At 38.7% G+C, this 71,711-nt stretch overlaps 3 protein-coding genes across 7 annotated transcripts; 2 read left to right on the top strand and 1 right to left on the bottom strand.

Moving 5' to 3' along the window:
- Window positions 1-5,376: 5,376 nt before the first annotated feature.
- On the bottom strand, window positions 5,377-9,504 carry LOC149025616 (protein FRIGIDA-ESSENTIAL 1-like). The gene is made up of 3 exons (XM_089143590.1): window positions 9,450-9,504; window positions 5,597-6,480; window positions 5,377-5,496 (listed from the first exon to the last, which is right to left on the bottom strand). The coding sequence occupies exons 1-3, from the start codon at window positions 9,502-9,504 to the stop codon at window positions 5,452-5,454; spliced, it is 984 nt and encodes a 327-aa protein (XP_088999716.1). The 3' UTR covers window positions 5,377-5,451.
- An 18,802-nt stretch (window positions 9,505-28,306) lies between these two features.
- On the top strand, window positions 28,307-60,554 carry LOC149025615 (Protein kinase superfamily protein). 3 transcript variants are annotated; one of them, XM_089145815.1, is made up of 21 exons: window positions 28,307-28,573; window positions 28,974-29,244; window positions 31,372-31,428; window positions 39,798-39,825; window positions 39,901-40,023; window positions 41,950-42,061; window positions 42,221-42,258; window positions 42,389-42,442; window positions 53,310-53,378; window positions 53,468-53,584; window positions 53,753-53,821; window positions 57,211-57,290; window positions 57,453-57,581; window positions 57,659-57,941; window positions 58,025-58,114; window positions 58,223-58,390; window positions 58,475-58,602; window positions 58,716-58,860; window positions 59,741-59,865; window positions 59,964-60,128; window positions 60,212-60,554. In XM_089145815.1, the coding sequence occupies exons 2-21, from the start codon at window positions 29,150-29,152 to the stop codon at window positions 60,249-60,251; spliced, it is 2,115 nt and encodes a 704-aa protein (XP_089001941.1). In that variant the 5' UTR covers window positions 28,307-28,573; window positions 28,974-29,149; the 3' UTR covers window positions 60,252-60,554. The 3 variants fall into 3 exon arrangements, with proteins under 3 accessions (XP_089001941.1, XP_089001942.1, XP_089001943.1); XM_089145816.1 differs by having other exon boundaries at window positions 28,919-29,244; XM_089145817.1 differs by lacking the exons at window positions 28,307-28,573; window positions 28,974-29,244 and having other exon boundaries at window positions 31,371-31,428; window positions 39,911-40,023.
- A 1,357-nt stretch (window positions 60,555-61,911) lies between these two features.
- On the top strand, window positions 61,912-71,436 carry LOC149025614 (ribosomal protein L11 methyltransferase-like protein). Of its 3 annotated transcripts, XR_016171760.1 has the most exons (9): window positions 61,912-62,305; window positions 64,001-64,084; window positions 64,264-64,401; window positions 66,997-67,062; window positions 67,450-67,617; window positions 69,969-70,277; window positions 70,516-70,733; window positions 70,851-70,891; window positions 70,975-71,436. XR_016171760.1 is itself a non-coding variant. In XM_089145813.1 (7 exons), exons 1-7 carry the CDS (start codon window positions 62,018-62,020, stop codon window positions 70,639-70,641), a joined length of 1,179 nt encoding a protein of 392 aa, XP_089001939.1. In that variant the 5' UTR covers window positions 61,912-62,017; the 3' UTR covers window positions 70,642-70,843. The 3 variants fall into 3 exon arrangements, 1 of the variants encoding a protein (XP_089001939.1); XR_016171759.1 differs by having other exon boundaries at window positions 70,851-71,435; XM_089145813.1 differs by lacking the exons at window positions 70,851-70,891; window positions 70,975-71,436 and having other exon boundaries at window positions 70,516-70,843.
- Window positions 71,437-71,711: the final 275 nt, after the last annotated feature.

Here is a 71,711-nt window from a genome sequence, read left to right as displayed (position 1 = left end):
GGGTTAATGTCTGTCATCCCAAATCTTAAGGGGGATTAGGCATTCGCCATATCTCCGACATCAATCTAGCCTGACTCCTAAAGCTTATCTGGAAATTTGCCTCCAACCATCCCTTTATCTGGGTTACCTGGTTTTACTCTCATATTCTTAAATCCAACTCCATCTGGACTGCCCCCACCCCTCAACCCTTCATGGATCTAGAGAAAACTTATCCTTCTCCGCCCTAGAACTCTCTCTGCTATCTCCATCCAAATCTCTTTTGGTTCCCCTACCTCTTTCTGTCTTGACCTTTGGCATCCATCGGGCATCCTATTCACCCACTTTGGCCCTTGCACTGTCTATGAAACCTGCATCCCCAAATCCACCCCCTCTCCTCTTTCATCTCTAATGGTTCGTGGATTGCCACCCCCCCTCACCCGAGTCTCACACAAGTATGGAATTGCCTCCCACCCCTTTCACCTTCTCCTAGCGATGTTACCACCTAACTCCCCTCCCCTTCAAAGTCTTTTTCCACCTCCTCTGCTTGGAACCTCCTTAGAATCCCCTCCGCCCCTATCCCCTAGGCCCCCTACTTTGGTTCAAAGGCCACATCCCCCGCCACTCCCTCACCATTTGGAGAGCCCTCAACTCAGCCCTCCCCACACAAGCTTTCCTCATTGACCGCCATATCCCAACTAACCCTAACTGCACCCTTTGCTAGAACTACCCCGAGGACCTTGATCAATTATTTTTCTTATGCCCATTCTCCCGCTCTCTTTGGGAGAAAGCCCTTGCTTCCATTTAGCCTAGGTCAAGACGTTCTTATGGCTTCACTCGAGATTGGGAATGGTGCTTGAGAGTATTCTCTAGTTCATCTCTATGCGACCAAGTCTCGTGGCCTCTATCCATCACCTGTGGTGGAAGCGCAATCTTAGGAGATGGTCCACCAAGTCTCGACCTCTTGATAGGATTTGGCATGCCATCTGTTTTGATGTCTCTTCTAGGCTCCTTTCTATCCCCCATCCCCCGGTGGTTGACTCCCCAAGGAATAGGAAGATTGTTAGCTCCTGGAGTCTCACCTCTCCCTTTCGGCCTTCCCCTTAATAGGCTTGCCCCCCCCACCCCGATTTCTCCTTTGTATTTTCTTGGCTCTTGTCTTTAATTTAATTATTCATTCATACCAAAAAAAAAAAAAAAAAAAAAAAAACATCATTGTTTAATTTCTTTCTTAATGCCATTCTTTCTTGTTCTTTTTTTGGGAAAAGGATTCTTCTTCCTCTTTTATTTCATTCCATCTCACTTTCTCACTACTAGTGGTGATGTTAAAATCATATTAAGGTGGTAGGTAAATATAAAGAAAAAGTAAAAACAATGTGAGCCGGCTTTTGTTGCCTCACTATAAAATAAAAAGTCTACTAGTTAGTTTTTCTTGCCACCTCTATAAAACCATCATGGTAGATTTTTTATTTAGTATGTTATTTTGTGAAAGTCTTGAAGGTCAGAGAGAGAAAGAGAATGGAGATGAAACATGGGGAATTTGGGTTTTTTATTTTATTGATAAACATTTATAGTCTTGGTTGAATATTTTGAGTGAACTTAGGGTAGTTATTAAGTGGAAATAGAGGTATTTTTTCTCTTCCTCTATTTTAGGGATAAATTAAATTTAGTGTGAATGAGTTTTTAGCGATGGACTCCTCCTTTATTTTTCTGTATACTAATTAATGTTTATGGTTCTTTTCTTTTTCTTTTCTTCCCACTTTTATCATAGTCCATTGAACATGTAAATTTCTTCTTTGGATGAATGAAAAATTCATTAACCAAAAGAGAAAAGAAGGGGGGGTGGAGGAGATACAAGAAGCAAAGGCAAAGACCTACAAAGCCGAATGGCTCAAAGCAACACAAGGAGCTAAGAAATTACAAAAAGACAAAGGCCAAAAGGCCGAGACAACACAAAAGGGAGATAGTGTTTTCATTTTTTTCTTCTTCTTCTTTGAACGTGTAAAATCATTTTCTTTGTTTGTTTGTTTTCTATTTCTTTTCTTTTTTCATTATGAAATTAGGGGACAATAACGGGAGTTGTTTTATTCCCAAGGAAGGGAAATATGGTTTGCAATTTAGAGAGTGGAAATTGTAAAAAGATAACAACCTATTGTATCAAGAACATGGTTGACTAAATAAAACTTGTGGAGAATTGTTCACTTGATGATGGCTAGATTGGTTTTCTTTTATCTCTTTCGTAGGGTTAACTGCCCAAACTTTTTATTTCGCCAAACTTCTTATATATAAATTTAGGTTTTTTTTTTTTTTTGATGAATTATATTAAAATTTAGTTATATATTGATAATGTGACAAATTAAGAGACGAAGGAGATAATTAAGATTTAATTATGATTTAATATAATAAAATCTAAAAAGTTAGTAAAAAGATACAGACAAAAAACAAACCAATAAATCGTCTAGTTTGCAACTTCCCTTTTTTGGAGTTTTGTAATAGAGAGCTTTATTTTGCCCGCATATATTCTTGGAAAAAGAGGAACAAATTACGATGTGTTTACGAAAAAAGATGCTGCAAAGGAAACAGGAATTACCTATTTTTTCCATTTTCATAAGAGTGTTTTTTGAAAATAAAATATTGAGTGAATCTTTGGGGTGGGATGAAATACAATGGTATTTTTTTTGTTGTGAATAATAGTTGTAGGAGAAAAATAAGGGAGGTGACTATTTGTAAAGAGGGAAACAGTTTGGGTTAAGGGGTGTTAGTTGAAGAGATGCGACTCTTGATAATAAATAGGGGTATTTCGGTCCAGTGAAAGAGTATACCATAGCTGAGTTTGTAGTTTTATGTAGTAGTTTGCTATGATAGTATGATTTAGTTCACCTTCAACACATAGAAAGAGCTGAAGCCGTCCTATACTGACTACATCATCTTGACTGAGAAATGCATGTGACCAGTGAAGAAAACCTAGCTTGTCAACTAATGTTCAACAAAAATTGAAATAGATTTATTTTGAAGTTCTCTAAGTAGAAACTCAGGTTTGAGTCCACTGTCCACATTCTCTATGCAAATAACCAAAGCTGCACAAGAATAGTTTAGTGAATTGCCAGTAAGGTAAAAAAACTTGCCAAGGAATGAAAATTCTTACAACATCAGGATATAGAAGATATCATAGATCAATTGAGAAAAGAGAGATCAATTTAGGGAAAGATGAGTAAAAACTGAATGGAATTTTACGTGAAGGTGGGCTGGCCTAAGAGAAAAATGGAGAATTTGTAAATAACATAAACCATGGACTTTTTGATGTGGCCCCAGATTGAAGGGAGCCTTTACAGGATCTCCAAACAGACCCAGCTCAATTGGGCTGTTTACAGGTAGGGTTAGCCCAAAATCAATTTGGGTGTGTCAAGGTTTCACTCTCAAATGGGTATGGTTGTTCTGGGATTTTGATTTTAAGCATTGATGATGAAGGGTTTAAAATTGCTTGTGATAAAGGATGGTTAAGAAGTTTATCACTTGGAATGAGGAACTATAAGAATTGAAAGGAATGAGATGATTAGGGTTTTGAGTTGGGGTTTCTCAATTAGGGTAGGGATGAATGATCAACTCAAGATTAATGGGGTCATGGGGTGTGTATGGAATAGGTAGCAGTGAATTGTTTTAAGTTTGAAACAATTTGAATGGATGAAATAGTTTTACTGAAAAAGTTTGGGTTTTAGGGCAATTTATTGGAGTTCTCAAGAACCAAGGTTGTAGTGGTTAGATGGGGCTGCAACTTGTATCAAAAGGGGGTAGGTGTAGCCATGTAGGCATATGTGTTAGAATCTTGGAGGGTTCTAATGTTTTGATTGAACTAGATACTGGTGGAAATTAAGCCTTAACTGGGGAATTTGAATTCAAGAAAGAGCTGGAAGCATGGGTTTTAATGCTCTGATGTAGCTGCAACTTGATTGAGTGTGGGGGGATAATATATGGGGGTTGTGGCTTGAATTTGGAAAACTTCTAATGGTGAATTTGGACTTGTAGGTTGTTTAAAAAGAATTTTCAAAAATGTAAAATAGAAGAGGGGAAAGAAACAGATGAGGATGGACAGATGGATCTCCTTACCAATTGGCAGTATTCCAAGGTAGCAAACTTGTATGGCAGTTACCTTCAAAGGCTGATTCCACATCCAGATTCAGGGGGTTGGATATGGATATTAGTCACCAACTCCTACCAGCAGCTTGTGTTCCAAACACAAGAAGCATGCAACTTAGACAGAAAATGCACATCTTGTTTAGTCGCCTGTGGAATTGCCTAGTCAGCTTACTGATATGATCTAAAGGATGCAGATTCCTTTGGTTTTCGCAGGGTACAGTTGGGTTCTAGTTCCTGTGTGTAGCCCCCATCCCCATATCAAGTGGTTCTTGGGAGTTTCCCTTCTCTGATACAAAGTTTACTTACAAGAAAAAAGGTCTTATGTTGGTCAAACTACAACCAAGATTAGCCTCCACCTACAGGCTACAGCTTACCTCAATGTCCTCTATGCATTTGAATGTAGGCATCAATAACAACGGATAAAGATTCCAGGGCCAACTTAGGTTCCAGCCAGCAGAAAACTGAAATTTGGTCAAACCTGGTATTTCTTGGGTAAAACTCGTACATATAATGGGCTCGTTAAACTACCAAACTGTTGGTTGAGATTGGTTAAAATTGGTCAAGACCTTTTCTTTTTTTGTGATGGGACTATGGAAAACTCCAAAATATTGTCAAAACTTGGTACTTCTAACTTCCCTAAAGTTTCGTTTTAGTTACATGTGAAAGTGAGATTTGTTTCCATGTCAGTATCGACTGGAGTAGCCCGACTCTGTTCCCAACATTAGTTGATTCTAACAAATAATTATTCTGTCCCTACCTTCTAAGTTTTAAGTGAACAGAATGTATAGAAAATGAAGAAGGGTGAGGGTCTCAGAGAAAAAAGAATACAAGTATTACACAAGTTTAAGGTACAAAAGATGCTAAAGTCATAGCTACCATCCCTTCCTCATTCAAAGGTAAGAATAAATAACTAATTTGTAGAAAAGAACTGCACACTAATTGCCAAGCAGTAATGTGTGTATGTGTAACAGAAAACCAAAGACCAATAGCCAACCATCACCCAAGGACACAGGGAATCATAAATAATATCCATTAAGAACCAGAAAACCCAAGACACGTCTGGCATTCACTATAATGCTTCATAAGAACCAACTTGACAACAATGCAGTTCAAAGCCCACCACTATTTCCAGAACTGTCAATTTAACATGAAATCCAACATCTTTGGGTCTTCCATGTTTTAACACAAGGGAAGAAAATCATATTTGAAGTAAGAATAACCACAACATACCACATAAATCTTAGTGCTTGCTAGTAAGACTAAATTCCAAGATAGATTTGTAACTGTTTTCTAACTTCAAGTGAAGAACAAATGCAGCTAGGTGTACAAAAGCAGAACCATTCAGCCACTTGTAGCAGGCGGTTTGGCATATCTAGCAACATATGCCTGCAAATAAACAATTTTATATCAAATTCTACTACCTGAACCATGTTAAATCCAAGATGAAATGACTTGCAAAAACCAACAGTAGAATGCAAAAGCTCACCTTAACAAGTTTGAAAATTTTAGATTGGTAAAAAGATAGATATTGGTTCATTGATTCTGTCGTACTTGGAATTTGATCGGGTTCCAATGATGCGACGATTTTATCAACTGCCTTCTTAACAATAATCTTGTGATCATCCCTCCTCAGACGACCATCATGCCAATATGGTTTTAGCAAGTCTTTCACAAAAAACACAAGATAATTACGGAAAAGTTGAAGAGCTTTTGATTTGACACATACTGCGTCTTCATCTTGCTTTCGGCTGTGAGTTTGGTGAAGACCCATTCCTGGTTTTGATTCTTGCTGGTGTCTACCATCTGGATACTGCTGATTCAATGAAAGTGGACGTTTACCAGCATCATAGTCTAGACCATGTGACCGCATTAGACCAGAGATAGGTGACCAATATGATCCAACGTCATGCTTTGCCTGCTGATATGACATTTGCTGGATGGGCACCCTGTCACCTGAGGAAGAAACTTCGGAGGACTTATGTCCTCCAATAGGTGGCTCAATAATATCAGAACAGAAGTCTAGACCATGTGATCGCACTAAACCATAGATAGGTGACCAACATGATCCAGCATCATGTTTTGCCTGCTGATATGAAATTTGCTGGATGGGCGCCCTGTCACCTGAGGAAGAAACTTCGGAGGACTTATGTCCTCCACTAGGTGGCTTGATAATATCAGAACAATAGTCTTGGCTTCCAGATGAAGATACAAGTGCAGGATGAAAGAAAAAAGAAGGTTGAAAAGGAAGAGATGGCTCCCAGACATCGGAACTAGATTGCCTGTGCTGTTCTGGATAAGCTGGTTCCTTCAAACTTCTGAAATGGAGTGCTGTAGCAGAAGAATTCGATGCATCTGTATCTTGCCTCAAACCTGATAAAGGAAAGCATACCTATGAGTACACATGTCCATATTATTATTTTCCATATGACTATTGAAGAAGATTCTAATATACCTGCATCCACATCTAGTTCATTTTTCTGACTTGCAACAGGTAACAAGCAGACAAAAGATTGTTCAAGATACAGGGTCAAGAGCAAGAATGCAAGATTAATGCTTTCCTATTTTCATGAGTACTGGGCTCAAACTTTTAGTTGATTTGGTTTCAATTGTAAGGCGCTGAAATATAGAGCCCAAGAGAGGGGGTTCTAAAATCTAATCGGGTATACAAAATAAGTACTTTTATTTACTAGTATTAGTTGTTATAAGGATCTTTTATAGTTTGTTGAGTAGAGTCCTACTAGATATAGAAACCATTACGGGTTTAGTTATAGAAAAGAGTCCTAAGTCCTCAAAGTAATTTTTTTTTCTTATAAAAGTAGGAATTAGGACATTTCCATTTTTATTTTATTTTCCCTTCTTTAAATACGTGTAATTATCCCTCCCATATGCATACCGAAATACAAAACTTGGACTTGAATTGTGTAGCCAAGTAAGGCTTCATTTTCTTCTCTCCTATTCTCCTTCTTTTTGTCTTCTGCAGTTCACGCCTTTGCTTTCCGGGCTATCAATTCGCCTTCCTACCTATTTAGCAGGCCTTTCTTTTCTCCATCATTGACAGTTGGAACATATAAACCAGAATCTTTTAAGATTAGACTCTCCAAGCTATTAGGCCCTGGTTTGTTAGGAAAATAGCATAGACATGGGCCTCTATTGCAGCCAATCAAACTATTGACTACCTAACTGAGGATTAGCTGGCTGCATCAATTAATTTTAAAATATGGGTAGCAGGAATACAACTTACCCTATCTTTAACTCTTATTTCCCCTAAAACAAAACTATAGCCTGGATTATTGATTTGAAAAAATTTTATTAATTGGTATATAACATTTCAAACCATGTAACAGGAAACATCATACTTGAAAATTAGCAAGGGTACTAAGGATTTTCTTAGGAACCAGTGGTACAGATCTGGCACATAGATGGATGAAGGGTTTCAGTAACTGCTGCTCCAAAACCAAGGGATGTTTTTTCCTACATCAAGAAGAATAAGAAAGGAGAATCATCCATCCCCTGCCCTTGTTAACCCTAATTGTTCATGTTAGTGGCAGAAGAAGCATGATGGAAAGACCTATTCCTAAATGGGTATGGTCAGTTAATTGGAGGTTCCGTTGCCCAAGTGCACAGCATCCAGCATTCCAGCTTCACATCCTCAAAAGCAAATGATACATTAATATGACTATATGAGACCCTCAAGCAAGCTACTTTTTGTGGATTATTTAAGCGCAATAGAAATACGCATGGACCTCCAAGCTAAGAATACTATTATGCAGAATTGGCTTAGAGAAGAACAAGTGAACAGGGACGCTCTCATGAAAAGGCCAACAGAACAAGTCTAAACATGTAAAATAGCTTCCACAGAAAGGATTTCCTGTATGCAGGGAATGATCCTACATGAAAAAGGACGAAAAGAATACAGTACTTGATTAGTGCTCAGAGGAGCAAAAAACGACAAAATGGACAGTAGCAAGTCAGAAGTTAGGAAAAGGACAAAGTGAGGACGGATCAGAGGAGACTGATTAAGAGAGGACCCTTACTCAAGAACAGAAAAGAAGAAAATGAAAAAAGAGGCAGCCATATTGGTTGAATAAGAAAAGACAGGAACAAGGTAGTGAGGGAAAAAGAGGCCCCCAGTTGAATACTTAAGGTCAAAGAAGAAAACGATCTATCAAACAAATCAGTAGATACAATGGTTCAGGTAGAAATGACCTAGTCCACAAGCTAAGTTTTATTACGCTCGCATACATGGGCTTTGACTACAAGAGATTGCATGCAATAAGACAACCATAAACCCAGTGATTAAGTGCTAAGAGAGACTATATAAGGTTTTCTGTCCAACAAAAATTTTTCCACAATGATCCCAAAGAAAGCAAGTTGCTGTGTTCCTCTTGTATACTTCAAAAGCTCTAGCCTCTAGGACCTTCTCCCCCCCCCCCCCTTCTTTTTTTTTAACCCCCCCCGGTTCCCCCCCCCCCCTTTTTTTTTTTTCCCCCCCCCCCCCCCCGCGGGGTGCCCCCCCCTCCCCCCCCCCCCCCAAAGAAGGTATGGAGAGAAAAGATGAACACATTGTTTTGAGTCTCTAATCTTTGAAACTCCTCAAGTAACTTTTCTATATAGGCTAATTTACAAGTCTATTCTATATAACATAAACCTATTTCAATTGGTATAAAACTCTTAATTCCTACAACCTTTTCCTATCAGTTAGCCGTACTAACTCTCATGGATCAATCCCTTCCTAAATTCCCTTTTCTAACACTCCCCTCGCTGGAGCTATATTTACTCATTCCCCTTGTTACAATATATAACCCTTGTATTCCCTAGAGCTTTGGTACAATCTCAATTGTTCTCCGTCCTCACATGCTTGGGGGATATTATGCCTTGCAGTAACTTCTCACGAACAAAGTGGCAATCTACTTCAATATGCTTGTACGTTCTGAAACTGGATTTGATGCTATATGAACCCCTTATTATCACCCATAACTTCATTGGTGTGTCATCATAATTCCTAATTCTGAGTAATTTTTTATCCATACCATCTCGCTGTTACCTTCCTGCACATACTCGGTCTCTGCGCTTATCTTGCTACCACCGTTTCTTTCTTACTCTTCCATGATACAAGATTTCCTCCAATGAATGTGCGGTAGCTTTGTAGTCGATCTTCTATCAATCGTGATCCATTGCCCATCAGCATCGAGAATCCTTTACATTTTTATGTCCATGATTAGTGTAAAGAAGCCCGTGTCCTGGTGCTTTCTTAAGATACCTCGGTTCGTATACCGCATCCCGTGTGATGTTCGTGCACAAATTGGCTCACAACACCCGAAAGGCATTCGTCTAGTCACGGTCATAATTCAGCTTCCCAACACCTTCGTACTTCTCTGGATCATCAGGTTCCATCTTCGCATTAACTTTAGTTACATTCCATGGAGTGTCTATAGGTTTTGATCCCAACATTCTGTTTCAAAGTAAATCCGGTACATACTTCCGTTGAGATAAAAGATGCCCTTTGTTGATTGGGCAACTTCAACTCCTAGAAATACTTTAACTTGCCCAAGTCTTTGGTCTAAATTTCTCTTTAAGTAGGTCTTTAACCTATCAATTCTGAAGTGTCATCTCCTGTAATGACAATATCATCAACATATACTACAAGAAAGATCTTGCCTCATCGAGTTTTTAAAGAATACGAGTGATCACTTTCACACGAGTCATCCCAAATTCTATTACAACAGTAGTAGCGTCCAAACCATGCTCGAGGTGACTGCTGAGACCATATAATGATTTCGAGGCGACAAACCTTATTCTTCTCCCCCCGAGCAACAAACCCGGTGGTTGCTCCATATACACTTCTTCATGTAATCTCCATGAAGGAAGGCATTCTTCACATCCAATCAACAAGGGCCACTTGTATGTAGCGGCGAGAATTAAAATACGGATGAAGTGCTTGGCAACGGAAAAGTATCACATAATCTATGCCATAAACTTAGCTAGCCCTTGGCAACGAGCGAGCTTTCGCAGCTACACCATCGGGATTAACTTTCACGGTGAATATCCACCTACAACCAATAGCTTTCTTTCCGAGGGTAAAGGCACAAGATCCCAAGTTTGATTGTCTTCTAAGGCTTGTAATTCTTCGTTCATTGCACCGACCCAATCGGGATTAGACAAAGCTTCAAGAACATTCTTGAATAGGATAATTCTCGATAGTAGATAAAGCATAGAGAACCCGGGTGATAAATTAGAATATGAAATAAAGTTAGAGATGGGATCGAACACAAGAACAGTACCCTTCCAAGAGCAATGGGAATATCAAGGTCGTTTGCGAACTCCCGGATCACACAGTCCACATAACCGTAGGTGCAGGGGGAGCTGTGGTTTTGGCCCGCATGTACACTTTGGTGATGTCCGCAAGGTGGAGGGAAGGCTGTCCCTGTGGAGACACACTTTGAAAATACATAATCATCATTTAGGTCGGTTAAACTATGAGATTCGTGGAAAAAAGTTGACTCAAAAAATGACACATCTCGTAACAAAATATCTTCTAATCGAAGAATAACAACGATATCCCTTTTGAGTGCAGAGTACCCCACAAATACACTTAGTGCACGTGGATCAAGTTTAGAGATCCCGGCGATGATTACGAATGTAACACACACAACCAAATACGCAGGAGGTAAAGTAAATAAGGAGATGAGAAATAAAAGATGAGATGCCACCTTTTAAGGCAGATGAAGGCATCCTGTTAATAAGATAACAAGCGTTAAACTCATCAGCCCAAAGGATTTAGAACCTTCATCTCAAATAAAGAAACGGTGACCTCCATAAGTTCTATTTTTCCTTTCGCAACCCCATTTTGTTGAGGAGTATCACACGAAGATTGGTAAGAATCCCATTAAGCCATAAATTTACAAAACGATCGAAATATTCTTTGGCATTATCACTACGAAAATCGAATAGAACACCAAATTATCAATTTCAATAACAAAATTGCAAAATATGTCAAATAATTCTAGCGATTTTTCATTAAATAAAGCCAAGTGACTCTTAAAAATCATCCACAAATGTAACAAAGTATCTCGAACTCGTAACTAACGCGGTCCCCACACATCGAATAGCAGAAAGGTGTCCATCTTGTTTATCAAGGAAACTCACACGATGAAGTTTTCCAAATTGACAACTCACAATCCAACTTTAAAGAGAATGAAAACTTTTATCTACCAATTTTAGGTTTCCAAGGATGCCCCACCACAATGTATTTATGGGGGATGGAAATACTAAACAGCATAGGATATCTCCTCATAATACAACCCCCGGCATCGGCCTCTCCAAGTATCTTCTTCTCGTAAGATCCTAAATAACTACCGAATTTCACCACTTATTAGTGGAGTAAATTTTTAGCAGATAATATTAAATCAAATTAGGTATGTAAGACGAGGTAGGTAATGGATATGAGTTGAATTTACCCACTCCTTTAACATTGATATGAACCATCCAGTTAACCAAAGGATGATGGAACAAAAAGGAAAATATACCTTAGCCCCGTCATATGATCGAGCTCTAATCAATATCCTGTATGTTTAGGCAACTGTGCATTACCTGTTTCTGCCCTTTTGTTGTGCCCGGTACAATATAATCTTCCTCGTCATCTTTACATCTTACCCTCGATGAACTTTAATGTTGTCCTGTTCTTTTCTTCCCTTGTCTTCCCTGCTTCCCTGTCTTATATGTCCTGCCCCTGATGACAGTCTTACTTTCTGCTTCTAGGTTTTGAACCTGGATATTTTCCATTTATTTCCTCAGTTCGTCCTATATTTTGTCCACCAGGACCTTCCTCCGGTCCTCGCTTTCCGCTGAATTTTCTAGTTTTGGTACTCTCCCTTGCCCGAGAACTCTTAAATGTTCCTAACGTGGTACTGATCCTACCAGAATCCTCTCTCCCTCAAACTCCTTTCCAAGACCTCCCGAAACCCTCCTATTTTCTCTTTGATTTTGCATAGTTTTGACATCGGAGATGGTATGAGTTTAGTTCTTCATACATTCTTTTAAAATCTGCAAAATATTGGTAATATCTCTACCTTTTCTATCTACTCGATAAAATTCCGGGACAATTCGTAGATTCTAGCTAGATTATTCCAATACACACTTCAAATACTCCCATATTCCTTCACGTTTGTAGGTGAGTCACCAAATCTATAATGTTATCCGCAGATTAAACATCTCCCAAGTATTCGTGCATCAACAATTGCCCAAGCGTCATCATCTATGGGTACAGTCTTAGTCAAATGATCTATCTGTCCCCGTCCAGTAAGAACAATTTTAACTATAGCCCTCCATTGGTGGAAATTTGATCCACCCTCCAATTTCTTCTCAGTTAACCGATGAGAGGATGAAGAAATAATTTCAGTCATAGTATTTTTATTTGAAGTTTCTCCCATATCAAACAATTTTAAAATCAAATCCGAAATCGGAATCGAAATCGAAACCAGAATCGAAACCGAATCGAAACCAGAATCGAATTATTCCCAGTTAATCCCAGATTCAGATTAATCTCATAAACATAAATAAACCAATTTAAAATCAAACCAAACCAGAAAACTTATCTCAGTCTTTTAACTCGATCGAAGTCTCCTTAAACCACCGAAACTCAAGTCCAAACAAGAAACCAGATCGCAAGTCTTTCAACACAATCGGATCACTCTTGAAGTCTCCTTAAAACCACCAAAACTCAAGACCAAACAGGAAAACAGATCGCAGCTTTCTTTCTTGAAGTCTCGAAGTCTCAAAATCTCAACACAATCGATGCTTTTTCTCCTAAAAGCAGAACTTCCCACCACCCAGCCGTTGCTTCTTCTCCTAAGAAGCGACCGAAAGGAACCAGCTATCGATTCCTTCTTCTCCGGTACAATTTCTTTCCTTCCTATAGAATCGAAAGGAATAAGAAGACCTACTGCCCGATCCATGTTATTTTGAGAAAGAATAAGGTGAGGAATGGGGAGAGGAGAGGAGAGGATGGAAGCCACGATTGTGTTGTGGAGTCTCGTAAATCTTGTGAGAACTCCTCAAAGTAACTTTTCTATATATAGGCTAATTTACAAGTCTATTCTATATAGGAAAGCATAAACCTATTTCAATTGGTATAAAACTCTTAATTCCTACAACCTTTCCTATCGGGTTAGCGCAAGTACTAACTCCGATGGATCAATCCCTTCCTGATAAATTGCCCTTTTTTCAACCCCACCTAAGGCGCGGCAAAGTGGTTCCCCCCCGGGGGTTTTTTTTTTTTTTTTTTTTTTTTATTTTCTCCTTTCTGATAAATCCTAGATAAAGATCCAATGGTGTCCAACCACCCCTTACATGAAGTAAAGGCAACATGGCCATACATATTCAGCATGAGGCATGAGTATCTAAGAAGCCTTAAAAGGTTTAAGCATAGCAGTGCCAAATTTCTGACTCCACCGTTCCAATAGTATACCACTAATCTTCTCCTCAGCTTTATTGACCACTACCCTGTTTTATTGTGACAATCTAGAAAGAAGGAACCTACAGGGAGAAAAAGAAGAGAGACAAAGAGAGTTGTAAAAGAAAAAAATACAGGAAAGTACCGGTAGGAAGAAGAACGGAATAGAATACCCCCTGTGGATTTTATTATTTAGAATAAATTAAAGACAAAAAGACTACAAGTACACATCTGGTTATAATGTTATATGAATATCCTAACAAAAATCTAAAACAGCAATTACAGAAGCCTAAACTGACCCTGTGTACCAACAAGTGGACATAGAACACCATCATTATGTAACACTCCTCAAGCTTTGAGAAAAGACATCTACTGATCTACCATGCCCACCAGCTTGGAACACCCTTGAAGGAACACATTACAAATTGAGCTTTGGGAAACAGGTGATCAGCTGATAAGAGAGCTTAAAAAAGTAGTAGGAATCAATTTCTCATGACAGCATCACACAAAATGGCAGTCAATAATACTATATACTTGGTAAACTAAAGAAAAGCCCGAAGACTAGCAATATAAATAGCAGCCTCATTATCACAATACATGTCAGTAGTTTCACTGACAGGAAAACCATGTTCAGAATAAGAGATTTTAACCACATCAATTCAGGTATAATATGATAACCATATACTCCACCTCAGTACTAGACAGAGCCACTGTGGTTTGTTACTTAGTTTGGCACATTACAAGATTACCACCAACAAACAAACAGCACTTGGTGATTGATCTCCAAATATCACTACCAGAAGGCCAATCCACATCCATGATAACTAACTACATTAATATGACTGTAAAGCCTAAATTAAGACCATTTCCTAGAGCACCCTTTGATACCTTAATGCCCAAAACGTTGCATCCCAATGAGTCTACTTGGGCCCTTCCATAAACCACAGAATCTCCCTCCCTCTAATCTAACCCGACCTCACTCGCTCAGACCTGCTAGCATAATTTGACTATTGGAGAATAGAAGGGCTAATTTGCTTGCTAATAACTCCACAGGAGATGAAATGCATACAGGGTTTCACTGACTCCTCTGATACAGTATCAAAAAAAAAATTGAGAGGTTTCTTTTCTTAATAATCCAAGGAGAAGTATCACACTACCTACCTAACCTGGTCTGGTGACAATAAGATAAATAGGGCAAACCAATCTTCTACACCAAAGTGCATTCAAACCATTGTTCGTGGTTTTGAACATTTCATAATTAATTTGGGCCTCTCAAAATGATTGGCAACTCAGTAGGTATTCAATATTTTGACTGAAACTTCCATGTTTCAGTTGTTTTGCGCTTACTAAAATGCTAAAACCCACAGTTAAATTGAAATGAATGAAATAAGTCCAACCCATTTCAATAATGTGGTGGAGATTACTCAATATACCTACCACAATGATCAGGTGCATTTGAGTGAGATCTGTTGAAATTCAAACTTTTGAGGGGAATTTACTATTTTCCATAAAACAAAACTTTGCAAAAAGTAGGATATGGATATAATGCTTAGACTTCCTCTTTTATATGATTTGTGATGTAAATAAATAAAGTTGGGCTGAAAAATCAAACGAGGATTTCTTTTTTAATGCAAATTTCCAAATGATAATTGATTGCCAGAATTTAAACCCGGATGGAGTAGAAAGATAGGTACCATATAGGTCACTGTCTCCCATTTCAGTAGGAGCTTGAGATGGAAATCGTACAATAGGGAAAAGTTAGCACACGGTTATGTCTTAGTCAACAAATTCATTGCATCCAAATGGAGCTTGGGCTCAGGGAGTGTTTGTAAGGAAGGGGATTCAATGGAGACAATAAATAGAATCAATCAGTCAATGGAAGGGGGCTGATTAGGAAAAAAATATTTTGGTAGATTCAATTGAAGGCATTAGTGGAAGACAAGATAAGGAATTACAAAAGAGAAACTCACACAATTTGGAGAGTCTCCACAGCCCCAACATCGTGGGAAGAGAGAAAGAGAGAGAGAGAGAGAGAGAGAGAGAGAGAGAGAGAGAGAGAGAAGAAAAGCATACAAAAAGAGGGAAGGAAAGGAGAAAAGGATTTGCTTCAATGAGATGCTTGAGGTGCCTTTGTTAATTTTCTTCACAATTCATCTCACACTCTCATTTCTCAAGTACAACTCCCAAAGAGGCAAGAAGTGCTATCCTATGTTATTTGAGTTTTAAAAATGGGGTAGGCCAGAATTGTTATATGATATGCATTGTAGATTTCTATGATGGATTTCGTGTTTTGAAATAGGTATTCATGTTATCTCAGATAAAACCTCCATGTGACTCGTTATTGCTCCATGGAGTCGCCTTAACCATGGGGTCGCCTTAACCATTTAAGGCTACTCCATGGGGCAATACCCATCGAGGTTTGTGATTGCTTAATGCACTTTTTAATACAATGTGCCTTAGCCTACTTCAACCTACAACGCAATGAGGCTAGGACTATTATCCCTAATTACAAAAGGCCTTAGCCTTCCCATTAATCAAAATAAAATTGAATACAATACCCAACCCAATCTAGTCTAAGCTTTTCCAAATATAATTAAGAACAAAAGCAACAAAGATTTGCCAAATCAGTGATGATTCCTAATGTCTGATGAAGTGCAATCAAACACTTTGTCTGATGTAACCTGAATTTTAGGATTTAGAGTGTAAGTATTTCCCTAAAATTATGGTTACTTCAGGATCCTTTCCTTTGTGAACCAGCAGATAAAGAACCAAACCTAGGAAATATAGATTTTTAACAAATCTAGATGGGATGGGTCTTCAGGTGAAATTTGGGATGGTTAGGGGTTTGGCTAAAGTTTGGGTTAACAAGAACCTAAATGGGTTGAAAGTAGTTGAGAAGGAAATAAAGATAGGGTTTTAACAAACCCAAATTGGATGATGATGTAATGGTTATGGAACCTGGAGGAAAGTTGGGAGCATAGCAGTTGGGTATAGGAGGGATAGGGTTGAGTGGGGAAACGGAATGGGCTGTCATAGGGTAAAGAACTGATTCTTGGGTAGGTTTATTGGAATCTTGGGAGGTTTTGATAGGGTTTCTTGAATTCTTGGGCGGACCTTTCAATCTTGCCTCTCTTTCTTGAATTTTCTTTCCCTCTCTCTCTCTTGCTTTCCTTTTTTTTTTTTTTGTTTTGGATGAATAACTAATTAAATTACTAAAAGCCAAAAAGAGCACAAACAAATGGGATCATGGGGGAGGGGAGAGTCCCAGTCAAGAAGGGGACAAGAAAGAAGCTGAGAGACTCCAAGAACTAACAATCAACCTATTTCTTGGAGAGTCTACAACAAGGGGGTGGGGGAGAGAACGAAGTCTCGAAGAAACATCAAAGTAGATGGCATTCTAAATCATATCTCTAGAACGGGATTTGGAAGTCCATCTTCGCATGTTACGCTCCCACCAAAGATGGTGAATAGTGGCGGCAAAGACAAGCTTACCCACAAGGTCACAGATAGAGGTACCGGCAAAATTTCTCAGGATCCAATTCCAATCTCGAGCAAAGCCCAAAGAATGACGCGATTTGGGCCAAATGGATGCAAGGGCTAGGGACCAAACAGAGCGGGAAATAAGGCAACAGAAAAAGAGATGGTCAATATCCTCTAAACTATTCCAACAGTTGGTATAGTTTGGGTTGGCGGGGATGTGGCGGCTAATGAGAAAAGCTTGGGTAGGCAGCGTAAGGTTAAGGACTCTCCAAAGAGTAAGGGCATGGCGAGGGATGTGGCCTTTAAACCAAACAAGGGGGGACCAAGGTATAGGGGGAGATGGAGTTCTCAGGAGGTTCCAAGCCGAGGCAGTAGAAAAGGAGGTAGGGTGGGGGTGCAGCCAAGTAACGCGGTCGTCGGTATGGCGGAAAAGGGGGGAGGGAGCTCCAAACCTGTGTGAGACATGGGTGGGGGGAGGGGGACCAAGAGCCAAAGGAAATGAACATGGAAAGGGGGGTTGATTTTGGGATACGGGTGTTATAAACGGTTATAGGGCCAAGGAGAGTGTACAGGATACCCATCGGATGCCAAGGGTCAAGCCAAAAGGAAGTGGAGACACCAGTAGAGACAAGGACAGAAATGACAAGGAGAGCACGACCACGGAGAATCAGGAGCTTCCTCCAAATCCAAGAGGGGTTGGAGGGGGGCGATATAATCCAAATCGAGTCACTCTTAAGGAGGTAGAAATAGACCCAGGAAACCCAAATGGAATCATGTTTGGAAGCGATCTTCCAAATGAGTTTCATGAGACAAGCAATATTCATATCACGAATACGGCGAATTCCAAGACCACCCTCAAATTTGGGACGGCAAACAGACTTCCAGCTAATAGGATGAAGGAAGCGAGGAGACTCCAGGCCTTTCCAAAGGAAAGCACAGAAAATGGATTCCAGAGAGTGGATGATAGATTTAGAAAGGGAAAAGATACCACACCAGTAGAGATAGGAGGACAGAATGGATGAGCACCATTCTCCCAACAAACGAAAGAAGCTTACTCTTCCAGAGTTGGAGCTTTTTCGGGATATGGTCAAGCATTAGGGAGCAATGGTGGCGAGTGAGCCTACCGGGGATAAGGGGAGACCGAGATAGGTCACAGGGAAGGAGCTTGGGTTGAACCCAAAGAGAAAAAGGAGGGAGGCTCTAGAAAAATCAGAGATACCAGAGAGAAAGATGGTGGACTTCTCGAAGTTGACTATAAGACCCGAGAGGGATTCAAAGTGGGAGAGGATAAAGAGGATAGAAGAGATGGAGGAGTGGTCAACCTTAGAGAAAATCATGAGGTCATCAGCAAAGGCGAGGTGGGTGAGCTTGAGGGAGCGACACTTGGGAATGGGAGAAATGAGCATCTGATCAATTTTGGATTGAATGAGGCGGGAAAGCACTTCCAGCGCTAAGGTGAAGAGGTAAGGGGATAGGGGGCATCCTTGACGAATGCCAACTCGCGAGGAGAAAAATCCAACCGGGGAGCCATTGGTGATGACAGAGAAGTGAGGAGTGGAGATACAAGTCTCAACCAAGTGGACAAAGGAGGGGGGAACCCATCGCCGAAAGGACTTCACTGATAAAATCCCACCGAATAGAGTCAAAGGCTTTATGAAGATCGACCTTCATAAGAGCAGCAGGGGAATGGCCAGCTCTATCAAAACCACAGATAATCTCAGCACAAAGGAGGATATTGTCAGAGATGCTCCGACCGGCAATGAAGGCCGATTGGATGGGGCTAACCAGAGAGGGGATAACCAATTTAAGACGATTGGCCAAGACTTTGGAGATGAATTTATAAATGAGATTATAGAGCGAAATGGGATGAAAATCAGAGAAAGAGGAGGCACCAGGTTTTTTGGGGATAAGACAAAGAAATGTATTATTGATGGTGGAGAGCTAGGAAGGGTTAAGGAAGAAGCTGCAAATAGCATGAATGAGGTCAGGCTCAATGAAATCCCAAGTGGCCAAGAAGAATCCCATACTGAAGCCATCAGGACCAGGGGCCTTGTTGGCTTTGTGGGAACGAATGCCAGTGCGGATCTCATCAAGAGAAGGGATAAAGCAAAGAGACGGGAGAAGGGAGGGGTCGATGAATTTGTTAAGAATGAAGGAAGGAGGGACGGGCGAGGGGAGAGAGAGGGGGGAGAAAGGAGATTCGAGAAATAGGAGACAACTTCCTCCTTGATACTTGGGGGTCTGAGATCCAAACACCACCACTAGTAAGGAGGCAAGGAAGGGAATTGAAGTTGTGGCGAGCTTTAAGAGAGCGGTGGAAGAAAGCGGTATTGGCGTCTCCAAGCTCAAGCCACTTGACCCGGGATTTTTTATGGAGAAAACTTTCTTTAAGGGAGACCAGGGAAGAGAGGAGCAAGGAGAGGGATTTCTCCTCCTCCGCCAACGACAGACAAAAAGGGTCAAATCTAAAGCAAACGCCACTCTCTCTTGCTTTCTTTCTCTCTTTTCTTCTTTCTTTTCTTTCTTTCTAATACTGCAGTCTGCAGTAAGATCCAAGAAAGGGAAAAGGTGGGGTGCATGGTTTGGGAGAGGTTTGGGAGAGGTTTGGGGGTGATCCTAAGCCACAAGGTAGCGGAGGGGTGGGGGTTAGTTCTAGGGATGTTGCAGGGTAGGGGAGGAGGGGCTAGGAGGTCCACAGAGGGAGGAAGGGTGGGGAAGATTTCTTGGTATGGCCACAGGGTAGAGAAGTGGTGGGGGAGGGGCTGTACTTACTTGATAGGGAGGGAAGGCTGTTGTAGATGGATGAATGCTTGCTGGACTTTCAAGATCTCTTGCTGAAACTGAAGAATAAAGCTTTCTAATCCACTATGGCCCTCCCAAGAGGACCACGACCTTGTTTGCTCCTTTATTCATCAATTCAACTTGTTTTACAATGAGGTAGGGTGGGCAAAATATAGCCTTACAATTGGAGGGAAAATAATTAGACTCAAACTTGGAAACCTAACTTGATTCACCTAGGGAATCCTTTATACAACTCAATAAGTAACAACCAAAAATAAAAGAAAGCAACTTGCAAAAGTCATATCTAATTTTCCAAAAGGAATCTTAAATTAAAATTAATTACAATTGGGACTCCATCACTGACTAGGACTCTCAAGACTAACTCAATTAAAGAAATAAAATTAGATATGGATTCAAAAAAATAAAAAGAAAATTAATAATACAGTCATCACCAAAAGAAGTTAGAAAATGATCAAAATACCGTTGGTAGGGTTCGGCCAACCTACTAGGTGCGCCATGTGGGCTTTGGGTTTAGGGCCCAAATTGCTGGTTTGGCAAGGGGGAGGGGGCCCACTTACATCATTATCAATGTAATCCAAATTTTGGAAAATGCGGCAGCAATATTCTCTATTAACCAGCCAATAAAGCATCTGCGCTGCACTACAACAAGTTGCCAAAGATGACAACACCAAAATACAGCCATTGCAGTAACATTATCAATGCCCTTCTATACAGGAACGAGATACATCGAACCCTTCAAGTTCTTATAGAAAAGAATCCAGTTGACAATAAACCGAAGGTATAAGTAGTTACCTATGGAAGGTATAAATAGTTACTCATGGAAGATCAGACTCAAGTATTATTTGTGAATCTCGATAATGACACAACATTTCTTGTTAGGAACCCCCAAAAATAAATAGGATACTTTCGGTTATCATAAATTCATGATTATCTAGTTCAATCCAAGAGCACAACCCTTCCATTTCCAAGATTACCGACATCAATTCAACGACTTACTTTGACATATCAACCTAAGAGACTTTCTAATGCAGATCAAATCAATGATTTATAGGTGGTGGATTTCAGATCTGCAAAACCAAAGAAGGAAGCTTGAGACCACTTGACAATTTACCAGCTTGCAGGCTCTTTGTTTTATTAATTAATGGGAAGAAAATAAGAGAAAAGATATGAAGGAAAGCAACAATCATCAGGGACAAAATAGAGAGAGAAGATTGTGGGGAAAGTGGACAGGCAAATTCAAAACAAGCACTTCAATCCAAATCGTGTTTTCAACTTAAGCCAACATTTAATCAAATATCAAAATGACCCAGTCTCTCGATCACAAACTTTTGGACCCCTCTTCAACATCTAGGGGTAGGGTGCTGGAGATTGCCTAGTGAGACATATCCAGGTGTCACCTAAACAGTAGAGATCTAATGATGTGAACACAGAGACCCCCCTTGGCCAAACCCGTAGGTGGGGCCCCAAGATGGCTCCAAGAAGTCCCCTTGAGCTGGCCGAACCTCCTAGTAGGGGTATTTAGGGCACTTTCAGCCCTCTTTTAGTGATGGAATTATTTCAAGATGTATTTCTAGAGTTTGATTTGTGCTTTACTTCTTAATTTGAGTTGTGTTTGAATTGGTTAGACTGTGGATAAGATAAGACTCTAGTACAAAGAGGGTTCCTGTCTTCTAGGAAGGTTCCTATATTTTAGGAGGGATCTTATCTTTTAGGAGTTTACTTTTAATTAGAAGTTGTCTTTTAATAGTTGATGGTTGAGTGTCCTAAGGATTTCTTTTGAAGTGAACTTCCTTAAATAGAGTCTCAAGTTAATAAGTCTTTTATCTTCAGTATGTGTCTTTAATAGTTTAGATTCCAATTCAATAGTCCAGATTATGTGGTGGGATCCTTGTCTGTTAAGGAATCCCACATAGTGTTAGAGTCTTTTAGTAGGCTATAAATAAGCGGTAAGCCTATCATTTCTTTATAATTGCAAGTAGGACTGAATGAAAAGTTACTGAGTAAGGAACGAGGTTAGAAAAATTCTTCAATATTCAGCATCTTCTTTCAAGATTCTTCAAAGATCAAGCAATTCTCTATAGTCTTCAACCAATTCTAGCAAACATTCATCTTCCACAACAGCCTTCAATCAAGTATAAACACCCCCACCTCCCCTAGACCCCCGCAAGACACCCCCAGCCCCTGCCCTCTTCTGCGCAACCTTCCCCAACCCCTGCCCCCTGTTTCCGCACTTGTGCAGCAGCAACCCCATCCTCCTCCTGTACCCTCCCAAGACACCCCTCACCCACCCTACCCCTGCTCTACGACCCCTCCCAACTATCTCGGACTCTTTCCCTTTATCTCTTTCTTGCAGCAAGAAGAGGGAAAAAATAAGAAAAAGAAGAAAGAATTGAGTTGCCCAAGTTTTTCAAGGATTCTTGAACTGGTTTCACCTCCAAATCTTTCCCTAATTTCCCAATTCAACCCCTATCCATCTTTTCCCCAATCCAATTCTATTTTGAAAGCGTTATGTTTTATCCTTGTCACTTAATCACAACCCATTTAGTTGTTTTGGTTAAAAATTAGGCCTCCCATATCAATTCTTACCTTTCCATATTGATCCAAAGGATCCCTATAGAATTTTTTTGTTTAAACTCTAATCATCCATAGGTTCCCTTGAAATTTTTGGACAAATTGCTGGAAGATTCTGGGCAAATCTTAAAATTCTAGGGAATCATCTTAAGAAACCCTAACCCTATAATTTGATTTACATCATCCAATATATGCAATAAAGGACAAGGAAGAATGAGAAAACACTATCTCAAGTTATTGAAATCCTAGTTCTCTATATCCTAACTTTCTATTTTCAGCAACTTTTTGGCCGAATAAATAATTGAATTAAACCAAAAGAAAAGAACTACCACATCTCCGGAAAGAGGAAAAAACGGAAGGACTCAAGAAAACTTGCCTCAAATAAGGAATACCAACCCAAGAAAAAAGTGGAGAGGAGGATCCTCCAGGCTACGAGGATGTGACTATTCCTAAAGGAATCAATGCAAGTTGTAGGGGAGGAAAGAAGCTTTCCTTTGAGTCTTTGACTTCAAAAGAAAAAAATCTAATTAGGAGGTTTGGAGTTGGTGGTCTATTTCTAAGTGTTCTGCTCTATCAGAACAGGATTGGTAATGGCACAGAACTAAATCACAATTGGAAGAACTGGTGAAAGTCATGTCCACCTTGATCCATTCCCTATCTAAAGGAAGAACTCTTCTAGGTTGAGGCCAACACTTAAAGACAACACCTTTTCAGATAGAAGCAGCAAAGGAGAGGCAAAGAAGAGATGGTAAATTTCTTCAAGAGTGCTCCAGCAGAGGTTACAGTTTGGGGAGACTTGCAAGTTGCAAATGCCGATCTCGAAGAAAAGCCTAGGCTGGGAAGCAATTAGAGGAGACACTTCATGTAATGAAGCAGTGGAGGGGAATGTTCTTCTGATCCAGACAAGTTTTCTCCAAGGGACGAGAGGCATCCTTGTCTAAGTTGATTCCGAGCAGATTTTGGGGATCAAGTGCCCAAAGCAAGAGGACAGACAGATTATGCTATTACTATTATCAGAGGGCTTCTCAAGACCGATGGTAGATCATTCCAAATGTCTACCAGGGCCTGCTGACAACGAGGAGGATTCCAAACACAAACCTTGGGAATTTCAGCCACTGTTGGAAAAAGCTCTGGAATGGATGGATTGGAGAAGGATTCCTTTTCGATGCAATGGTGCCAATTATCAAAAGAATTGTGGATCTGTTGTCACCGATCAAAGAGCAAGTCCCTATAGTAAAGGGTCTTAGAGCAAGGATATTGTATCAAGAATCAAGATAAAGAAGCGTCTGAGGGGATAGAGGCAGTCTAGTTAGAATCAGATTTTGGTAAACCTGAGTACATCCAATCAGAAAACTAATTTTTTCCTTAGCCACAATCTTCCAGCTTCAGGAAACCAGCATAGTTGACATCTTTTGCCCAACCTAAAAGTGTAAGTCACTATTAAGCTAGTCCGTTTTGATATTTGTAAATTGAATGAAGTTTCTCTGTTTCTCACAAATGCAAGCCACAATCAAAGTTTTGCTTGAACTTTGACAACCGTTGCTAACACGAGTTCATTTCTGAATAGTTGAGTATTCCCAAAAGGTAAGCAATCAACACTACATTTAACCTGTGATCTAGTTGGCTTTAATAATACTATTTCTACAATCAATAAAGGAGTTCATTATGTGATGCCAATACATTAAACACTGTCTTGACAACTATCAAGTTTCCACTATGACAACGAACACTATCTATCGAGGTCTGGTCATAATACGCTGTGCCTAGTTACATGCTCGGCATTAACAATCCAGCATACCAATAAATAATGCCATGGTTATGCTCCACTAAGATCACATTCTTGGTTTTTCCTTCCCCCGGTTGACATTGTTTTAATTAAAGGCACCTCTCTTTAATACTGCTCCTCTTCTGCCAATCCATGGTCCATTCCCTCACCGGGAATTTTCCTTTACATTACCACAGTTATAGCCAACTTGGCGGCAGGGTTATTTGAAAGAATAAGATACTTCAACATCTGAGAGGACTTTACAGGTTATGGAAAAAATATTGGCAGTACAATTCTTCAAACAATTACGGAATCAATCAATCTTATCAGATGAAAGCTGTCGCTAAGTAGAATTTAGCAGATAACAGATCATTTTGGAGATGAAGCGGAGATTCATTTTTTCTGATTCAAATCTGCTTATAGCATAAACCGTATCGAATTTAATTTTCCTCAAGACAGAAAATTGAACGTTTTAATCTTTCCATTATAGTGAGATGATAAAATGATAAATAAATGCAGCAGAACCACTTCATATGATTGAAGAATAGAAATTTCAGGAGGCATCACCGGTATTGATTGCAGAATCAAACAACTCAACAGCTCTTCGGTCATGTCTCAGTTTATCTTCCTTTCTGCAGCGATCGTCATTAACATTGGGGTTGATTTCGTCGATAGCTTTGACGGTAAGAGACATGTCCTCGCTTTCGGATGACGAGGAATGCAGAGGTAGGGTATTGCGATTCCCAACTCGGCTGCTCCGCTCTGCTTGTCTCTCGCATTATGTATGCATGAATAACCTAAAAATCTCTGCTTTTGGGAGCTTATCGGGGAGTTATCGATCGACTCCATGCAGTACACTTGGAATGTGCAAGCCTTACTATTCAGTAACGGTTACTCTTTACCAGGGATGGAGTTAATGGTCAACTTCGACTTCATGGAGTAAGCTTTGCGTATGCATGCAAAATTAATCAGCGACGGTTACTCTTCATCGACGAAGGGACAAATGGAGTGGTCCGAATGGAGCACGCGATTCAAGCCAACGTTTTCCATTCTCGATTAACGACAGACGTCGGAGCCAAACGAAGCACTTGAGATTGGGGTTTGAGACCGACGAATGGTATACTCGTTACGCGGTTTGGCGATATTTTATTTTTAATTCTGGGGACTGAGCGGGAGAATCAAACTCTCTCTACTTCGCGGATCTTAGGGCCACGTCAGCAAATATACAAATCTTGGTGATTTCATAATAAGTATTGCCTTACCTTCCAAAAAAGAAAACTAAAAACCGGCTTAAAATTCAAGATTCGAATCATTCAAGAGGAGTGATTGAGTCTCATATGTTGCATGTTTCCAATTCTTCTATTTAATCATTTGAATACGTAAATGATAGATATTGATGACACACATTTATTTTATACTTTTTCAAATGGTTCATGGGATTCAACAACTTCTCGTAGTGTTCGTGGAGTGATTATAAAGACTTCATTTGGGTCTTTTATAGCTACTCGCATGGAAAGCATGTTGGGTTTTATCTGCACAACAAGTAGAGTTGAAAGTGATATACAAGCCATGGTCTAATTGTCAGGCCGTGGTCTCTAGTCTACATGATCATTATAGTGCTTTAGATTGGCATTGTTTCAATTTACTTCAGCTTATTAAGACCTCTTTGATGAGGTTTGACAACTGTGTTGTCTTACATATTTCTATAATAGCGAATACTGAGGCATAATTCTTAGCTAGGGGGCCCCGTTGTTTAGGTTTGTCTAAAATTTGGTGGTTGCAAACACCTAGAGGTCTTGACCATTTGTACTATGTTTCAGCTGTGAGGATTCCCCCAAACTTGTTTATTTGAATGCATTTCCTTTTATGTGTTTGGCCAAAAAATCCTAACAATAAATTGAGGTTTGTTGACCATGAATGGATTATATTGTTTGTTGTGTGGGGTGCGCGAGCAAGAAAAAAAAAAAAAAAAAACCCCCCGGGGGGGGGGAAAGGGCCGGGAACAAAAAAAAAAAAAAAAAAAAAAAAAAAAAACTCCCCCCCTTTTTTTTTTTCTTTTTTTTTTTCATGTGTCAATGGTAACCAATGATGTCTTAGTGCTTACGATGAATAGTAACAAAACAAAAAAACAAACGTTATTAAAATAACTCGTTAGTTCATTGATGTTCTTCTCTAGTAGTTATTTGCCCCAAACCTCTGTGATTCTATTTATTCCTTAATAAAAGACAATTAGTGACTCTATAGACCACAATTTAATTTCAATTTTTATTCAAACCAGTTTACGCACACTTCAACTACATTTTCAAGTGAATTTTTATATAATTAATATTGACGATACTCTGCCCATAGTCCCAACAATATGCGAACTCTGACCTCCACAATTCCTCCCCCACCTATGTGAGTGGTTTTAATGCTTTAACTTAATATCTAATTCATTGTATTAATGGCATTGTAGAATATGAGTTGTGAATGATACCATTACCATCAAGCATTAAATCATACTTAATACTCATTCAATGGCCTAGCAAATTTTTGTGTGGAAAGAAATCCACATTAAATCTCATATATACTAATGCTCTCAACTTGTAAAAGTTTCCTCAGCTAGTAAATACACTTATGGTATATTTTAAAAAACAATAATGATTTTTAATTAGTTAAGGTGATTTATTTTCATTTTTTTAATTATGATATAAAATATTTATTTATTTCGATTAGTAGCAAGTCAACTCTTTTTTTTTTTTTTTTTTTTTTATTCCATTTTTTATGCATTAGTCATTTTAGTAGAACATAGACTACTGTAGGGCATTCTTAGTGCAACAAAATATATTTGGGTCTCAAAGCAACTAACACTACTTGAAAGCTGTTAAATCTATTAATTAAATAACTAAAATACTCCTTCCACTTAGAGTCCCCCACAACTCTCACCCATCCACCCTATCGGGGTCTTCTAAAACTAAATGATGAGATTGAGAGATACTGTGGTCGTTGTAGTAACAGAATTTAGTGTTCATTGAGTGACATTTCAAGTGTTTTTGCAATGCAAAATGAGGTTGTTAGATTAAAATGAAGATGGATCTTGCATTATGATAACATAACAAATCGGCTGGATCCAGAAACTGGCTTCAATAATAGTATCTCTCACGGCTTTGTGAATTGATTATTGGGTTTTCCTTTGAGGGCTTAGGAAGCTGGTTTCATGGATAACTGGAATGGCCTGGACAGAGTTGGTATTGGAAAAACCACGCTTCACCCCAAGCTAGTGTGTTTTTTTTTTTTTGCCAACCCCGGTTTTATAAATCGGTGGTTTGACCCGCGTTGCACACCTGGCTGTGGTGGGTGAGTCTCCCAGCGGGGATTTTTTTGCATCTACAAGGATTCGATACCGGAACATTGCTTAAGCGAACCAAGCTGCTTACCCTTAAAATTGATTCTGATCCAAACCCTTGGGTTTTGGCACAAGATTTGTAGTTTTTTTTTGTTAATGTCACCGACCTCATTTATTAATCTACTAAATATCACCTACCTCCTCCTCTCTTATCTAGCAAAATTATCAAATGTCTCATTTCTATTAATTTTTTTCTGTTAAGTTATAACTTTACCGTTAAATATTTTTATAAAATCCCAAATTATCATAAATAAAAAATATATTTTAGTTTAAATTATAAATTACTTTCACTGAGAACAAGCATCACGGACAAAATTAAAGGTACGATTAGGAGCTAGGATCAAGCCAAAAAATCAAGAATAGGTTGGGAACAGGATGGGCCAAAGAGTAATCCGAGGCTCTAACTTGCTTGTAGTGCCAACATCTTGACCCCAAACCCTATTCAAACTTCGCTTAGGGTTAGGGAATGGGCCAAACTTGCACACTTGCACCCTTAGATTTTACTTTACTAAGGGACTCAATAGTAATTTATGTTTTACTTTCAGGACCCACACATAAAAAACTCAATTATTGTTTTTGTTGTTAGGTGAAAACAATGAATAGAAACTAATTATTTTATTTTATTTTTTCCCCGTTTTGCCAGAAAAGAAACTAATTATTTATTGGGAGTTAAGGTAAAAAAGCTCAAAACTAATTGATTGGACCTATAGATCAATGCATAGCCGTTGATGCTTAAGTGGGACTGGCATTTGGCAAAAGCAGGATGGACGGTTTTGTTCCCGTCCTCGGACCTCACACGAGTGTTCTTTCAATACATCGTTTCTTTTGTTCGTTCAGTCGAACCGGAAAAATGCCCATCTGCAGATGTTCGAATGAGAAAAACACAGAGGAAAGAGTGACACAGATTTTAGCTGCTTCGTGTTTTACTTGAGATCATTCACTAATTCGGCAATAAATCATACAGACGCAGAAGGAGTAGCGACTCTTAGGCTTCAAATCTCATTGTCAGGTGAGTTTTGTTTAATTATCCTCAACTTATAAAGAACTTGACGATCTCGCTCCTTGTTAATTGTTGATATTCAAAACTTGATGCAAGATTCTCTGGGTCCAATTCCGCGCGACTGACGTCGTTGCAATCTTGCTTTCTCTTATTCTTTACCGATTTGGTGTAGCGTTTATTCAGCATCTTTCGCTTGTAGCGAACGAAAATACCTAAGAATTCAATTTTGCACAAATTTCCCGTGGTTCGAAGCCACATTTGCGTTGTGCATTTTGTTTTTCGTTATAATTGAATACAAATCATTGTGCACTACAATTACAGTGACAATATTGATTATTTAATTTGTACGGACAGTTTCGGAGATGCATATTGCAAGCTGAGACCGAGTTAAGTTGTTATTGTTATACAGTTCAGGTGCAATGTTGATTTTGTCTTGTGACGAGGAGGAGGGTCTGGAAGACGGTGTCCACTTTCTAGACATTTAATCTGGTTATTTGTCTTGTGTTGTTGTGCTTGGGCTTAAAGAACTGTATTATATACGTTTTGGGTGTAAGAAAGAACAGGGTGCTGGTATAAGTGTATAACATGGCTGAAGCAACAGTAATAACGGATGCAATTGGGTCCAGATTTAGTTCACTGGAGCTGATTGGAAAAGGATCATTTGGCGATGTCTATAAAGGGTGAGTTATAGCTTCCTAATAGATATTAGTCGATCTGCTGGTGTTTTTTCTATATTAATACAGTTTTATTTAATTGAACATTCTATTATCTTAGCTTTTGCCCCTGATGTTTCTTTCACCCAGTTGCTTCACTGCAGTGGGTCATTCATGCAAATTCCTTCAAAACTTATCATTTGTCACAACAATGCGATACCTTACAGGCAGTGTAGAAATGAATGTTGTGAAGCCAAACAGGAGATGGAAAATACATTGTTTAAGCAAATGTGTCTACTTAACCACTGAAAGCACTTGGTTGCAATGAATCTTAAATTTATTTTTCTTTCTTTCATAATTGCAAGCCTTCCCTTCCCTTTTCATCCCATTCCATTATTCCCTAATGCTGCGTTTGTTTGCTAGAATAAAGGTGGGGTGGGAAAATTCTTGAAAAAAGTGTAGATTTCTTACTTTTCCCTTAAATCCCAAAATGGTAGATTGTTTGGTTGCTTGGGGTGGGAAAGTGAGAGACTTGTCTAGTGATGTGGCAGCCCAACTTTCCCACCCCAAGCCATTTTAAAACCCCATATATTTGGTGGGACTTTGTGGGAAAGTTTGGAAAAGTAAAAAGTAGGACCCACCACTATCACTTTTCCACAAAACCCTTTCATTTTCTTTCCTTGTCCCTCACCCCATTACACATGGGACCCACATGTTTTTTTTTCCTACCCATTTTTTCCCACCCCACCTTTGCAAACAAACGCAGCCTTAGCTTTTCATTTCATTTTTAAGGTTTGGCAAATCCTTGATCTTTCCACCCCACCCCACCCCACCCCAATTAGATTTATTAAAACCCTAACCCTTCCTTTCCGTTAATCGTAGACTTTCCAAACCTTTCCCACCATTCTCCTATCAATCCTACAGCATCCCATTCCTTTTCCCACAAACCCTAGTTTAACCAAATATCCTCAAAGGTTAACCAATAAATTTCAAGTCATCCCATTGGGCCTTGGGATATTCCCACAACCCAAGTTACATAAATAATAGTCCTTTTTTCCCACTCGAGCCATACCATAGGATATCCCATAAATTTTAACCATCCCATAGCATATCCAAGCCCAAAAAAATCTCTTTGTCAACCCACAGACCATATCTAAGTCCTTTGTTAGCCCGTTATTTGCTAGTTCTTATTAAATAGGGTTATGGAAAATCTACCGAGACCTCGGGATACATCAAATTTTACTTTAAAATTGATTCCAACTAGGACACCCACATGGACAAGGACTCTTCAATTTCTTGACCAAGACGTAACCAAATTTAAAATCAAAAGCAAATTCTAACTCCTGTCAACATAGGGAAACTAACTAGACCATCAGTCCCCAAGGAGGTGTGTGAAAATAACCAAAATACGTTTCTGAGGGTTCGGCCAGCTTCTGGTCGCCAATTGGGGCTTGGTTCTAGGTCCATCTTTGAATTTTTTTTTTCTTTTTTCTCCTGGTGGGGGGTGGGGGGCCTGGATACATCAGGAAGATAAAAGAAGAAGAGAAGGGGGGGGGGTAATGGGATTCAGCTCGCCCTGCCAGGCTTTCAGCAGCCCCTCATGTCATACTCTGGTCAAGAACTTTGCTCAAAGCAATATCAATCAACTTTAGAAGTGTCTGCAGGGAATGTTAACAATAAATAAAGAGCATAGACAAGTGGTTGGTTACTAATTATTACATAAAATTAGAAACTAAACATGAAATCTCAAGTCTTAGACAAGTGCAGCCAGTTCTCTCTTTTCTTGTTAAAACTGGAGTCACGTGTTCCCCAAGATACATACCATTGGCTAGCAACTACTCGTGAAGATTGGCAGTGTTATATGGTCTAAAATACCCTCATGATATTGAGTTTGAAAGACTGAGCAATTCCCAGCCTTTATTTTGGCTCATCTCAAGGCTGGCTGACCTTAAGGGCCAGTGAGTTGGTTCACTGGTTGGCTAAGTGGACCAGCCCTCTTCTTCGCCTGACATCTTGTCTTCTACAACACATTTAGTTTATGAGTGACAACTTTACTGGAAGTGGCAGTTCCAATTGAGATGGTTATTGCATTTTCATAATGTTTTATGAATTAACACTTTTTTAGAGTTTCCTGATAGTTTTCTTGCTTTTCAGGTTTGACAAGGAGCTGAATAAGGATATTGCTATTAAAGTTATTGATTTAGAAGAAGCGTGAGTACAAGTATCAGAACTTTTTTTATTGACTTAGTATTGAGAATTCTTTCTCCTTGATAAATGCTTAGTGTTATTAACAAATAACAATAGCTTCGCCTCCTCGACCTCCACACCTCCAATAGAAAGGGAAAATAAAAAGGAAAAAAAAAGAGAAAGATAATAAGGAAGAAAGAAAACCCTTGTCCTCTATTTGCTCAATTGGTTTTGCTAGGGTTTGATTTTTCATTAAACTATTAAAATCTCACGTGCATAAACTTGTGTTTTTTTTTTTTTGAAATAATTTAGGGATAATTACTGTTGCCCCCTGTATTATAGCTTTATTACTAAAAGAACCTTGCTCTTTATGAAATTATTGTTACCCCTCAGCTCTAACAGTGTTAAGTGACCATTAAGGTTGAATGTTTAATGTTTGTTTTGCCCTTTTATAAATAAGTAGGCCAAAGATAATATTATCCTAATTTAGAAAAAAATCATATGAAATAATTTTACACGTGCATTTATATCATTTTGGATTAAAAAAAGAAGAAGCACCCTATTGGTAGTAGGAACTTCCTGGAATTGTTAACGTCAAATTAGACAATAAATAAATAACAATCGATTGGAAGTAAAAACTTCTTAAAATTGAAAACATTAAACTGGAAAGTAAATAACAAAATAAAAAATAACACCAAAAACTAAGAATTTTTTTTAAAGTACCAAATTGAAAAGTACATATCAATTTGAAAGTGAGTTTCCTTTTCTTTTCTCTCTTTCTTTTGACTAGAAAAAAAGATTGTTTAATTAGGTTTAAAGTTTTCCTAATTATTGAGGATTGTAATGTAATTTAATATAAAGTGTAAATAAGTAATATAAAACTGTTGGGTTAATTTGGGATTTTTAAATAAATAAAATATGCCATGTCATCATTTAACTAACGGAATTTAACAATAGGGGACAATAGTAATTACAGGCAAAGTTGAAGGTTGAATTAATAATTTAAAAAAGTATAAGGGATAAAGTAGTAATTAAACTATAATACATGGGGCATTAGTAAATTATCCCCATAATTTAAATATATAAAGGTTTTCTTTGAATGAGAGGACATGTTAAAGGTCAAGGTTAATTATCCCTTTTCTCCTTGATGTTTTTTAAAATTTTAAATGTGATGTTGATTGATGTGGGTGGTAATTTTTTTTTTGGATGAATAAATAATTATATTAAAGAGGAAGCAAAAGAACAAGGTCTATAAGCAAAATATTGAAAAGAAGAACTAAGACCCCAGGAGACAACAATGAGCCTGTTCGTTGGGGTATCATCAGCCGGAGTATGGGGGATAGCTATCAATCTAGAAGAAACATCAAAATAAATGGCATCCAAATCCTGTTTGTGGAGCGGGATTTGGAGGTCCATCTTTGAAGATTGTGCTCCCACCATAGGTGATGAATGGAAGCACAAAACACTAGCTTACCATTGATGTGGGTGGTAATTGTTTGGTAACAAGTTTGTCATTTTTTTTTCTAGTAGCGAGTTGGCTTCCCCCCCCCCCTAATATAAACATATCGTGGATTCTTAATTTAGTATGTTTTGTAAATATAAATTTTTTTTAAAGACTTTGTAGTTTTGATTATTTTGTCTTGCAGTGGAGAGTTTTATTCTACCCTCATATTTTCTTGGAACAAAGAGAGAGTAGTAATTATTATTTATTGTTAAAGAGAATGAATGTTGCGAAGGATTAGGAATTACCTCTTCTTCTTCTTCTTCTTCTTTATATTTCCCCCCCCTCATTTTTAAGGGTGTTGTTGAAAATAAACTATTGGGCAGAATTTTGGGGGTGGGATGAAATATAGTGAGAATTTTTTTATTGTGAATAATATTTATAGGAGAGAAATAAGGGAGGTGGGCAGAAAAAACATAATGATTAAGGTAAAAGGATGTTAGTTGAAGAGGTGTACCTCTTTGAGAAAACCTATTACGGATAGGTGGGGCGTTTCATTGGTTGATTGATTCAACAGATATTACTCAGGGTGGTTTGAAAGTATATGTTAAATGAGGAAAAAGTGTGTTGTTTTGAAAGAAGGGTATTTTGGTCTAATGAAAAAACATACCATAGCTGAATTGAGGTTCTACTTTATGATGATTAACTTTACTTCTCATCTGTCTGACATAAAGCTTGCTTGGATATCAAGTGTGTATGAGACTAATGATTCATAAAGTCATCCTTTGGCATAAATAGATATTTCTAAGGAACTGATGTAAGTTTGATGACATTGCCTCATTGCTTTATACCAGAAGTATCTATGTATGGACATATGGTATCATATATCTATACCATTACTAATCTGTGCAAAAGAGAATGTATAACAGAAGAATTTATGTAAGTTTGACAAGTACCACATGGCACTGATAAATCTTTCCAGTTCCAAAATTGTAGGAATTACATGGTGTTTCTCGTCATATGAACTGTGTCTAGTTCAATGTTGTTTGACCTTTTGGTATACCACATGGTACTGATAAATTTTACCAACTCCAAAATTGTAGGAATAAACATGGTATTTCTTGAGTCATATGAACTGGTTTAGTTGAATGTTGTTCGACCTTTTGGTCCATTCTGGTTTTGGAGTACCATAGTGAAATGCGGGATGCCCTTCAAAGAAGAAGAGAAGGAGAAAGGCCATATCGATATTGCAAGAACGTTTAAGTAATCTCTTCTCACAATAGTTATTTAGTTACAGCCTAATGGAAGAGATCTTCCTCAATCTAGATACATTAGATAAAGGAAAAAGAAAATAAATAGAAAGACTAGCCTAGGGTAAAGTTTTTCCTTGAGCACAAGAAATAATAACTTGACACATATGTACCCTAACGGTGCATAACGGTACATATGGGTCAAGCACCCCCCTAGCAACATATAACGGCAGCCACTTAACAATACAAATTTATAGATCTATTTATTGGCCTTAAACCTTTTTACTTATAACAAAGAAAGTTGGATGATGAATCTGTTATTTTTTATTTTTTTGGATGAATAAATAATTATATTAAACGAAGAGGGAACAAAAGAACAAGGTCTTTAAGCGGAAGACTGAAAAAAAGAAGTAGGGCCCTAGGAGAAAGCAATAAACCTGTTCCTTGGGGTATCATCAACCGAGGGATGGGGAATAGCTAATAGTCTAGAAGATACATCAAAATAGATGGCATTCCAAATCTGTACGACGGGATTTGGAGGTCCATTTTCGAAGATTGCGCTTCCACCATAGGTGATGGATAGAGGCACAATATATAAGTTTACCAATCCAATCGCAAATGGAAGAACCTGAAAAGTTTCTCAAAATCCAAGACCAATCACGAGCAAAACCAAAGGAATGCCTTGAACGGGGCAAAATGGAAGTCGGGGCTTTTCCCCAGATAGATCTGGAGAAAGGGCAAGAAAAGAAAAGGTGTCCAAGCCTTCAAGGTCTTCCAAACCGTTCCAACAGAGGATGCAGTTGGGGTTTGCGGGGATAATAAGGAATGATTGGGTGGGGAGAGCATGGTTAAGGGCCCTCCAAAGGGTAAGGGAGTGACTGGGGATGTAGCCATTGAACCAAACCAAGGGGGGTCAGGGGGTTTAGGGTTGTGGACACAGAGAAGATTCCAGGCTGAGAAGGTGGAGAAGGTTTTGGTGGGGGACAGGAGCTAAACAGTGAGGTCACAAGTGGAAAGAGAGAGGGGGGGGGGAGAGAATCCCAAACCTGTGTGAGAATGGGGAGGGGAGCAGGGTTCTAGGAGCCATTAGTGATGAAAGTGAACAAGGGGATGGCTTTGGGGCCGAGAGGATGGTGGAGATGGACTAGTGATTTGCTTTAGAGAAGATCATGAGATCATCAACAAAAGCGAGGTGGGTAAGATTTAGGGACTTGCACTTGGGGATGGGGGAGATCAGAAGATGATTGGTTAAAGATTGAAGGATACGGGAAAGGACTTCCAAAGCTAAGGAGAAAAGGTAGGGGGAGAGGAGACAATCTTAGCGAATGCCTACACGGGAAGGGAAGAATCTTGCAGGGGAGCCGTTGGTGATGATGGAGAAGCGGGGAGAGGAGATACATATCTCAATCCAGTGGATGAAAGGGGGTGGGAAGCCCATGGTAGAGATGACATCGCTAATAAAGTCCCAACGAATATAGTCAAAGGCTTTGTGGAGATCCACCTTTAGAAGAGTAGCCGGGGAGTGAACGGATCTATTAAAGCTGCGGACAAATTCCGTGCAAAGAAGGATGTCATCCGCCATGCTACGTCTCGAGATAAAAGCAGATTGATTCGAGCTCACAAGGGAGGGTAAAGCCTTTTTGAGTCTATTCGCTAGGACCTTAGAGTTAGAGATGAATTTGTAAAGGAGGTTACAGATGGAAATAGGGCATAATCGAAGAGAGAAAAGGCGCCTTGCTTCTTGAAAATGAGGCAAAGGAAGATTTGGTTGATGGAAGAAAGCTGAGAAGGGTTAAAAAAGAAGCTGCAGATGGCATGGACAAGATCATTCTCAGTGAAGTCCCCAAAGGCAAGGAAGAAACCCATACTGAAGCCATTAGGCCCCGGGGCCTTATTAGGCTTATGGGAACGGATTGCAAGGAGAATCTCTTTCGAGGAAGGGATAGCACAGAGAGAGGAGATGATAGATGGATCAATGAATTTATTGATGAGGTTGGAAGGGGGGGGTGCAGGGAGGAAGGGAAGGCGGGGAAAGAAGATTTGAAAAGAAAGAGATGACCTTAGCCTTGATGTTAGGGGGGTCGGAAATCCAAGTACCGTTACTAGTGATGATGGAAGGGATGGAGTTGAAGTTATTCCGAGCTTTGAGGGAATTGATGAAAATAGGTAGAATTGGAATCCTCAAGCTCGAGCCACTTGATTCTAGTTTTTTGACGAAGAAAGCTTTCTTTAGTGGAGAGGAGGGAAGAAAGCTCAGAGGAAAGGATTTCTTCATTTTTAGCAAGAGAGGGGTTAGTGGGATCATTTTGGATAAGAGATTGGACACGCTGAAGATTCGAGCGGCTGCCGGCAGGAGGAGACCTTAGAGGAGATATTGCCAAAAGTAGAGGAGTTCTAAGAGTGGAGAGCTTCCTTAATGTGGCAAAGCTTGCGAGCAAAGGCAATGAGAGGAAGAGAGTGACAGTGGACAGATTTAGACTAAGCATATTTAACTGTAGGAATGAAGGAAGGGTTCGAAGTCCACATGTCAAAGAATTTGAAAGGCTTAGGGCATAAGGAGACGGGGGAGGGGGGAAAGGTGGACAAAACAAGGGGGATTGAGAGAAAGAGGCATGGGAAAGCAGGGAAGGAGGAGAGCCAAGAAGCATTCGAGAGGAAGCGGTCAAGTTTAGAGGCTGGAAGGACCTGATCGCCAATTATGCCAAGTGAGGGGTGTCCAAACCAACGAAGGTCGGAAACACCGGAGTCATCTATACAGGCGTTGAAGTCTCCAATTGCGGCTAGATCCAGAGTGGAACCTCCGATACACTCACGAGAATACCGGATGATGTTAAAGTCCTAGGAGAGATTAGAAGTGGAGGAGGAGATAGAGCGGATATCCTCCCAAAGGGGGATGCAATTAGCGGCATGGTTGAAATTGTAAATGATAGTGAGAAGGAATGGGGTGGAGTGATTGGCTAGGATATTGAGATGCATGAGCTAGGGGGAGGATTTAAGGAGAGTGATTTGGAATCTAGAGGAGTCCCATAGGATCTAGATACGACCATTGAGAGAGGTAGAGGAGTTAGAGAGGAAAGACCAAGAGGGGGCAATTGACTAGGCAATCCGGTGGGCATTCTCCATGTGGATATGGGTTTCGAAAATGGTATAAAGACAAACTTTAGCTGTCTTGATGATATTTTTAACCTCAGCTTGTATTGCAAGGGAGTTGAGGCCCCTGCCGTTCCAAATAAAGAAACTAGACATTTGGATCAAATGGGGGGGGGGGCATCATTGTCGCTGTTGGGGGTGGGGCAAGAAGAGGGGAAGGTGGCATTTAAGAACAAGAGGTTGAAGTGGGGAGTCTCACATGGGGGGAGTTAAGGGGTGATGGTTTTTCAAAAAGGTCGGGATCAATAGAAGAATTTGAGGATGGAGATAATGGCTCGAGGTTGACTAGGGATTTCATGGGGGTAAGAAGACGGTCTGGTTCAAGGGTAAGGAGGTGCATGCTAGATGGTGGCAAGGGGTTAAGGACTGTGGGTTGGGGTTTGGTGGTGATAAGTGGGCTGGGTGGGGGGAAGTTAATAGGTTTACAATTGAGATTTGGGGGCTTATAATGTGGTAGTGGGCTGGTTAGATAGAAGGGGTTTTAAGGAGTTAAAAATGGATGGTGGGTTTAGAAGGCCTAGGGGGTGAAATGAGTGAAGACCCAAGGGTTGGATGGGGGTTAGGCCCATAAGGGTTGGGCCTAGGGAGGGAAAAATAATTTGGGCCACTTAAAGGTGAGGTATGAGAAATGGGGCTCGGGCAGTCGTGAAATGGGCTTGGTTAAATATTGGTTAGTTAAGAGGGTTGATTTAGGAGGGGGTAAATGGGTATTTCGGTCAAATGAGGAGTCGTAGGATAACCAGGGGAAAGTGACGGGATTTTGGGGTTGTCGGAAACCAGAGTAGAGGTGGTGATTTGCAGATTCCTGATTTGTGATTGGCAAGGGAGGCGAAAGCTTTTCCAAGCGGTGACTTTTCAGGCAATGATCGGGCTTTGTTGTTCTTGTCTTCAGGAGCATTGGGAGCTGAATTTGAAGTGATGGAACAAGTCGATGCAATAACGGTAGTAGAGGTAGTTTCCTGAATTGCAGGGTGCAAGCTTGCGCAGACTAAGGCGTTATGGTCTTGCGCTACCTGGGGAGAAGAGCTGACCACCGGTGGTGGCTTTTTGGAGTGTCTTCTATTTCTCCGGTAAGTATTTGTGAGAGTTGGTTTTGAGGCGTCGATTCTATTAGTAGCAGCAGCAGCGGCAATATGAGAAGTGTTATTCACGACTGTGATTTTTTCAAGAATATTGATTGTTCGTTGAGGAGCTTCAATATCCAAAGGCATCTTCTCTGTTGGTGGTGGAGCATCGTTGGGAAGACTTGCAGAAGGTGATCAAACTTCAGAGATATGCTTTTGAGTGTCAGTACTGGAGAGAGCTGAGTGGATGAGCAAGAGATCGCTTCATGTCCAAATGAAGAGCAGAGATCGCAACGAAGGGGAACCCAGTCATAAACAATGACTTATTCATACATCAGTCCATTGTCGTCGGCAATAGAGATGGACGCAGGGAGAGGCTTAACAACAAGGAAATCCACACACAACTTGGCATACGAGAACCTTTCCATCTTGAGTGTTTTGGTGTCGGTGCGCAGGGGATTACCAATTGTAGACTCAATTCAACTAAGGCAATCACAATTCCAGAATTCAAGAGGCAGGTCAGGAAGGCTTATCCACAGGGGAAGAGTGTTGAAGTCGACCTTGTGGAGGGAAGAGGAAGGAAACCAAGGTTTGGTGAAAAATTGGGACCTTCCAACAGACCAGGGAGAGCCATCCAAGGCATGGGCTTGACAATCCAGAGAAGAGAAGTTGAACAGAAATATGCCAGACTCTTAACAGGTAAGTATCCATGAGACCAATTGCTTTCCATTGTTTGGCAAGGGAGGATTTGAGGATGTTGAGAGGGGGAGCAAGGCCAAGGAATTGGCCAATGATGGCTAATTTCCATCGGTTAATACCAGGAGCCGTGGAGGTGGAGGGGCAATCTGCAAATGGAGTATGGTTCTTGGTAACTAGGGGGACGAACGAGAGGTTTAGGTTGTCAACAGAGGGAGTCTGATTTGTGAAAAGGGTATTCCAAGGTTTGGGAGGGAGGTGAGGAGGGTCATTTGAGAGGTGGGGAGGTGGGAAGGGGGGAGGGGCAACGGCGATGGAGAAGACATGGTTTTCATGCTTTGAACTTGGTAACTGCATTATAAGTCCCCACCCTTCCAGTGGGTATCCCATAATCCTGCTTCTCTTTATTCAGAAGTAGTTCATCTTCTTGGGAGATCCTTGAATGTGTTTTATTTTTATACTTCTTAAATATGATTTGTTTTTTTTTTTTTTTTTTTTCAAATAAAATTAATGGGTGGCAATAAGTATGGCTTAAAGACTGGAAAGGCATATTGGCAGAATGGGATTTGTTTGGATTGCCCCTAGTACTTGGGGGCTTGGGTTCACTGAGATGGAATTGAATTCCTTATATTATAGAGTGTGCATGTATATGTGAAACCTTTTCTTTATAATGTTGGCTTTGTCATATTACATTGCGTTTCAATTACAATGAGTGCTTTACATGTAAAATTTCAGTATGCAATTTACTTGAAATGTTTATTCTCACATTATACTTTCCATGGCCTGTTGCAGAGAGGACGAGATTGAAGATATTCAAAAGGTACCTTTTTTGCGATCTTGGTTTGTGTTGATTTAGTTCTTTAATGGTTGTGTTCTTTAATTCATCTCCTTCCAGGAAATTGCAGTTTTGTCCCAATGTCGATCCTCGTATATTACAGAGTACTATGGGTCATTTCTTCACCAAACCAAACTATGGATAGTAATGGAGTACATGGCTGGCGGTTCGGTTGCAGACCTAGTAGGTTCCTTTGTTTCTTTTGTTGGTTTCAATATGAAATTGAATTTCTGTTTTCCGCAGACAACTTTTGTTAGGGACTTAGGATTTTTTTCACCTATATTACACTGGTGCTGTACATAATGGCTCAGTTTTGGCAGAACATTGGGATACCTCCTGGTATGTTTGATGATAGTCCTTAGAATCCAAAACACTTTTCAATTTCAGAAATGCTGATGAATGATTAACCAGGGATATTGAGAATCCTTTGTTTGAGATATTATTTGTCTTAGCAAGGTGCCAAAGTCTCCAGATAGTCTGACAGAGTGGAGATTGACAGTGTTCAGCTCTGACAAAGAGAAGTTGGAAAATGACATAATTTGTATGCCATTTGTGAAGTATGAAGATCAAATAGCAGATGTCTTCATCGAAGGGTTACCTGCACATATATTCCATCCTATATTTACCAAGTTGAGCATGTGTGGTATCTATCTATGACATAACTTGAGGCGGTGTGTTGTTTTGGGCTCTTTAGGAAAATATTTCCCCTCTCAAGATTGGGTTAGATGTTGAGAAGGATGTTTCCCTCTCCTATTCCCTTTTAGTTTCCTAGATTGAGTAGGATTTAATTACTAGAAATCCTATTGAGTTTTATTCCGTTCTTCCTCTTCGTTCTCAAACTCGTATTCCTTTTCCTTCTCAGAGTTGTTTAATTATGGGTTGTAAAGTATAAATATCCCATTAGGGGCTGTGAATATAGCAAAATTTTTCAGATTCAAATCACTCAGCTTAGAACAAATTTAAATGTCATTTAGTTTGTACTTTGAATTAGTTTCTAATTTCAAGCTACAGTCTTGCTTGGAGTCCAAGTTAGATTAGGACTCTGGCATACTGTGTAAAGAACTCCCTTCACTCATTGGAAGGCACCCAACTTTGATATGATTAATAAAGCTTCTTAGATTGAGTATTCTCTTGTGTGTTGCTGTTGCAACTGCATTTTTTGAGAGGTCCAAAAAGAACAGTTAAGGTCTATGGTGGAGTCAAGCTTAGATTCTTGTTTCAGCTTGCATTGACAGCTGACAAACTCCATCACTGTTCAATCCAAAGCTTCGCAAGGCTCTGCCATTCCAGTATTTGGCAGCTTAAACTCCATTCCTCTTCTCATATCATCTTTTTTCTATATTTCTTGGATTTCCTAGAATTTTTGGACTTTTGGAGACTGAAAATTCTAGATCAGGTCTACACCAATCTAACCATTAGATCAGTCCTCCACTTTTGGTACATCATTCCACAACCCTAGTGACCTTAGAACCTAACTTGACCCATTTTGACCATCCAATTTCAAGATATAAATATTTTCTTGAATTTTTGTACTCCCTAAAACCCCCAAAATGAGAACCCTCCTATCGTCTAATTTAACCATCTAAACACAACTAAATATTCAGGATCAATATCCTTATATTATTGCCGTCCACATTCCCCCTAAGTTTCAACCCATTTTTTAACCTATAAACCCTAGTTTTCTGTCCTCTAGGAATTCATCCTATATCTTCCATTGGATGGGCTAAGCATCCTTGATAGCCTAAATATCATTTAAGAGTGCGTAACTACAAAGCCCTAAGTCAAACCTTTTCCCCTCTAAGAAAAACCTATTCACTGCATATAAATTGGTTCTTTTGAGGATCTTGGATGGATTGGCCCTCATTCAACTGAGGCTACATTATGGGGCATCTAAAGCCCTTGACTGCACGCGTCCATGCCAGCTCAAGACATTCTTGCAACTTGCAACTTCAAATGTGTCAAGATTTTATTTTTTCTGTTATTTGTAAAAACTATCTTATGGTAATATTCATATGGATATGTATAAAAGAAAATGGAAGAAATTTCATTATTGGTCTTCTTTAGTGGTATACTAATTTATTGTCCTGTAAATATGTCATGCCTATGCAGATTCAAACGGGTCCTCCACTGGATGAAATGTCTATAGCATGCATTTTACGTGATTTGATACATGCAATCGAGTATCTGCACAATGAAGGAAAAATTCACAGAGATATCAAAGGTCATAATCAAAACTATTTGTATTTCATTTATTGATAGACAATTATATTCTGAAGGTTTCCAAATATTCTTTGAAAAATCGTTGAGATTTTTATGATGCTATTTTCTTTTCTATTTACCATTCTGTTGAATCATGAACTTGCTATAATATTTTTGGCAGCGGCAAATATATTACTCACAGAGAATGGAGATGTTAAGGTACACAAGGACTTTTCACTAAATGGATTCAAATGTTGTCAGCCCAGAGTAGCTGGAGAAAATGGTTTGAAGGTTAAGATTATTTGCAGTTGCTGATCGTTTCTTAATCTAAATCCATTGGCTGTGACAGGTTGCAGATTTTGGTGTTTCTGCACAGTTAACACGAACAATTTCAAGAAGAAAGGTCATCTCTAACGCTATCATGCTTTGGTTGAGCATCTATTGTCAACAACTTTTGTTAGTAGTTTCTTTCTGCTTCCTCAAATAGTTCATCTCTCTTTCTTGTTTCTCTTCCTTTCCTGACATTTGTTTTATAGTCTTGTTGGCATTTAAAATGTGAATGTGTACATACCATTACCTGTTTGTCTGGTCATACATTCATGTGTTTATTGTTTTCTGGAAAGATTACTGCTACCCCTTGCACATTCTAGAATTACTATTTCCCCCCCATGCCTAATAGTGTTAAAGTGTCTGTTAGGTCACTTAGGAGTTAATGTAGAAAGCCATGATACCCTTCATTCTCGGAGTTGTCTTACCTACTGATTGTAAACTTTAAATACCCCATTAGGGCCTGTGAATAAAGCACAATTTCTGAGAATCAAATCACTTAGCTTAGAACACAAAGATTGCAGAAGATTAGGAAATTCATTTTTATATGGTTTTACTGGGAGTGTGATGAATTTTTTTTCTTCTTCTGGTGCTTGAAATGTTGTCTGGCAGATGTAGAAATACTGCTAGTTAAAGGACATTTTGTGTTGCTTTAAGGTCGTGCGTGTTTTGTCAGTTTATCGGTATGGTAATATATATTTTTTTATAGATTATATGGCCTGCATATTCAAGATAGTTGGAAATATAATAACCCTTAATTCTCAAATGAAGACTTAGGCTGCTGATGGGCCCTAGCTTTAGAGAACAATTAAGGAAGAAACTATGGCATTTTAGATAAGTTTCATATCTAAACCCAAAACACTGGGCATTAGCTAGGAAGCTTTCTAAGAGAGTAACCAGATCTGCATTCTGCAATAATGGTGTATTACAGAACAAGATTAAATAAGAAACAACAGAACCATAATGTAGAAGAAGTTCAACTAAGAACATCTACATTAGGATCAATGACAGGTTGCATCAGGACTTCAAACTAGCAACAGAATTAGAACTAGCAACTTAGGCTCTCTTTGGCATAATTTATATTTATGTTTATGACCTATTTATGAATAATCAATTATGATAACAAGTTGTAAGTGATAAACAGTTTCATTTGGTTACTATTAGATATAATATACTATATTACTAGAAATAAGTTTGGCACTATTGGATGAATAATATATTATGTATCATCAATATGGTTTTCGGTTGGTTTTGGTTAACCTTGTGAATTATATATTGGCTCAGTCTTGGTTTTATCTTGTTTTTATTAGTTTTGGCTAGTTTTGATATCCTTAAAATATTGTATGAGAGCAGTGTGGAGGTTAAACATGAAAAACATGGTTTCGTTCTTATTTTTTTGTAACTTTACCTTTTTACCCCTACTTAAATTGGAATTTCTGCACATGTTCATTAATGGTACCCGCATAAATAAAACTTAACAGTTTATGGTGATAAATCATAAACAGCTCCTGACCTATTTATGAATTTTTGTTTAAATTGATTTATCTTAATGAGAAACATGAGTCATAAATCATACCAAATACATCTATTTATGTTTTTTTCTTGGAGAAATAAATAATTATATTAAAAGAAAAGGAAAAAGAGAACAAGGTTTTTAAGCAAAAGACTAGAAAGAGGAACTAAGACCCTAGGAGACAACAATGAGCCTGTTCTTTGGGGTATCATCAATAGGGGGGTGGAGAATAGCCATGGTGCAAAATTTTGCCCGGTTCGCTGCCCAACGAAGTGGGTGATATGGCGAAATCTCGCCAATATTTCTGTAAGATTTCGCCCACAATTCAGTAAATTTCGCCCCCCAATTTCGGGTTGTATTTTTGGTCAATTTGGGCTGAAACTTGGTGTCTACCTTAATTTGATGCCAATAAACACAGTGGAATGACTGGTTTTGCCTAAAAACTCGCCCAAATTGGTGTTCTCGATCGGCATATACCCAACTATATACCAGTAAAACTGTAATTCTACGACATTATTTTAGACAATTAAACTAACATAAATATGCAAAATAATAATAAAGTGATAAACATCATTAAAAAAACTATTATACTAGTATACAAATACAAGTATACAACTACGTACCTGTCAATACTCAATACGTACTATGCCTCGGTGGATCCGTTAGCTCTGTGTTCTGTGATAGTGTGGTACAAGGCCCAAAGGCTACAATTTCAAGCCTACGCTTCCATTATTTTTTTGAAATCACTCCAAGACATCTCTTGTTGATGGTTGTTGACATACAATGAAACCAGAGCTCTGTAATTGGCATCATCTTTGGCTGAAAAACTACTCCCATCAGGGAGGTAACGTGAACTGAGCTCTTCAATTGACATCGTATGATCGAAAGGATATTGGTATGCTGTCTCTAACATAGCAGTTGTCTCCGAGCCAAATGGAGGCATAAACGGGACACTCTGATGATGATGACCCTAACCATCATAACCCCCATACGTGCTGCCATCCTGCGAACCCAAGCTCATGGAAGATCCATCATTATACCCATGGTAGTGCGAACTCCTAAAAGACAGGTATGTATCATCGTGTCTATAAGCAGAAGGGACACCATAGCCATAAGCCAGTGTTGAGCCTACAGACTCCTCCAAGCTCATGGACCCCATCACTCCCAACAACCTGTCCATCTGATCGAAATGGTTGTATGAGCCATATGATCGAGTATCGTCATTATAACCATAGCCAGATGGCCCATACCCATGCATGTGCTGCTGCTCCCCCCCATGAGCCTCCCCCCTCCCTAGCCGAGTGTAGCTCGTAGGACGACCACGATAAAGCTCACCACCATGATTGTCATCCTGGGTGGCATGCGTGTACTGAGTCTCTCCAGTGTATCTCTGGGGGGATGCTGTGTCTCTGATAATGGAACATGTAATTGCTCATGTACTCCTCCACCACCACCACCAAGACCTCCGTCATCATCGTTGTCATCATCATCATCATCCCTTCGAGTCTGACTGGGATTGGGAGCAAGGGTGTCATCTGGATCATCCTCGTGCGTGCCAGGCTGCACCATCCAATCCTCATCCACAGTGGCGGCAGCTGCCTGTACATATACCTGCCCCTCTCGAGATGCCATGTACTCATCAACGTCAACTCCCGCAACTTGAGCAATGATTGGGTTTGGCCTACCTCCAAGCTGGTTTAACACTGGCTCACCCTTGTCCAACAACCAATCAGTGAGGGGATGCTGCTCATCTACAGTGACCTTGAAGATATCATCGAGCTGGATGTCCCTGTCCATCTCACGGGTACCATTTAAACTTGCATGCTCTAACTTTTGCCTCATGTTGTAGTGGCATTACATAAGGTCATTCAGGTGTTGACTTCCCAACCTGTTCTTCCTTTGGGAGTGAATCATGCCAAATGTACTCCAGTTCCTCTCGCACCTAGAGGCAGAGCAAGTCTGGGAGAGGATTTTCATTGCCACTCTTCGGAGTTTCTCTGCTTCGCCCCTATACAAAACCCACCACTCAGCTGCATTATCACAAATAAATTAAGTTAATACTTTAATGCTTAACAAAAATCCTACTTATATAATTATATACTTATATGTAAAATATAGTAATAATAGTAGTAATCAAACATCTAACCTGGATCATAATTTTGTCGGTTATGTAGATTAACAACTGAACCAAAGGCCCCCAGTGCATCCCTAAACAATTTTATCTGCAATAATTTGTATTGATGGTTAGCTAAATTCTTTCACAAATAAAAAACAAGTACTAAGTTCTAACTTCTAACCTCCATGTGGCAATTTGATTGGACCACTGGGTTTGGCTTTAACTTCGCTATAACCTCCATAACGGCACCGAGCATGTTTGACCGCAGCCCCAACTTTCACTGTACTGATATTTGGGATTGAGATAATAGGCTGCACAATTCACAAGCTCATAGTTAGAGACTTAATATTTACTACAAAGTTACAAATTAATAATAATAACCCACACTAATTACTTACCCGCCCTATGCATCAGATGCATTAGATGAGCGGTCCATCTAGCATGCACAATGTTCAAGTAAGCAGTGCAACCTCTGGGGTTAGCTCTTTGAATAACTACCTTCATTCGCTCAAGGGCTGCATAAATGTGGGGCATAGTGGGCCCCCTCAGGGAGGAATCAACCATACGTAAGACCTTTATTATGGGATCTAAGGTCTCCAGCACAATTGTCACATTCCTCCATAATTCATTAGACGAGATTGTCGTCTGTGCGGTGCGCCCACTACTAGTACTGGATTATCACAAACACATTACGTTAGTAATAAATACTACATACTAGATATTCATATTATAAATGTATAAGAAGTTAAGAACTTGTTAAATCAAATAGTAGAGAAAAAAATAAACTTTGATCCAACCCATGAGAACCACTTCTCTGATGCGAACAAGATCTCAAGCCCGCCTTCCTTTCCTGAATATGGCTGAGGCCGACGAAATTCGTGGCGAATCTCGTAGGACCGGGTCGCACTAGCTCACCCTCGCATGCTCGCCTCATCATATCTAGAGCAGTAGTATGATTATAGATGAAATTTGTTACCTTCCTGGCCCTCTCCACTATGCTCTGGATAATACTGATCTTACCAATGTCCTTTAATATGAGGTCGATACAGTGAGCTGCGCAGGGTGTCCAATATAGGTTATATCTAGGTGTATTCATCAATACCTCACCTGCCTTCTTGAAGTTGGTACCATTGTCGGTGACAATTTGCACCACTTTATTCTTCCCAACCTCATCAATAACATCCTGCAAGAGTCCAATAATATACCTGTGGTCTTTTGTATGCCTAGTAACATCCACAGATTTAAAAAAAAAGGTCCTTCGATCACAATACACCATAAAGTTGATGATAGACTTTCTTGTCGGACCGGTCCATCCATCACACATAATGGTGCATCCATATGACCCCCACATCTGTCTCAAACCACTAATGTACTGCTGCTGCTCCTCCTCAATCAGTAAGGTGGTCATCACCTCTTTAGGGGTGGGACCATGATATCCAGGACCTACCTCTGCAATAGTGTCAACCATATTCCTGTAATAAGGACCCAGTGTTGTATTTGCTAGAACCGAACTGTAGTACATCCACTTCGACATTGCCCTCTTCACTTTCTTAGCCATCCCTTTCCATGTACCTTTAATCTTGGGCCGCTTGGCCCCCTTCTTTCTGAAAATATCAAGATCCTGCTCTAGGATAGAATCCCTCCTTTGTAGATAGTCTTGTGGTCCCCGTAGATTTGCCGGAGAAGTGACCCTCTAACTCTGTGATCGGCAGAACATACCACGTATACCACCCCTGTCCCTAAATCCAAATGCTCCAGTCCCTGTAGGCCTAGAGGGACCAGCTCCTGTAAATCTAGCTCTGGCCCCCTCCTCCTCCTGGTACTGCATCTCCCTACTCTCAGCCATTGCCCGTCTAATGTTCCTCTCCTCCTGCTCTCTGATATCAATGGGATCAACATCTCGATCAGAATCTGAATCAATTATGTAAGATGATGGTGCCCGCACCGCCTCATCCAATGCATCATTCACCCTCCTCTTCTCCTGTTTCTTCTTCCCCTTTTCTTTCTCCATCTCTCTAATTGCTTTCACTTTATTAGCATTCGCCTCAATGCACGTGGCTACATCCTTTGAACTACCAGTGATGTGAGTCTTAAACCTGCTTATGCCACCTGAGTTCAACTCCTTACCATAGAAGTTGCATTTTGTTTTACTCTTGTTGCCATCAATAACAACACAATACTGCCATGTAGGATCAACCCTCCCCCTCGTTGCAGGCCCTAAGGGTGTCAATCGGTACGGTACCAACTTTGAATACCAAAAACTAGAATCGTACCGTATCAAATTTACACGGTACGGTTTCGATATTTACAAAAACGGTTCGGAAAGTATTTTGGTATTAAATCGGTGCTGAAAAACGGTTTAAATACGGTATTTTGTGCGGTACAATTTTGGTACGAATGAAGTTACGCCACTTTTGTTATTAGTTCATTAAGATCCTAATGAAATTGTGATCGACCAATCGATAAAATTTGATATTAACAAAGATAAAGCAAGTAAATCTAATTAATAGAGACAAAACAAGTAAATCTAAGAAGAGGAGTGAATGATGAAACGAAAAATAAAAATAGGGAATTAGGAATAGGGTAAAGGTAAAATGTTTTAATTGTAAAATTACAATTTATATCCCTTAATTTGGTACGGTACCAATTTGGTACGGTTTCAGTACATACCGACAGTCTGAGTACCTAAAACCGGAACCGTACTGAAGAGATTCGGGTTTGGTACATACCGTACCAAGTTTAGAACAGTACGGTATGGTGTGGTTTTAGACGGTGTGGTTCGGTATAATTAAACGGTTTCGGTACGCAATTGACACCCTTAGTAGGCCCTGCTCCCTGTGGATGTTGCTGTCCCTGGCCCTGCTGTACTCCCTGTGAACCTGCTCCTCTCCCATTGCTAGACATGATAATTGTTGCAACAAAAATGATTGCATAACAATACCAATATAATATTTTAATCAATATTTAAATTTTTTTCGACAAAAGAAAACGCTACCATATCAAAACCGACAATGAAACCACACGAGCAGCTCTTGAAAGTAATTATATAGGTATTCCATAATTTTCAAAATCATTTCCCTTATTTGTTCCTAATTTTTCTTTTTTTTTTTTCATAATTATTTATATTTTATATTAATATAAATACATAGACTTGTGCTTAGTCCCAAGAACACATAAAGGGTCCAAGGTAAACTATCTCGGAATAAGATGGTGGAATTTGAAAGGAGAGTGGTCGAAATCCTTCGTTAATGAAGTAGTCAAACAAGGAAAATGGGATTTTAAAGGGGATACCAATGCAATGTGGAATGAGATGGCTATCTGTGTTAAGAAGGTGGCTAAAGATGTCCTAGGTGAATCAAAAGGAAAGCTCCATTCTTATAGAGAGACGTGGTGGTGGGATAGTGAGGTTCAAGCTGCCATTAGAAATAAAAAAGCTAGTTTTAAGACATGGCAAAGAACTAAGGATGTTGAGGATCTTCAAAGGTATAGGTTGGATAGAAATGAAGCTAAGAAAATTGCGGGGAAAGTAAGGGAAAAGAAGTATAAAGAGTTATACAATAAGTTGGGCACGAAGGAAGGGGAAAATCTATTTATAAGATAGCTAAGATGAGGGATAGGAAGAGTAGAGATCTTGACCATGTTAGATGTATTAAAAATGGAGATGGCAAAGTTTTAGTTTGTGAGGAGGACATTAAGAAAAGATGGGAAACCTATTTATCTAGTTTTGTAAATGAGCATTCTTCAAGCATTTATGATTCGGACGATTACACATTTCACCAAAGCACCAATGTCCGAACTTATATACGTAGAATTTCGATGTTTGAAGTAAAAGAAGCTTTAATGAGGATGAAACTCGGCAAGACACAAGGTCCTGATGAAATCCCAATTGAAGTATGGAAGAGCTTAGGAACCCATGGACTAGTTTGGTTGACTAAGTTGTTTAATAAGATCATGAGCATAGGGAAAATGCCAGATGAATGGAGGAGAAGCGTCGTCGTTCCAATTTACAAAAATAAATGAGATATTCAAAGTTGTAATAACTATAGGAGCATTAAATTGATGAGCCATACGATGAAATTATGGGAGAGAATAATTGAAACCCGTTTGAGACACTTAACTACAGTTACGGAGAACCAATTTGGGTTTATGCCGGGAAGATCTACAACGGAGGCTATTTATCTAATTAGGAGACTTATGGAAAGGTATAAAGAATGTAGGAAAGACCTTCATATGGTATTTATTAACCTAGAAAAAGCTTATGATAGAGTCCCTAGAGTGTTAATTTGGCAAGTACTAGAGAAAAGAAGTGTTGCAAGTATATATGTAGATATAGTTAATGATATGTATGATGGTTCGGTGACTAGTGTTAGAACAGTGTGGGGACAAAGTAATGAATTCTCGATAACAGTTGGGCTACATCAAGCGTCAACTTTAAGCCCATATCTATTTGCATTAGTAATGGATGAATTAACCAAAGACATTCAAGATGAGGCCCCCTGGTGTATGCTTTTTGCGGATGATATTGTGTTGATTGATGAGACCCAAGTGGGGATTAATACCAAATTAGAATCATGGAGAGTAGCTTTGGAATAAAAAGGCTTTATACTTAGTAGATCGAAGACAGAATATCTAGTTTGTAACTTTAGTCATGATCGGGCAGATGATGAGGTGGTGATACTTGACAATAAAGAGATTCCTCAGAGTGATTGTTTTAGGTACTTAGGTTCAATCATAAGTCAAAGAGGTGATTTAGAGGATGAGGTTTCCCAAAGAATTAAAATAGGGTGGATGAAGTGGAGAGGTACGTTCGGGGTCTTATGTGATCGGTGTATTCCATTAAAGCTTAAAGGAAAATTTTATAGGATTGTTGTTCGACCAGCTATGATGTATGGTGCAGAGTGTTGGCCTGTTAAAAAGAATCATATAAATAAACTCAGTGTAGCAGAAATGAGGATGCTAAGATGGATGAGTGGCAAAACTAGGATGGATAAGATAAGAAATGATTATATTAGAGTTGTTCTGGGAGTTGCTCCCATAACTGATAAGCTTCGAGAAAGTCGTTTTAGGTGGTACGACCACGTTCAACGGAGACCTATAAATGCTCCTGTACGGAGAAGTGATATAATCCATATTGAAGGAACTAGAAGAGCTAGGGGTAGACCTAAGATAACCTTAGGAGAAGTGGTGAGAAATGATATGTATAGCTTAGGTCTTGTATCTAACATGGCCTCGAACATAACTGATTGGAGGGCAAGAATCCATGTAGCCGACCCCATTTAGTTGGGACAAGGCTTATTGTTGTTGTTGTTGATTAATATTTTAATAAATTTCAAAAAGTAAAATAATTATTTATTGGATCTAAAAATATTTTGACTTCGTGAGTCTGTAGATCGGCCCATGGAGATCCATATATATTTTTTCAATCACGATACAACACATATATCATGCAAAAAGCAAGCATTTGAAATGTAGAAAAATACAAATTTTGAGGCCCGAAAAATATTCCGACTCTGTGAGTTTGTAGATCAGCCTACTGTATTCAACATATATTAATTTCATACCTATCCAACAACATTATGGCATGCATTTAAAAAAAAATAGTTTAGAGAAAACAATGTACTTCTCATATGAAAAACTCCACAAAACACGCATATCTGTGTGAAATCTCGCTTGATCGTCCCGAATAATGCTATACCTGTCAATAATGAAGCCAGAACTAAGGTTTTATGTCAAAGATTCGATGAAAATATGGAAAAAATGCCAAGAACTAGGAGAGAGAAGATCTAGGGGAGGTTTGGGGAGGAGAGAGAGAATCCAGGAAAATAATGAGGATAATTCGCCGAAATTCGGCGAACTACCATATATTCTCACCGGATCGCATATTGGTGCTGGTTTTGTTTCGCCCAGCACCGAAACCACCAAATTTTGGCGATATGTGATTTTGCGCACCTTGGGAATAGTTACCAATCTAAAAGAAACTTCAAAATAGTTGTCATTCCAAATCCTGCCTATAGAGCGAGATTTGGAGGTCCATCTATTTATGTTTATAAGCCAAAGAATCATAAATTTAAATTATACCGAAGACAGCCTTAGAAAATATAAACCAAACCAGCCAGCAGAATTTCACCAATGTGGATTGGTTTTGAATAGATCTTATGCTCCAAAACTAAGCCAATTCTGATGGTTGAATGTTGAGTTATGAAGAGAGATAGAAATCAGAAACTAGCCTTCACAATAGAAGGTCATTGGACAGACCAATCTGGCCAGCAGTTTGGGGAAACCAGCACATTCAGATGAAGAGCACTATTTGTCCTCAAGATGGCCTGAACTCTGGAATCTCAAAGTTGCAGCAGTTCTGGTGGAAAAACTGAGCCCTGAAGAGCTGTAGGCCCTCAGTTGATGGTGAAATCAACAGCAGCAGTGTTGATTGTTGATCAAGGTTGGAATCAGGCCGGGACAAATGTGGCAGCAGCGGTGGTTTGTACTCTCACATCAATAATAGCAGTTGCAGTATCAACTTCAAGGAGGAAGAAAGTTAAAGAGAAGATTGGTTGGATTGTTGGAACTTGGTACGAACTTTAAAAAAAAAACGCGAAAACAGAAACAAACTCTAAAATGGGAAGGTGTAATCTAATCCTTAACTGATTAGGTAATGTAAACCAACTAGGAAACTAAAATAATGAAGGAAACCGACTCAAAAGTCAAAACTGGACGTCGACTTGTAGAATCCTAGTGAACCTGACTGTACTTAATAACAACTTCTGACCCTTATTATAGGCTCATATTGATAGAACTCGCAGGGTTAAAGCCTTAAAGGTCTGGCCAACAGATACACGAACCAACCCAATCCAATGCTTATAACTGAAAAAAAGCTCATTTACCTGATTTAACTGCATTACCATTTCAATTAAAAATATTTAAACTAGTAGCCAAACATATTTTATCGAAAAGGGCCTAATGTTTCACCATGACTTCAATAAAATGAGATCATACGAATCCTCTCAGCTTGTTGCAGATCCACTTTCATTTTGATGCTCTTATGCATATTAGTTTATGGCTAAAAGTTTTGTCAGTGGCATAAACATGCTTATGTGGCCATGGTGATCTTCAAAGCATAAGAGAGAACATGAGAGCTCACCAGAGCTGGAAACTGTAATTTTTTCTGCCTGTTTTCATCACCCATTGGTTTCCATTCCATTTCACTCTTCCAAATCCAAATAGGGTCTGCTCTGTATTTGTGTTTCTAGATGTGTTGGAAATACTGATATGCATGTTAAGTCTTGAGTTTGTACTGACAACTTTAATATTTGACAGACATTTGTAGGAACACCTTTCTGGATGGCTCCAGAAGTAATTCAAAATTCAGAAGGATACAATGAAAAGGTAAGTCATGCAGGAATTATATGAGCAATTCTTTTGCCGGTTGAACCTTGGGTCACTAGTTTTACTCAATCAGCTTTTGCTGGCTGCAGGCTGATATTTGGTCACTTGGAATCACTGCCATTGAGATGGCAAAAGGGGAACCTCCACTTGCAGATCTACACCCAATGCGGGTTCTTTTTATCATACCTCGAGAAAATCCACCCCAGGTGTGTTTGATTTTTTTTTTAATTAATTTTTTAAAAATGTGTAGCAAGGACTATTGCTAACAAATATCAATTACTGCAGAACCATTTGATGCTTTTTGAATTTTTGCCAGACGAGAATTTACCACTAATTTTATTAGGAATAAGCTTCTTTTTTTTTTTTTTTGGCAGCTGGATGAGCATTTTTCTCGTCCTATGAAAGAATTTGTTTCCCTATGTTTAAAGAAAAATCCTGCCGAGGTAATTATTTATATCTTTCTAGTGCTGTATTTATTTCCTTTAGGTGGCAAATGTTGTAGGTAGTAGATGTTTTAGGTCTTTAATACTGTCAACTTATTTCTTAGTAGTGCAATCTAAAGATACGTTGACATCTTAAAGTCATGGACTATCTGTGTATTTTTTTGTATTGGTTGGGGGGCACCCCCCGGGGGGGGGAGGAGCTCATTGAACAGTTTCTAAATGGCAGAAGATTGTCAAAATTCTACTCCTATGAAAAAAACTTTACCTGGCCTGAATGGAACTGCCTTTTGAGTTTGTCTTAATTTTTTGGGGGTATAGCACAGCCTGGGACCAACCTGAACCTACTTAGGTTCCCAGATGTAGATGATTTGGTCCAGTTAATTTTGGGTTTAATAGGATATTTGATAATTTTAGATTTACTTATTGAGTTTTTTATTTTTTTTATGTCTCGCTTGGGCTTTAAATCACTTGAGTTGAAAAGTCTCTTAACTTTCCATTTAAATACTCTTGTAATCATCGTGTACTGGATGTGGGATGAATTGAAATGAGTTTGTGCATATTCCATTTCTTTCTCCCTTGTTCTTCTTATGTAATTTTTCTTCTCCCTTCCCACCTGCTAATTTTTCTCAGGTTTTCCCCCTTCCCCCTTCTTCTTTGCCTTCTTTGTCACCCATTACTAACTCTTCCTGCTAACAATCAATAAGAATAATAATGTTCTTGGATTTATTATTATTATTATTATTGTTATTATGTTTATTATGTTTATGTTTATGTTCTGTATGGTATTCAGCATGGGTTAGAATCTCCAACTAATCATTTTATAATTGGAGCTATCCTGTACAATAAGTCAGTGACAATTATTTTTCTCATCCAAAATGGTAGGTTGATGATGTGACCTGTGGGTTGCTATGGGCGGGCCTACCTTGGTGCTTAATGGCTCAACAATCAAATTTAGTGCATTTTTGTAAATATGCTGAACAGTTAGGTTCCTCTGATGAATTAGTAGAGCAGCATTGAATTGAAATTTAATTTGGAATTGAAGAAGATAGTCAAAATATGAAGGGTTTTGTTGTAAATGGTCAAGCTGATCTAGTTATATGTTTGAGGGCCGTGAATGTCTTGTAATTTTCCTCCAAAATTATGCATGCAGCCTGTGCTTTTGCCTAGTAACTACCTAGCACATCACTTCTTCTGAAAAGATAAAATAAAATAATGGTCAATTAGTAACCAGATGTTAGGTGATGAAAATGGCATATAAGATGAAATGACCTTTATATCCTCATCTTCCTCAAACATATTGTGTTTGGTAAGACCTGTTCTTACAAATCTGTTACTATTGAATTGACCTAAATCAATACACAATTAACCTGGTCTTCAAAATATCAAATTTTTGGGACTACCCAGCTCTGTATATTTCGAAGCTTATCTTCTCTTGGAAATTGAGCTCCATCTGTCTGTGGTAATCTGATTTGATCTCTTGTTTAAGTTGACCCGATTGAAGGATTTTCATCTTAATTCAAATATGTGCTCTGTTTTGTGATTTGGGAAACTGGAATAAAAAAAGATGTAGTCAGAGATCTTTTAAGGAGCTCAACTGAGAGGACTGGAGCCTTGTGCTTGCAGCAGTGGACCACTACCAGTCACAAACCAAACAAAATATAGGGGGTGGGGGATTTCTAGTAGAGACCAGTCAAATTTAAAATAAACCAAAAAAATAAAAGAAAAGAAAAAAAAATGAAAACTAAGGATACATCACCTCAGAGGCTTTAGCAGCAGCTTTAGTCATGGTGGTGATGAACATGGATGAATGATACTGTGGCTGTGACATAATCTCTGTCAGATCCAAGCCGACATCTTTGTGGTCAAGGCCATGGGGCTACTAAGAACCATGGTTGAACAAACAAAATCCAGTCCATAAAATTTGCAGAGATTCAACTAAGGTTATTCAAGAGAGATCGAGGAAATTGAGAATAGCATTCAGGGCGGCTGCTTTCTTCTTGAGTTGAAGGTTCTCAGCCACAGCTGTCAGTAATGAGAGACAGGAAAATTGAGGGTCTATTGTTGAGTATTCAGCAGAGGAGGTAATTTGATTTAATTAAGTTCCTTTATGTTAGAAGGGCGGGCCTGGCGCAATGGTGGAGTCTCTCCATTGTGCACTGGAGGTCGCGGGTTTGAATCAGTCTCTTTGCAAAAAGCAGGGGTAAGGCTGCCTAGAAAGTCCCTTCCCCAGACCCCACAGTGTGGGAGCTTCGGCACTGGGTACGCCTTTTTTTTAAGTTCCTTTATGTTGATTGTTTTTCTGGATATCAAAGCAGAAAGATAATGAAGTTAGAAATTGCTTTCTTTGTTGGAACAATCCTCGTTATCCCTAGCTGCCCAATCCAACGCCTGATTATAAATAAAAAATTAAGCCCTTGCCCATGGATAGTATAGAAACTCTACTTAAATAGCAGAAATATGAACCCACCTCATCTGTGTGGTACTCAAGAACAACAGCAAGATACATGAGAGTTGCTGGTGGGTGTACGTTTCTTCACATACTTGGCTTGCACAGATACACAAGGGGCGCGGTCGCCTTCTTTATTCGTTTGGCAAGTATAGTGGGGGGCCTAATTCCTTTTTTTTAAGTAGAGATGCAGGCTTATTCAGTTTTTCATTTTCTTCTTCCTTTCTCTCTTTTTCTTTAGGGTAGAGTGGGGGCTTTCTTTCTTTCTTTCTTTTCTTCTTCTTTTTCTTCTTTCTTCTTCCCTTTTTTCGTTGTGAAGCAGTTTCCTACTTGATTTTAGTTTCTATTTTACGTAGAAGCTAAGTCAATTTTCTTACTTAAAATGCCATGTAAATGTGTAATCTGTAGGGTAGATTTGAATACTCAATGAACTTGAGTCAGTTACCTCTTATGGTTGTGGAATTGTGTACCTCTTCTTCCCTGCAAAATGCAAATTTGAGTTTCTTCCTGAGGTATTGCCAATTGATCCTTGGGCTCGGGAACCCTGTGGCCCTATGGGCCAACCTTAGTAATAGAATACTTAAATCAAGAAGCTGGTGGCAGAACAATAAATATTTTGAAGTTTATAACGGAATGGAAGTTTGGTAAACAGATACAATCTTAAAGGAATCTTTTGGTTGACAAAAAATAAGGGTAAGCTAGGGATAGTTAATTAAGAGATGGGGTAGAGTTGGAAACAAAAATAAATATAGGATGAGCAAACTAAAGACAAGTAGACAACTGGGTTTGATTTCTTGTCAACCTGGTTTATAGATTGGGTCATAGCAGTCCATCCATGATAATGCCACTGCATCAGGTTATATTGAAGTCTTGGTTAGTAGCTCATTGATCATCAAGCAACATCTATATTTTCCTAATTCTCCATTTTGTTTTCTTTATCCAGAGGCCCAGTGCGAAGGAACTTATAAAGCATCGTTTTATCAGGAATGCTAGAAAAAGTCCCAAGCTTTTGGAAAGAATAAGGTGAAAACGTAATGTTTACAGCTAATGGCAATTTTCTTGTATTGTGCTTTAAGATACAAAAGTTTTGAGTATCCTAATTTTCTTAATGCAAGATATGGTTGCTTTCATGTTCTAATGATTTTGGATCTTGCTCTTTTATTTATTTGGCATGTTATTTGATAGAGAGCGGCCCAGATACCAGATAAAGGAAGATGCAGAAACCCCTAGAAATGGTCCTGTTGCTTTTGGAGATTCGTCTGGCACTGTTAAGGTGAACAGAGATTCAAGAGACGAAGAACCTTTACGAGCCAGGTCTTTATTTATTTGGATTGCTAATGCTAATGTCTTTTATAGTTTAATTTATGCTGATGTGTTGTAATCCACCATAGTCATGTCAAAACCCTGAGAAATTCTGGGTGGGACTTTAGCGTGGGTGGATCAGAGGGTATGGGAACCATCCGCAGTGCTGTGAAGCCACCTCAAGTCCTTGGAGCAAAAGAAAAGAAGTCAGAAGTCTCTTACAGTCAAGCTACCCCGAAGAAAAATACAGAAAGGAGTAGTCAATGGTTTTTGCCACCCAGAAATGTGGTCCAGGAATCATCAGATCTCTCCCTAGTCAAGGATGCTAGAGGTCTACATGATGATGGAATACACAATGATTCCTATGAGGATGTAAGGTTTACTTTCTTTTGGTATTGATCTACTAGTCTCGTGTCTTAGAATTTCTGAAAGTGTCTGAACTATTCATTTTACAGGAGGAGTTATCTGTAAGTGGTTCTGGAACTGTAGTTGTACGATCTCCAAGAGTTCAGACGTCTACAGTGTCAAGTGAACAAACTACTTTGGTATGATTATATTGAGCTGATTTGGAAACTTATCTGTTAATAGGTTCTCATGTACACATTATGTTTTAGCTAGATATTCACACGGAATCTTAATTCTTCCTTGTGTAGTCTAGCAGCAAATATTGTTCCCTTGAAGATGAATCTTCCAGTGGCACTGTAGTTCTCCGTGGTCACCATGATGATTCTGATTCTCCTCGGACCCCCAAGTCGAGACTTGGTTTACTAGAGAAATCTTCAAATTCTTCATTTGAAGACAGTGCAACCAATCTTGCTGAGGTTGTTGATTACCATTGTGCTATTTTTTCAACACTTACACAACTACATGTTTTTGAGATTAGTTTTGTTTGGTGTATATTTCAGGCAAAAGCTGCGATTCAAGCAGGATCCAGGAAAACAAATGCTCGGGAAAGGTTAATATTGGGCAAACTTAATAGAGATGAACAAGAAAGTAAAACAAGAGGAGGATCAAATAGCTCTCCTTCTTCCAGGTACATGGCATTACTGTTGCTTTATTATTTGACAGGATGAAAGAAACTGCAAGAGTAAGAAAGATATGCTTCTTTGTTCTTACTTCTTCTAATTGAACATTATTTCCTTTCAGCCACTCTCATGAGTTCGATACACACAAAGTAATTTCCAGATCACATCAAGCAAGTGATGATGAAAATGCAAGAAATTCTGCAGCCTCAGCGGCAGCTGCATCATCTCCTGCATTATCAATTTTACTAATCCCCTCATTGAAAGAGGTAAACTTGTATAGACGATAGAGTTATTTTGTATATGTGATATTGTTTGCGTAGCATGTCCAACTCTCTTGTTTGTCTATGAAGATTGTGGTAAGCTCCTTCTGATTCATTCCTTATCTTTTCTCACTTTTACCTTTTCTTGAAGTTGTGTTCACCTTCCTGGTTCTCAGAAGTTAATTGCATTAACATGTATTTGTTTTTTAATGGATGCTTATGGTTAAGCATTATTTTTTGATTATGAAATTTGTTGGTTGGTGTATCTGCCGGGTGGTAGGTTGTGGCCACAAGTCATTCTACCTCGTTTTGCTCTTTATGCTTGATCTAGGTTTGTTCTATTTTGCGTTTTCCTCTTCTTTTTTTTTTTTTGGGGTACTTTTTGAACTTTATGGTTTCCACTTCCTGTTGCTGTGTGTGGATATTGACACATGAGTTCTTTTGGGGTGAAAGGGGCTGTCCGAATAATATTTGTTGATTCCTGGTGTTCCGTGTTGAGACGTTGCTACAGTTTTGGTGCTTTCTGGAGTCTGTTTAGTTATTGACTGCAAACCTTCTAAAGTCTTCACCTTGGCAGTAGCTAGTTTGACTTCTGAGTTATATTTCTGTAACTATTTAATATGCAGGCTTTTTGGCACTAAAGATCATTGTACCACGTGTTAATCCATGTGCAAGTAGTATAAAAAACAAGTAACTCTGCAGGAACTTAGCTAGGTTTCAGGGTGCTGTAAGCCTGTAGTACTAGCATTGAAGTTGAACTTAGCCAGGTTTCAGGGTGCTGTAAGCCTGTACTACTAGCATTGAAGTTGAACTTAGCCAGGTTTCAGGGTGTTGTACCACTAGCATTGATATTTATCCACTTACAGTTCCAACATATACCATGTAGGCAGTTGGGGATGATTTGGAAGAGATTGGCGGTCGTGTTGTGATAAATTCACTTATGGATTTGGAGCAAATAAAGCCTGGTTCCTGTGAAATGCTTGTCAGCAGGTTGCTTCAGCGGCTGGGAAGGTTCACAAGTTCTTTTTTCTTATTTTCCCTCCCTCTAGTGATACGTTTAGTTAGTGTTCTTTAGTTTGAATGACCTAGGTAAATCAAAAACTGTGCAGTTCGAGTGAATCTTCACTGAAGGACCTCCAGGAGCTGGCAGCCCACATCTTTGCGAAGTGCAAAATAGCCAATGAAAAAGCGAATGCAGAAACCAGTCCACCGAAGCAAGTGGAGCTGTCTGAGAACCTCAATATAAGCCCTCTTGCAAGGTTTCTACTTGCTAGGTTTGTATTTTAGATGTTTTGTTTGTCGTCATTCGTTTGCAACATTGTTCAGAAGTAATGTGAATTTGGTTCTTGGTGCACAGGTGGCAGGATCAAGCTTCGAAAGATCTCAACCCAATTTAAGGAAAGGTTGATGTTACCATCGTAACACCAATGTCGTCAGTTTGTATATTTATTTGATTTCTGTACATATGTTGATCCGGAAAACTATATTTTTTTTTCACCTCTGCTTTTTCAGCAGCAGAATTGCTTGCTGTACAACGAGCAGGTTTACATTCATATTTTTTTATGATTTAATTTTCCTTGTTATCTTCTTTATTTTTTTTTGGTAAACCCTTGTTATCTACTCTTGTGCTTTATTTATTTGTTTGCAAATATTCAGGAATATTACTGAAATCATCAAGGAGGCCACTCTCTATTGGAAAAAAATCACAGACGATTTTTGTCCCTCTTATTGACGTTCTCTTTGCTGCTTTCCCCTGAAAAAAAATAAAAAATTAAAATTAAAATATGGTCTTCTGCCTCTTGATGCTTATATGAAATAATATTGGTGTTGGCAGGGGCTTCACTAGGTGTTGACTGAGCAACTCTTGGATTAGTCTGAAATTTTTTTCTTCCCTATAATCCACATTTCGCATGCTTTTTGCAACCATGGAGGATATTATTCATCTTGTTGCCGCATCTTTGTTTCTTTGAGCATGGAAAATTTTCTGATCGTCAAATTTGCAAAATGTTTCAATGTTTGTTATAATATGGAATGTGAAAGTATTAATAGTTTCCAACATACAAAGTATTGTAGTTCTGAAGTGAATTTTATCATAAAAACCTACAAGTAGTTTACTAGGGAATTAGGATATCCATAGCATGAGATTCTTATGGAATTCTGATTTTTAATGGGAAATTAGGGGTTTTATATTAGTGTCTGAAGCTGTTATATATAATACCGCATAGAGAGACTTAGAAAGTCGATTTATGATTATTTCATTAAAAAATGTTGGTCTTTAGTTGGTTGAAATTTCGATCAAAATTTATTGAGAGATTTGATTGTTGGGTCGTGTCACACATCTCAACGCGTGGGATGTTGTTTCCACAAAACGCAATCATTTTATGACTCATTGAGAGGTTGGATCCTTCCATTGAAGCTGTTAGCCAAAAATGAGGCATTTGGTGATTAAAGGTGGTAAAGATGAGAATGAAGTAATGTGCGGATACCAATTCAGTTATCAAATATTAAATAGAGCACTATTAGGATTTCGGATGTTATACATACTAGGGTAGGGGATTGTGATTTTTTCATATCTCTCCATTCTTTATTTAAGTGGCAAACTTACATTTGGTTTGAGTTCGGATCTTCTAGTAGCGAGGATAGAAGATTGCGTTCGCTCTTACACTCTTTCATTAGGTAGTAGGGAGTTGGGTTTGGATTGTGTTTCCTTCTTTCACATCTCTCCACTATATATTTAGAAAGAGGTTCAGTTTTGAACATTAATATTTGAGAGAATATATTAAGAATAACTAAGGATCTGCACTCATTTGGAAGGGGATATTCACTTTGAGCATTGACAAAATAGATCAGAAGTGAGATTTATTTTTAAATATTTGGCAAAAGGATCTGATCGAAATACAACTTAGAAGTGGGTCTCTCCGTGAATATACAATGAAAGGGTGTGACGGGAGCATAATCCACTACTTGATGTTGACCGGACCCCACCATTGGAACTTCAATGTTATTTTTGTGAGATAAGATAGCAAGGAAACAGTTCCTTCTGTATTGGCCTCCCCTCAACTGACCCCTGAACCCGTTCGCCTGCTCAAAACTGTTGGGGCTTGTTGGGGAACCTAAACGTATTAAGCTAAGCTAAGCTAAACAGGTGAAGAAGCGGAGAAGAATGTCGTTGGCGGGTTCGCTCCGCCATTCGCTTTTCAAGTTGAAATGCCTCGCTTCTCCCTTCTACTGCCTCTACGTGTCAGCTCCGTCACTCCCACGCTCTCCTCTTCATCCTCTTTTTCCGTTCCATCGCTTCTCGTCAGCTTTCCCCTTGCGCAACAATGATACAAAGCCTTGTGTACTTGGTCGAATGTTCTTCAGCATTTCAACTTCTTCGGATTCTTTGGCGCATGACTCCTCGCCCACTTCTTACTTGTCTGTACAGATTCGCTGCCCCAGAGATTCCGCTGTGAGCTTCTTCCTCTTCGATTCTTTCGGAATTATCGTTTTTTCGTTCTTAACTTTTTCTCCCTTTGGTGTACTTTTTTATCTTTCTATTGGCAGAGATGAGTAACTTTGTATTTTCCGGGATTTTTCATTTTTTCCTTCTGCAAGTGTTTGTTGTTGAGTTGGTATCTCCACATTTGGAGTTTTCACCTAGGAAAGCAGAGGACGTTGTTATTGTTCTTTGGATTGGGTGACTGGGTGACGAAACACGAGCATTTTTTGTTGGTTGAAACCTCTGGATGTTAAATTTTTAATTATAAAACATTAATTTGAGCTTTACGAAGATAGTTATTGAGTTACTATCGCAGGGTTGCTTGATTGGTAAGACCAACACCTCACACCTGTGAAGAGGTCGTGGTTCGATTCTGGCTGATGGTATACTATGTAATTACTCATCCCAATATATAAAAAAGATCCCCCGTTCCAAAAAGGAAAAGAAAAAAATAGTTATTCAGCTCCTTTGATAGGTTATGCTTGATGCGAGAACTAGTTCCCATACTTATCCAAGTATCAGTGACTGAATCCGGCTTCTAATCAAGCTACTGACACTGGAATGTAGGCCTTTCTGTGTGCAGTAAAGTGTCTGCGGCAAGACGGACTCGAACAATTTTTTGCTTGTAAAACAAACTGGTAAATTATTTCTGTATTGAAGTATTAATATGTTATGTAAGGCTTGTGTCTATGAATCCTACAGTGAATCATGCCAGTGGAAAAGAGGGTAAATATTTTATTTTAAGCATGTAAGTATAAAAGTATCTTCATCAAATTCTTAATCATTTTTTCTCTTGTAACTGTATTTTTTGTTACAACAGGAACTTATAATCCTCTAGCAAATGTTTTTATCATCACTATAATAAAGGTATACTATTGAGTAGATGTTTTGCATGCCGCCCCCCCCCCCCCGCCGATCCTTATGGTGGAGTAATCTTTTAGCCTTTGTTAAAAAGAATCATATAGATAAACTCAGTGTAGCAGAAATGAGGATGCTAAGATGAATGAGTAGCCAAAACTAGGATGGATAAGATAAAGAATGATCATATTAGAGTTGGTTTGGGAGTTGCTCCCATAAGTGATAAGCTTTGAGAATGTCGTTTGAAGGTGGCACAACCACGTTTAACGGAGACCTATAAATGCCCCTGTACGGAGAAGTATTATAATATGGATTGAAGGAACAAGAAGAGCTATGGGTAGACCTAAGATAACCTTATGAGAAGTGGTGAGAAATGATATGCATGGCTTAGGCCTTATATCTAGTATGGCCTTAAATAGAACTAATTGGAAGGCAATAATCCATGTAGCCGACCCCATTTAGTTGGGACAAGGCTTATTGTTGTTGTTGTTGTACAATTGCTGGATAACATTCTATGCAATAAAATGCACCCTCTGGGTCTGGTTTAGTTTCAGATTGAATTTTTTTTTCTTCTAATTTATGATCAGTATCATTAATTCTGCAAAGCTTTACTTTGAGAGCATGTACAGTCTCTAAATGTGTCCTGTCTGTCCTGCAATAGCAAACTTGTGTTTCCATTGCCTATTATTCCATTCTGTCTATCTTTTGATCTCAGTGTTCCTGAGAAAACCTGAACTGTCAATGATAACATGAAGCATCTTTTTGGGAACACATAACTGAGCTGTTTGTACTGGTCCCGTTGACTAGGATATGCTTTCTGAAGCTCTTCTATGCTTTGGTGCAAGTTCTGCCAGTGTTGATGAACCAAATTGTTTTGAGAGTATTGATGAGGTATTGAACCCTGAAACGTTGAACACTTGTTGAGGACTTTTCCTATATCTTCTTCAACTCCTGCTTCAGTTTAATGTTAATATGGGGGGGTTCATTTCTGGTTCCACTCCCATGCCATTGAATTTGTGACAGGATGTCTCTTTCTGGTTTAAGCGCACTTTGCAGTGATGTTTTTGCAGATCTGTATCAATTCCATATTTGTAGAATGCAAAGATGTGAATTCATGTATTTCAAGTGCTGCTGATTCCATTGGTTTGAAGATGCTTGATTATGAAGTCATAGTGGGTGAGCAATGCGACTGGATAAAGAAATCTCAGGTGTTTGATTCATGCATTGTTGCATACTACTTCTATTTGTTGTATATTTTTTTAAATTAAATCAATCTTATTATTTTTATTATCTAATATAGGTATATTTATTTATTGTTTTGTGAATGTTTTTATTTCGTTGGCTCCTCCGTTATCAACTGTACTGAAAGGACATCTACACCCAGTACAGATATTAACATTTGACAGGGAATTAATGTCATAGATATTTGTGATTTTCATGTTGAGACTTCATCTTTATTAGTTAAATCTCAGTCTCCAGAAATGACAGCCTTGTTATAATGAGTTGTTGAGGTAACAATCAGGACTAGGTTTTTACGTGTATCTCAAACTAGCAATTGGCCATCCTATAAATGAGCACATTGATTGCAGTTTAGGCACCTAGTTCTTTAGCCACAAAAATAAATAAATGATTAGGATGGTTTTGAAGGCAGTTCACCTTATTAGCTATACCGGAATGATATCATTTTTGTATGTGCATGTTATCTCTCTTAGGTCTGTTAAAGCAATTAGGCTATATAGGCTTGAAAGAAACTGAACACGTACTTTATGTGCTGTGGGATATCATTAACTTACCAAAGTTTGCCCTTACATTCATCCAACCAGGAAAAGGCCATTCTGTTTATGTATTTCTTGGTTGTGTATTTCAGCATTGAAGTTTTTACAGCCTAGTTCTCTTATGTGCTGGGTTCTGGAGTCTGTCCATAGGATTGACTGTAAGATGGTATTCTGAACTTGTCATGTATATAATTAATTTCTATGACAAAGGGGGTCATCACCCAGAAATTGCTCTTATATTTAGCCATACCAGGTGTTTGTGTGTATGTGTGTATCTATATATAAATCTTTGAAGGTATAGGGCTCTTGGTTGTAGCATTCAGCATGAGTCTTCACAGACCAATTCTGTTATGTGCTGGGTTCTTGAGACTGTACATAGGCTTGCCTATTAGATGGATAATCTAAATTTGTAATGTTCCTGTAATGTCTCTGAAGAAGATTGGACTACAAACAAAGAAATTTGGACATGCTTTATGCATGCCATTTTCCATCTAAATGGAAGCACAACTGATCTTTTTTCCAATTATCTTACTTGATGGACCTCCAAATCTAGATCCTGTAACTTGATTTAGAAGGCCATCTACTTTGATATTTCTTCTAGGCTATCTTCTATTCGCCATCCTCCTGTTTCTGACTCTTCAAGGAATATGTTGATCGTGTTAACTCTTGGAGTCTTAGATCCCTGCTCCAGTTGCTCCCTTGACTGTTTGCTTTGCCCCCCCCCCCTTTTTCTTCCCTCTTTGTGTCTTTGTATTTCTCCTTTTTCAGGTTCTTTAATATAATTTTTATTCATCCAAAAAAAAAATCATGCCTGAGGCATTTTCAAAGCGTTAACTGGATAGATCCTAATCCTTAATTATCTCTGTATTAGTTGTATAATTATTTTTCATAATTCTCCTTTTTCTGATTACAGTATTCTATTTGAAGAGTCATATGAGGATTCAATCTTGAACTGTATTCCCAAGGTTTTCTCTGTCTTTAATAAAAGGTTTGTTCTCAATGTAACCACAGTTGGTTATGCTGAGAATGTCACCTTGACGGTTTTTCCTTCCGTGCAATTGGGGATGGGGTCCTGTTTGTCCTCTAAGGGGCATAAATGTAAAGTGAAAGCTGTTGTGCTCTTCAGTTTTATCAGCTACCATAATGTTTCTTCGTCTTATGTGGGTGACATGGGATGGTAATATCTCAGAGTAATCATGCTTTGTTGTACTAAGATTGACTTTGAATAAAATATCTGTGTCTAATTTTTGGTTGCAGATCGATCCTTAAATGGAGCCTCGAATTGCTACTTGCAGTGTATTAAAAAAAATGACTAATTCTTCATGTCAAATAAAATATGAGATTGAACTTAGACGTCCTCTTGCCTTTTCCCCCATCTTTTGGAACGAAAAAAAAAAAAAAAAGGAATGAGAGATTTTTTTTTTTTTTGGTTGATAGGGTGGGGATGGGGGCTCAATCATGGACTGTTCTATAATTTTCTTATTGAAATATCAAAAGAGAGATAAGGTAACGCATTTTCCATGCATTCTCACTCAGTTGTGTGGGCATGTATGAGCTACTTGAATAAATTCATCCTTTCTCGATAAGTAACTTGTTTTGTAGAGATTTCTGTACATTCTATATCTTGAGAGTGTTTATGATTGTCTTGATTTGTTACCATTTGATTCAGCTTATGCAGTAACTGCTATAGAAGTAGTGATATCAACTAATTCTTAGCTGACATTGGGACTCAGATGTCAATAAACATGCCTTGTTCATAGGACCTGTTCCAATTGATTAGTTCCATTTGTTTCCTTTTTTCTGGTGTTGGTTATCTGTCTGTTGACGTCTTGTTTTGTTTGGTTCATGGCTTCCATCGCATCATCCTATGCCCTTAGAATATGGTGTTGTTCTTTTGGAAATCTCAAATCATCCATGTGACTGGTTGATATATTAGAGCTTCCCTAGAAGTGCCATATCTATTCTAATTGGTTATTTGTACAATTTTGAGCAGTTATTTCATTTGAACTTGTTTCTTTTATGTTGCAGGAATCATTTCATCCTGTCAAAGTAACAGAGGGTCTTTGGATTGTTCCAGAGTGGAGAAATCCCGCTGTATGACTTAACTTGGGTTATAATGACATTGAAGTATTTGTTGAGTTATACTTTACAAAGTTGCTTCATTCATGCCTGTGGAAATCCTGAAACTTTTGTATTTGGTTTCATTCACTTCATTTTCAAGTTTCAGATATCTTATTTTCTGAATTCAGTTCCACATATGAAAACCTTTACTCAAGTAGATTTCTTCCCCTTTTTCTGGGGGTGGGATAGACATTCCTTTCTTGCTTCTTTAAAAAGATGGTGCTTTGTTTTTCTGCAATTTTCTATTCCCCCTGCATACTTGAATTTCTTTTTCTTTTTCTGCCTAGTCAAGATGAACTTTAACTTTATTTTCAGTGATGTGTAGAACATTTCTGAGTTTGTTTGTGTATTCTTCTGCAGGATGTTCAAGCAACCAATATTATTCTTAATCCAGGATTGGCATTTGGAACAGGGGACCACCCGACAACTAAGTTGTGTTTGTTGTTATTGCATAGCTTGATAAAAGGGGGAGAAACTTTCTTGGACTATGGTACTGGTTCTGGAATTCTTGGTATTGCAGCACTTAAGGTACTATGGCTCAGATTCTACTCAAAATCTTGACTAAAAGGTGGAGTTGAATATATTGAAGATATCATTATTCAGTTTAACCAGACATCAGGGTGAATAGCTATTCAAACTTGTCACTATTACTCCAATAGGACCTAGTAAGCTTGCATCACCTATTCCTATTTTTAGTGTGGTAAAAGCTAGGCCTTTTTAACAATTTTGGTTAATGGGTCCCTCTCTCTTTCTCTAGAGTTGCTTCTTAAAATTGTTTTGAAATTTCTTGAGTTATTTTATAATAATTTCTTCTTCTCTTCTCTCCTATTGACCTAATTAGTCCATTTTGCAAATTGCAGTCCATTTGGAGGTTTTTCTGTACAGAACTTCCTATTTTCTGGGCATAAAGTTGCCATGTCATCTTTGGGATATTTATCTCCTCCAAAATGGGGTCAAAAAGGGGGGGTTGGCCGGACCTTCCTATTTTTGGCTTGCCACATTTCATGTCAAATTGGAAGAAGAAATTAAAACATCTCATTTCGTCTTCAAGCCGCAAAGTTATTATTGCTACTTATTCGTGTTGATAAATTTTAAGGGAATGGGTTTGAGTGGCCCCATAGGAAGTGCTTCTTGTGTTGGTCAAGTATTTTTGTGCAACATCCATAGATGATGTGGCAATTCCAACTGTTGGACACAGATGCCATAGCATAGACTGGTCCTGTATCAAATTTCATTCTCAAACTCAATGAAATACCTCACCTAGTTTTATTTACATGCATGCTCCCATTATTCCAACCACTACTGTGATATGCAGGCCAGACAAAAGTCCAGCATGTGAGCAAAGGACCTTTGGGTCTACCTGTCACAGTTCACTACATTTGGGTCCTATCCAGGCATATCTCATGCTTTCATTGAAATTTTTCAAAATATTTTGGTTTCAACTGATGTTGAAATCAAGTTGTTACTATATTGTGGGTACTATGGTATAATGGTACCATGCGCACTATTCTATAGCTAGTTTCATTTTTTGGTTGTTATTGCATTTTCTACTTATTTCTCTTCGTTGTAATTAGACTTAAGCTGAGAGATCCCAGTGTGTAAGGTTCCCACTGCACGGTCTAGGATGGGGGAATGTATGCAGCCACAGGATATTTCCATTTTTCAAGCCTGCAACCTGACAGTTTTAAATTTTACTTAGTAGGATTCCTACAGAAAGTTGATGACTTGACTTAACATTATATAAGCCAGGGGCTAGACTACATTTTGGATATTCTACTCCCCTTATTGTCCTTGCCTCTATCTTCCTCATCTCAGTTTCCATCATGATAGCTACACTTCTTTTTCTTCTTTTTAGTTTCTGTTTTTCAGATTCAGCATGTTGTCACATGGTATCATGGTTTGTTGACCAGTTCCAATGCTGCTGTAGCAGATCTTTGGAACCTTAGTTTAAATTTCCATGAAAATAATCTTTTCCTTTTTTTTTTGGGTGAAAAAACAAAACTAATTGGATCTCATCTATGGTTGAGAAGCGATTAAACATGTAAAAATGTGCATTCAGGCTCATTACACTGGAGATTAAACATCATAGTGGTGGGTTGAAGTATGTTAATTTTGTTTTCTTACCAAGTATCACATCTAAACTAGAAAAATGACCTAGATTTGGATCATCTTGAACGAGTTGTGATATATACTAATTATCATTGGTACTGTAGTTATCCCAGCACCTAGGCAATCCAAAGAGTTGGAGAGGAAAAAGAACTAAGTCAACACCAATTGGGCAAGCAAGGTGCCCTGCCTAGGCACCTGAATGCGCCTCGGCAATTGCTTGACAACTAATACTAGTTACATGGTACTACTGATTTATTTAGTATGTTCTTAGTAGAGTAGGTCAACTCAAACACTCTTACTTGGTTTCACCTTCAAGGGTGACTTACAGAGTATGGAAGCAGATTTTATTTATTTATTTATTTTCTTTTTTAGATCATCTTGCTTGATTGTGTCTTATTTCCACTAGTTAGTTTGATATTGCATTGGCTGATGAAGATTTGAATCACATAGATGCCATGATAATCCTATCAGTGGTTTGATTTTATTATTTATTGTTTATTTATGATGTAAAATGTGAAAAGAATTTGCATGTATCATAATAAGTATATCAACATGTACCAAAATAAATCTAGCATCTCTTAGCGTCTCTCTAATACTTGGTACATTTTTTCACATTTCTTATGCTCTTTTTTCTTCTGCTGGTTATCAGCTGGTTCTCTCTGTTATCCTATATTGGCGAAAATTAAGCTTGAATCCTTAAAGGGGCTTTTGTTGCTTTAAGTATGTGACTAGCTCAATCTTGTGATAACCTAATTAGCAAACTACTGCAGCTAGGGGCTGCTTTATCAGTTGGAGTTGATATAGATCCCCATGCAATAGCATCTGCACACAATAATGCAGCTTTGAACGGCATAGAACCTGAGAAAATGCAATTATATCTGGTTCCTAGTGAGACCACCATTTGTTCCTCAAAATGTGAAGATGTATCCCATGGAAAAGGTGTCATTGCTGAATCAAAGAAATATGACATTGTCATAGCAAATATACTTTTGAATCCTTTGCTGGAGTTGGCAGATCAAATTGCAGGTTTTTCCAAGCCTGGAGGTGTAGTTGGCGTGTCTGGCATTATCTCTGAACAGGTATCAATCATCCTTTTCAGCGCATTTTTCTTTCCCGTGATTAGTAGGTCCCCCTTGTCCGTTGATCTCTTTTGGCAACAAATGTACCATCTTTTTCCCCTTTTTCCTTTTTTGTTGGTTGTTGGGGGGGGGGGGGGGGGCTGTGGTTGGGTTGTTGAGGAATCCCTTGGGAAAAAATAAATTAACTGGACATTGGAAAAATAACCCATTTAAATTTTGATACTTTTTTTAATTGCAGCTTCCACAGATTGAATTACGTTATTCCCAGTTCCTGGAAAGCATATCAGTGACAAAGATGGATGGTTGGGTATGCCTTAGTGGCAAAAAGAAAGTGAGTATTGGGACAAGTGATGATGTTATTTAAGCCTGGTTCAGTGGACTAGTATCAAAGACATTGGCTTGTAACATAATATTTCTTCATTGAAGAACTAGTCAGCAGTTGCTGAAACAACTTCGGTATGCATCTTATTTACCTTCCATGGATAGAGAAGCTGTAGCTTTTTAGGCCTGATTATACCACATAATGCTACTTATCTAACATGTGACATGATGCTCAAGTTTTTTAATATACAGGAAACTCATTACTGGCATGCTGATCATTTCGTTTGAGCAGGGTCAGTGTGTCTGACTGAAAGAACTGCTGTGTTGTATTAGAAATGTATCCTACATCCAGTCATAACTACAATTCTCATTGCAGAGCTTAGGCTGAAGCTGCCATATGAACCAGAAGTTCTCCAATGGTATTTTATGTCTGATACTATTATTAACGTCACAAGAAACTGTATCTCCTGTATATTCCTGAATAGTTCCAGGTATTTGCATTTGCTTAACTAATCCAATTATCAAATGTGTGAATCTAATAAAGAACCAAAATCAATGCAGAAATTGTGATTAATGCTTTAGATCTTTACGCTTGTCGTCTTGCTGTGAATTATGGATCATTTAATGTTTGTGGCATATAGTTTATCGCTGGGAAACTGAATAACTAGATTTCAATTCTTGAATTAATGTTCTTCGTTCTTTTGCCCAACTTGAATTAATGTTAATGGAGACGGGTGTTACTCTTTCCATCGTCAGATCTTCCTCAACTACACAGCAGTTTCCAGAACAACTTAACCTATCCATAGTCCTTCACCCACTACTTTATAATCTTAGTTTACCTTTTCGAACCTTGAAAACTGGTTTAACTCTTCAGTCTTGAAAAAAAAAAAAAAAAAAAAACTCTTCAGTCTTGAGCATCTAACTCCGATGATTGCGCAACTACCCTAAATTTATGATCTACTGTTCAAAGTCAAAATGTCAGAAAAAGCCAACCTTTTTCTTTTTGGGTAGAAAAAAGGAATCCAACTTAAGAGTCTCCAACGGCAAATTCGAAAAATGTATGGTTCATATATATGAAAACCCATATGTAAAAATTTGAAAACCGTATATTTA

Source organism: Hakea prostrata, chromosome 2 (genome assembly GCF_041222555.1).
Source record: "Hakea prostrata isolate BN-2017 chromosome 2, UWA_Hpros_2, whole genome shotgun sequence".
NCBI classification, from domain to species: Eukaryota; Viridiplantae; Streptophyta; class Magnoliopsida; order Proteales; family Proteaceae; genus Hakea; species Hakea prostrata.
This window is presented reverse-complemented; position numbering and strand designations above follow the sequence as displayed.

Coding starts and splice junctions, on each gene's coding strand:
- LOC149025616 (XM_089143590.1), bottom strand. CDS start 9,504: ATGGAACCTGATGATCCAGAGAAGTACGAAGGTGTTGGGAAGCTGAAT. Junction 6,481..9,449: donor TGGGAAGCTGAATTATGACC/GTGACTAGACGA, acceptor TTCCTTTATCAG/GTTTGAGGCAAGATACAGAT. Junction 5,497..5,596: donor AAATTTTCAAACTTGTTAAG/GTGAGCTTTTGC, acceptor GTTTATTTGCAG/GCATATGTTGCTAGATATGC.
- LOC149025614 (XM_089145813.1), top strand. CDS start 62,018: ATGTCGTTGGCGGGTTCGCTCCGCCATTCGCTTTTCAAGTTGAAATGC. Junction 62,306..64,000: donor GCTGCCCCAGAGATTCCGCT/GTGAGCTTCTTC, acceptor CCCGTTGACTAG/GATATGCTTTCTGAAGCTCT. Junction 70,278..70,515: donor CTGGCATTATCTCTGAACAG/GTATCAATCATC, acceptor TTTTAATTGCAG/CTTCCACAGATTGAATTACG.
- LOC149025615 (XM_089145815.1), top strand. CDS start 29,150: ATGGCTGAAGCAACAGTAATAACGGATGCAATTGGGTCCAGATTTAGT. Junction 42,062..42,220: donor AATTCACAGAGATATCAAAG/GTCATAATCAAA, acceptor TATTTTTGGCAG/CGGCAAATATATTACTCACA. Junction 42,443..53,309: donor GAACAATTTCAAGAAGAAAG/GTCATCTCTAAC, acceptor AATATTTGACAG/ACATTTGTAGGAACACCTTT.